Source organism: Anomaloglossus baeobatrachus, unplaced genomic scaffold (genome assembly GCF_048569485.1).
Source record: "Anomaloglossus baeobatrachus isolate aAnoBae1 unplaced genomic scaffold, aAnoBae1.hap1 Scaffold_2647, whole genome shotgun sequence".
NCBI lineage: Eukaryota > Metazoa > Chordata > Amphibia > Anura > Aromobatidae > Anomaloglossus > Anomaloglossus baeobatrachus.
This window is the reverse complement of record NW_027442176.1, coordinates 92,349-164,437: the sequence shown is the minus strand read 5'-3', so window position 1 is coordinate 164,437 and position 72,089 is coordinate 92,349. Positions and strand designations below refer to the sequence as shown.

General features: G+C 49.3%; 1 protein-coding gene across 1 annotated transcript; it reads left to right on the top strand.

Annotated features, from left to right (window-relative positions):
* Nucleotides 1-21,019: 21,019 nt before the first annotated feature.
* LOC142264310 (uncharacterized) lies at nucleotides 21,020-40,144 on the top strand. The gene is made up of 3 exons (XM_075332247.1): nucleotides 21,020-21,176; nucleotides 35,032-35,132; nucleotides 38,855-40,144. Exons 2-3 carry the CDS (start codon nucleotides 35,054-35,056, stop codon nucleotides 40,066-40,068), a joined length of 1,293 nt encoding a protein of 430 aa, XP_075188362.1. The 5' UTR covers nucleotides 21,020-21,176; nucleotides 35,032-35,053; the 3' UTR covers nucleotides 40,069-40,144.
* Nucleotides 40,145-72,089: the final 31,945 nt, after the last annotated feature.

The window sequence follows — 72,089 nt, the reverse complement described above, 5'->3', positions numbered from 1 at the left end:
GTACGTGTGTGCACTTTTCTACACGGACGACATGTCCGTTTTTGGCCGGCAGCACGCAGGCACGAACCCACTAAAGTCTATGGGTCCGTGCCTGCACGGACCGCACACGGAGTATGTCCGTGTTCAGCACGTTTCGTGCGTGTGCGTTTTTACACTAGCGATCTTATTTTTATTTTTTTTTAAATTAAATTCAGTATACTTACCTATTTTTCTGCTGTTCTCAGTCATACTTACATTGGCGCTCGTTTTTTTTCTTCCCCTGGCTCATACCGCTCCCCGATCACCAGCGCGGCGAGGAACAGCTGTGCAGAGAATACGCGGCAACAATTACTTTGAATATGCTGGCCGCTCATTAATCAATCTCGTATTCCCTGCTTTCCCCACCCACAGACGCCTGTGATTGGTTGCAGTCAGGCACGCCCCCCACGCTGAGTGACAGGTGTCTCACTGCACCCAATCACAGCAGCCGGTGGGCGTGTCTATACTGTGTAGTAAAATAAATAAATAAAAAATGGCGTGCGGTCCCCCCAATTTTAATACCAGCCAGATAAAGCCATACGGCAGAAAGCTGGTATTCTGAGGATGGGGAGCCCCACGTTATGGGGAGCCCCCAGCCTAACAATATCCGTCAGCAGCCGCCCAGAATTGCCGCATACATTATAAGCGACAGTTCTGGGACTGTACCCGGCTCTTCCCGATTTGCCCTGGTGCATTGGCATTCGGGGTAATAAGGAGTTTTTGGCAGCCAATAGCTGCCAATAAGTCCTAGATTAATCATGTCAGGCATCTCCCCGAGATACCTTCCATGATTAATCTGTAAATTACAGTAAATAAACACACACACCCGAACAATCCTTTATTAGAAAAAACCCACTAACAAATTGCCTTGTTCACCAATTTTATAAGCCCGAAAAAGCCCTCCATGTCCGGCGTAATCCAGGATGGTCCAGCGTCGCTTCCAGCTGTGCTGCATGAAGGTGACCAGAGCTGCAGAAGACACCGCCGCTCCTGTCAGCTCCACGCAGCTGTCACTGAGGTTACTCGCGGCCAACGCTGAATAGAGCTGATCGCGCTATTCCCTTCATTAGCTGCGTGGAGCTGACAGGAGCGGCGGTGTCTTCTGTTATAATATGGGGGAACCACATCCACTATTCTCTATTGTCAACCTTGCATACAAATCAGAGTGAAGAGGGGGTTAATGCCGCGCATCAGCCAAAATGAAGATGTAGCACGTTGATGTTATAAACGTATTCTTTTATTCCATCGGTCTACGCGTTTCGAGGATATACCTCTTCTTCAGGACCAGTGCATCAACATAGTATCTACTACTGTTACTATGTTGATGCACTGGTCCTGAAGAAGAGGTATATCCTCGAAACGCGTAGACCGATGGAATAAAAGAATACGTTTATAACATCAACGTGCTACATCTTCATTTTGGCTGATGCGCGGCATTAACCCCCTCTTCACTCTGATTTGTATGCACATCCACGTGGGGCTGCAGCAGACGCCATCATCCTATGCTTTATCAGTGGTTGTGACTATCACAACCTTTTCAGGTGAGTGTATTTTTCCTGATCTACCTCACTGATCTGTTGGTATTACACTATCAGCGCTCCTTATTTTTCAGTTTCTTTTGTCAACCTTAACAGGCTAGGTAAGAAACTATTGTAATATGGAAACTAACGTCTATTGTTCTCTGTTCTCAGCCATTCAAGCTGGGAAAAAAAACAACGGGGTAATCTTAGTAGAAGGAAACTGCGTCTCTTACTCTTTGGTTTTGGCTTATGTATGGAAGCACCAAGCCTCAAGGCTGAGTTGAGAGATATTAGCTGTGCTGAAGTCAGGGAAACACATAAACAATCCACTAGGAATGATGGGGGAACTTCAGATAAATCAGGCGGCTCTGAACGGGGTTCCAGAAAATTTTCACCTGCCTCTTCCTCAGCCTTGGATTCCTCATCTTCCTCAGACATGGACGGCAGACTATGCTTCCCATCCTCTGAGGTGACACCCCTAGTGGAAGCTGTCCACTCCACTATGGGGCTGGTGGATGATAAAGATCCTGAATCCACACAAGACCTCATGTTGGAGGCCTGGAATGCAGGTCCGTGGTACCTGGATGGCTGCAGCAGGAGCTCTTCACCCGGCGGTGGCAGGTACATGTGTAACAAGGTCCATAATGGTCTGGGTCCAACAATTAGAAGACTAACTTAAGGGTACCGTGTCTAGTAAGGACATTATTTCCTCATTTCCACGTATACAGGAGGCGGCAGACTTCTAGCGGATGCTTCCATCGACTCACTCAAATTATCTGCAAAGGTAGCAGCTCTTTCCAATTCAGCCAGAAGGGCCCTCTAGTTGAAATGCTGGAAGGGAGACATACAGTCCAGGAACAGACTATGCAGGATACCTTGTGAAGGAGACTTTTTGTTTGGATCACAACTGGATGACCTTCTGTCCAAAGCAGCTAACAAGAAACAAGGATTTCCAGCTGTACAAACTCCATTCCATCGTAGCTGTCCATTTCAGAGGAAGCAATTTTCCATAAAGAGCCTCCCAGAGACCAGAACTCCTGGAAGGATAGACGGAGGGGTCCTCAGGATTATGTTTGATCCATCATCCTCTACCAAGCCACGAGGCCTTCAATGACTCCACCATCCCAGTGGGGGAGGCTCTCCCTCTTCCTTGAGACTGTTTCCTCCAGCCCGTGAATTCTACAGATCATTGCAAAAGGGCTGACATTACAACTGGAGTCGCCCCTTCATAGACTCAGGTATATAGTTTAGTAAGATGTAAACTAACACACATATCTATGCATGTCTTTGTTCTCTTTTATTCTTTTACTAATACGTTTATATAAGTATATTGCATATTCAGTGTATTTTCCTTAGACTCAGTATATACTAGAATTTATATATATATGTATAGCTTGAAGATGGCCACCATTTCCTGTTCTACACCCAAGACATGGACAAAAGAAATTCCTGAAGCCTGGATTGACCAATCCAAGGGGGATATGCAGATCTCTCTACGTCATGAAGCCCTGACCTACGATACTTGATTGGACTAAAACTTTTGTTTACACCCCTTTTACTTCGTGGTCTAATTGTCCGAGAATAAAGATTTTCAGTCTTGCCTCAGCCTTGGTCGTGAGAGGAAGAGTTTTAATTGATTTCCAATTAATTATCATTCTTTTTCGCCGTGCACAAACGACATTTTAATTCAGAACAACGATCAGGTCGAGGGATCACTTGCATCCCCAACAAATTGGAGGCACTGCTGAGAAACCGTAAGAAAGATTGGCCGAACTTCTATCTCGGATCCGAGGGATCGTTTCCTAGTACCCACAGGCCGCCGAAACAGGAGCTGATCACTCAAAATCGCAGGTAAGTGTCATATATAATGTATATGAGAACTGCCTGCGATTTCGGAGACTTGTGGCGAAAGGTATGATCCCTGAACTGAGGAAGGGGTTGACGCTATTGACCCTTAGCGGGCTTGAATCTTTCGCCAGTAGTTTAAGAACAAAGAGATGGACCCAGACCCCATAGCGTCATAGGGTCCGTGGGTCATACGATCTGATCGTTTGTTTTTTTTTTTCTTATTGCTAATTGTGAACGGTGTTTTTAGCTTTAGAGATAGCTTGTAGATTCTACGCTCTGATCTAGTTTTCAAAGAGTTAATTGCCTGTAGTTTTTTCTTCTTCGCTGTGAACAAAGGAGGAAGGGGGGTAGTCACGGACTGAGAGCGGGAGTTGTATTACACGCTGTGTCTGCAGTCTTTTAGACAAAGAAAGCAGGGGGGTTGATAGTTAATCCCCCCTTGCCTGCATTTCTTCACTAAGAGGAAAGTTTGTGTGTGTTAGAAAGCGGGGGGGGGGGTTAATAGAGCCCACATAGACGCAGCCGCTGTCTTTGTTCTGTGGAGGAGAAGGGGGGTGGAAGAGGGAAGAGGCAGACACCGGGTGTTAAAACAGCGCAGCTCTTTGGAGCGAGGAGAGAGGAGGGGTCAGTGGGCTAATATACAGGAGATGGCTGCAGCCTTTGTATAGTAGAGCAAACAGAGTTGTAATGATTTGAAAGAAAGACAAGTGTTATTTTAGTTTGGATTTGAGAGAAATTAACTAGTTTATGCGTTTTTCAGCATTTTGCAATCGTTGGTTTGTTTTTGGAACAGAGAGATAAGGGAATTGGCGTGTCCCCCAGTGTTTTTTATATATAACACATCGATTTCTGTTTATAGCCGGAAATAGGAACACGTGGAGAACGGTATTAGTATCCACGTGTTGGACGCTGAAAAAGTGTGTCCTCTTACACGGAAAAGAGGGGGAGGGATTCCGGTGGTGGAGAAAAGTGTTTTGAACCAGCGTATTCCCCTGAGTATTACCTCATGCACTGCTATGTGAGACGCCGGAAATAGGGACGCGTGAAGGAACGGTTTTTGTATTCACGCGTTGGACGTCTAAGTGTGTCCTTATTGCATAGTAGGGAAGTGGGAAGAGGGTTCGGTTGGAACGGTCGGTCCAATTTAGCACTATGTATACTTTGTTCAGAAGGAAAACGGTTCTTCCGGAGGATGCCGAGAGCGCTAGTATTCTAGTTGGAAAACGAGAAGGGAAAAAATATACGAAAAATTGTAAGAAATTGTGTAAAATTGTTGGATTACCACCAGGTGGCAGGCTGCAGCCCAGTGTATGGAAGTCTATATTGACCGCCAATAAGGGGATACTTGAAGATAATAATCTGTTAGATACAGCAAGGGCTTGGTTTCGGACAGCTGCGGTGTTACAGAAAGAGGGCTGGCAGGAGATTGAAGTGGACCAAGGAGATGTTAAATTGTATGGTTATGTTTTAAGTGAAAAATCAAAGGTTCAAGTGATAGATTCACAAACCTCATTGCCGCCGTCTTACAATAGCTCCGCGGCCGATTCAGGCGTTGGTCCAGGTGGATGGATATGCCCTGTTTGTGATTGCCAAAATCCTGATTATTGTGGTGTTTGTTATAACTGTGGAGGACAAAGACCTCATTCACTGCCTGCTATAGCTTACAGTCCCCCCCTTTACCCCCCTTTGCCTGTTGCTGTTTCTGACGTCACTAAATGTCTTCCTTCAACTGTGACCCATCGTTCTCCTTCTCTAGGAGCTGCTGTATCCGGTATTAACCAAACCCCTCCTTTGCATGCTGTAATGCAAACTAGTTTAGAGCCCTTAAAAGTAACGTCCCTGGCACCGCCCGTAGCTTCTGCCCCTCCCAGTACACCCATAGTGTCCCAACATGGCAATACTCCCGGAAGTCAGATGCCTGGAACTTCCTGTGGTGGCCATCTTGCTACACCTCATAAACCACAATTACTTTGCCCAGTCATCACCCCAGCCGGCACCTATTATAGCCCGGTGCCTGAACCCGGTTTGCTTTGTCCCAATCTTTCAGCATCCTCAGTGGCACCTCCAGTTTTGCAACCTCATAGGCCCCTACCACATACTACCCGTTCTGCACTGTCACATGAGCTTATTGATCTGGATCCACCCGGACAGGAGGGTGTTACTTATGCACAGGATGGTGTGGCTTATGATAATCCCCATACAGATGGAGGATCACAGGATTAATTTTCTACCATATCCGAGGAGTGGGACCCTGTCTTTCAGCATTATCATGCCTGTGCCAATGGCACACTCCTCCTCTCAGTTGGAAAAGGAGACATCACTACCATGTCTGTAGGAGCCGTGGTTAATCCTGCCAACGGCCACCTGCACCACAGTGGTGGCCTAGCTGCTCGTATAGTCAAGGCTGGAGGCGAATCTATTCAACGTGATTCAGAAGCCCTAGTACGTACACAAGGCCCTGTCCAACCAGGACGTATTGCTATTACAGGCCCAGGCAACTTGCCCTGCAATCTAGTCATTCATGCAGTTGGCCCACTTTATGATTCCAATCAACATGACACCAGTTGCCGGATCCTCCGAGAGGCAGTCGAAGCAGCCATTCTACACGCTTCCCAGGCCTCTCAGGCCCAGATGCCTTTACGGTCAATAGCCTTGCCCGCCATTTCGGCTGTAATTTTCGGATTCCCTATCCGAGCTTGTGCAAACGAGATTGTTAAAACCATAATGCCCCTAATCCATGGCCAGATGTTGAATTTGCAAGAAATTCACTAGTCGGAAGTTTGGAAGCGACTGTTAAGGCACTCCAGGATGCCCTCCAAGGATATGTTCGCCCATCCAAACCCACTATCATCTCCAGGAAACTACCTATTATGGTTGAAGATGCAAGTGATGATCAAGTACCAGTCCGGACACGGACACAGAAAGCCGTACTTGATAAGGACGACTCAGAACCCTTGATGTACATAAAGTTTACTCCTGGACAGGCAGCAACCTTAGTCTCCACACTGCCAGACCCAGAGGCCCAACCTATGCCATTTTACCGCCGTATCGTACAGATCCAGAAGATGTACGCAGCTACCTGGCAAGATTTAATGTCATTGGCCCAAATTAAAGCAGGAGACTCTTATTGGCCAGTCATGGAAGGGGCCCTGAATGATTCTCGCCTGTCTTCTGAAGAAACCTGGCAATCCGGTGTCACTTTTTGTGAACAGTTGAAATCCTGGGCACAAGATCGTTTATCTGATCAAGCCACCAGTCTTAAGGATGTGACTCAAGATCAAGCAGAGTCAGTTGAAAAATACGCTTCCAGACTCACCCAGATGTTCGCAGACCTCGGATTCTCACAACAGATTAAACCACAGGCTCAGCTTTTGTCACAAGCCTTTGTCGCTGGTCTGAGGGAGGAGCTTAGGAACAATATAATGAAGACTCGCCCGGAAATTGAAAATGCTACCATGACAGATGCTATTATTATTGCAAAATGCTTCTAGAAGAATATGACACCCTCCAAGAAGGCGATGGTTGTCCTGGCGGAAGAGGACTCTGAGAACCCTCAATACGTTATGTCTAATGTATCACCATTTCCTATGCAAGTATACCCTCCTGCCATCCATCAGACTACAGCTGAACCTTCACCACAATTTCAAAACTACCCTGACCAGAGAGGAGTCAGAGGCCCTTGCTTCAGGTGCGGAAGAGAAGGACATATCAAACGGGATTGTCGAGTGCCACCTAATAGGTATTACTCTCGGAACGGTGATAAAAGACAACTAAGGAGACCATATCTGGAATCTCAACAAGTTGTCCAGAACCAGGCCCAACAACAGCCACAATGATGGTCAGGCACGCCTGAACCTACCATGGCTTCTACCACAAGTGCCTTTTCTCCTTGCTCCGCAGTCACCCTACTGGTAGATGAGAACCCAATCAAATTCATGGTGGACACAGGTGCGGCCAAAACTGTTATTAGACAACAAGACTTACCATTGTCAGTTCCTCTTACTTCAGACACTTTTACTTGTGTTGGTGTAGATGGCACACCAACTAAAAACCAACTTACAGTGCCGGTCCCAATCGGTCCTTTCCCTGAAGTTTTGACCAGACTCCTGGTGTCGCCTACCTGTCCCATTAATCTTCTGGGTGCCGACCTCTTACACCGTTTCCGAGCCAACATCAATTTCGACTCCGATGGCATGACGGTAACTTTCTACAATCCCAATACACCGGAGGGAATTGAAGACGTGTGTATTGTCTCAGCATTGCCTATGATGCTCTTGTATCGAGACGATCCCTTGTATGGAATACCTGACAGTGTCATAGCTCTTATACCACAGTCTCTATGGTCAACGGGTCCCGAAGATGTTGGCCGTCTGCAAGTACCTCCCGTTATGGTGCGTCTTAAACCTGGGGCCCAGCTACCTCGAGTGCCGCAATATCCTCTGAAATCCATCCAGGAAGAATCACTCAAACTGCAAATATCAGCTCTCCTTGAAAACGGGGCCCTCATTCGCTGTGTTTCGCCATGCAATACGCCATTGTTTCCTGTCAAAAAGAAGACATCTAAAGGAGAAGCTCCTAAGTTTCGGTTAGTGCAAGATTTGAGGGCCGTCAATGCTGCTACTCTGTTGGAAACCCCAGTGGTACCTAATCCACATACTCTTCTTGGACAGATCCCACCCTCAGCGACCGTTTTTACTGTCATTGATCTCGCCAACGCTTTCTTCAGTGTACCTCTACATCCGGACTGTCAATATCTGTTCGCTTTCACCTTCCAAAGAGGCCAGTATACATGGACAGTCATTCCACAAGGAGCACAAAACAGTCCCAATCAGTTCACTCAAGCAATGTCTATCATTCTCTCACCATGGCAGCAAGAGCATCCAGAAGTGGCTCTTTTACAGTATGTGGACGATCTACTCCTCTGTGCTGGGAGTGAACAAGACTGCTACGACTTCTCCGTATCTATGCTCCAGTTCCTTGCAGCCCAAAATTGTAAGGTCTCTAAGGCAAAGGTTCAGTGGTGCCAACCCAAAGTCGTATTCCTTGGTCATTGTATTTCACCAGGCTGTAAGCATCTTACGGAGGACAGGAAAGAGGCCATTGATGCTTTATCTTTTCCCAGGAATAGCAAACAACTGCAAGCCTTCTTAGGCCTCATCACTTATTGCAGACAATGGATACCAGACGCTTCCAGGATCATGCAACCGTTGTACGATGCTGTCAAGACCAATCATATCACATATGACGACTCTCCTGAGGATTATGACAAACGAAATTGGGCTTTCGAGAAACTCAAAGACGCCATCTTAACAGCCCCAGCATTGGGCCTTCCGAACTATGCTTTGCCATTTACTCTTTTTCTTCATGAGATCGATGGCCATGCCTCTGGAGTGTTAACACAAGACCATGGCTCCAGAAAACGCCCAGTTGGATACTACTCTTGCAGACTTGACCCTGTGGCAAGGGCCTCGCCCACCTGTCTTCGTGCGGTCCATGCTGCACATCTTCTTCTTGACAAAACGGCCGACATTACCCTTGGCCACCCCACGGTGGTTCAAGCACCCCATGATTTGAAGGCGATTCTTGACCAGACTCAACCAAGACACCTGTCCGCCCAACGTCACCTTCGTCTTCAGTGCTCCCTACTACTTCCTGACAACGTTACTCTACAGCGATGTACCACCTTGAATCCCGCCACTCTTCTTCCGCTTTCTAGGGGGGACTACCCCATATGTCAGCATGAAGCCCATGAACGCTGCAGCTCCTGCGACATGGTTGACGTCCCTGTTTGCAGCCATGATTGCTTAAAGGAGATGGAAAAGGAAACTACTACACCTTGTCAAGTATCTGAAACACCTTTGCCGGATGCAGATCTTACTTTGTGGACAGATGGTTCTCGGTACGGGGATGGCGGCAAGTTCTACACGGGATTTGCTGTGACCACTCTGGATCAGCCAATTACATCGGAAGCCATACCATCCCACATGTCAGCACAAGAAGCAGAATTGGTAGCTCTCATCAAGGCATGTGAAGCGGCAGAAGGGAAAAGAGTCAACATCTATACTGACAGCAGGTATGCCTTTGGGGTTGTACACGATTTTGGACTGCTATGGTTGCACAGAGGACTCATTAACTCAACTGGAACTCCAGTGAAGAATGCGGTACTTGTCCAGAGACTGTTGCAGGCAGTTCAGATGCCCAGAGAAATAGCTGTCATGAAGGTCAGAGCGCATGGACGGCTGGACAGCCCAGAAGCACTTGGCAATCATTATGCTGACGAACTAGCGAAGACGGCAGCACGAGAGAAACCGGAAGAATTGGCGGATATTCTACTTATGGTAATAACCAGGACGGGGAAGGCTACACAGCCAGAAGACTCAGGCAATAAAGTGGGGAGGACTCCATATGATAAACTCATATCGGAACAGATCCATGCTCCATATGATGAAAGACAAGAATGGAAGAAGATGGGAGCCAAAGTGGATTGGAAACTATGGAAGCTCGAGGGTCGAGTCTGTCTACCAAGAAGAATGTTCCCTGCAGTAGTAGCATGGGCCCATGGTTGCACGCACAGAGGGAAGAATCAAATGTTGGCACTCATCCAGAAGTTCTACTACGCACCAGGAATTTCCTCAGCAATATCCGCGTACACCAGAAGCTGCCAGACTTGCATAACATGTAATCCTGCACGAACAGAGAAGACACCACAAAAACATCTGGCGAAGCCTCTTTATCCATTTCAAAGGATACAAGTGGACCACATCCAACTACCCAAAGTGGGGAAGTACGAGTATGTTTTGGTAGTTGTCGACATCTTTTCCAGTTGGCCCGAGGCCTACCCGGTAGTCAACATGACTGCAAGAGTCACAGCTAAACGGCTCATCACGGAAACCGTGTGCAGGTTTGGAATGCCAGAAGTCATCGAAAGCGATCAAGGACCAGCCTTCACAGCTAACATTTACCAAGAACTGTGGAATATGCTTGGAGCAAGTCTCGGACTGCATACTCCTTATCATCCCCAGAGCAGTGGGAAAGTGGAAAGGATGAACTCAACTCTGAAAACCAAACTGCTCAAGGCCTCACAAGACAGTGCACTGCCCTGGACAGAACTTCTCCCTATAGTCCTGTACCATGTCAGAAACACCCCTGTTGCAAAACATGGCCTAACCCCCTTTGAAATACTTTTTGGTTCCGTCCCCAGATTAGGGTCCTATTTCCCTCAAAATTTGTCTGACCACCATGACTCAGTTGTGCAGTTTGTTATTGAACTAAGTCGAGAGTTAACTAAAACACATGCAGCAGTTTTCTCTTCTCTTCCAGATCCTGACACAGATCTAGCCACCCACACATTGAAACCAGGAGAGTGGGTGGTGGTTAAAAAACACGTCAGGAAGAATTGTCTGGAGCCCAGATACGAAGGCCCGTTCCAGATAATCCTGGTGACTCCTACCTCCGTGAAACTTGAAGGCAGGACAACATGGATCCACGCCTCGCATTGCAGAAGGGTCGATCCACCAGAGCTGCACTGAGTGTCCTGCTTATACTTATCCTTTGCACAAAATCTGTGTGGTCTCAGGCCACTGTTACTAAAACAAATGATGTGGTTACGTTTTGGTACAATAGTTCGACACAAGTTGTCACTTTTACATTTGATTACTGTGATATCGTGAAATGTCAATTAGGACGGGCCCCCCAAATGGGATGTCAGGCACACTTGAGACAGGGGCAACAGTACATATGTGTTACAGGAGGAGGATATGGAGACACATGTAGCTCATGGAAGGCTGTTGGGTGGAATACTGGTGAGAATTGGGGATACAAACCAAGTGTAGCCTTAAATAAACGGGATGAGAAGGGCAGATCTTTACTTACCAGGATGACACTCTCCCGTGCACCAGCCACTAGAACATGTACTACGAATAACCAGTGTAACCCTTTAGTTCTCAACATAGAACACCCCCAATCACAGGATGAAGGTATATACCTTCTGGGTACACATATAAAGGGTGGACACAATGGTTGTATGCAGTTGGGAAAATTTAGGTTATCACAGATGACAAAAGTTCTACCAGTATTTCGAATGCTTACACATATTCAGACCTTTCACAGTATGGTAGCCATAGCTAATCCCACCATGGAAGATGTATATGCAGTTGAACAAGGTTATACAGACACCAACCTGTGGTTAGAATGGATGAAATATACAGTACACCAAGCTAACAGGTCAGACTGTTATGTATGTGCAGGAGCCAGACCTCATTTAGGAACTGTCCCACTAAATTTAGATTACGAAGCTGAATTATGTCTTATTAGTCTGTTTACAAATATGACTGAGGGTAATGCATGTGAAGAATGGAAAAAGAGATACCCGATAATAGCTAAGGCCTCCTCCCCTGGGAAAGGCATTACTATATACCCTGGCAACTATACCTGTTATAATGTGAGTGGTCAAGGGAGAGATATGGGTAGATTTCGAGATGGGTTCTGTGGATCCTATAGCAATCTCACCCGTGATCACTTAATTAACCAGGTACAGTCCGTGGCAGATGTGTTTTGGATTTGTGGGGATATGAAAATTCGATCACGAGTAGAAGGAAATTGGACGGGAGAATGCACTTTAGCTAAGGCACTTATGCCTATACACATAGCCCCCGCTGACCACACTGTCAAAGAAAATGACTTTATAGCACACATCAAAATCAACTTACGGACTCGATGGAGTGCAGATGATGACCGTACCAGTAGAAATACACCTAAAGGCTCTTTTGACCCACATGTTTACATTGATGCTATTGATGCCTAGGGGGGTCCCTGACGAATATAAAGCTAGAGACCAAGTCAGGGCGGGGTTCGAATCCATTATCCCCATAATTACTGTAAATAAAAATGTAGACTGGATTAACTACATCTACTATAATCAGCAACGTTTTGTTAATTATACACGTGACGCCTTACAGGGACTGGCAGAACAACTAGATCCGACTTCCATCATGGCTTATCAAAACAGAATGGCTTTGGATATGATCCTCGCAGAGAAAGGTGGAGTCTGTAAAATGGTGGGGGATGTTTGTTGCACATATATACCAGATAACACTGGAGTGGATGGGAAGGTCACCTTAGCTATAAAGAAACTTACTACACTGTCTGAAGAATTAAAGAAAAATTCAGGAGTGACCGACCCTTGGGGAGATTATTTTGGATGGACGAGTTCTTTTAAAGGCTGGTTGATCCAGATAGGGACCGCCTTAAGTATAGTATTAGTTATATTACTAGCCATTCTGGTTTGTGTAATTCCGTGTTTGAAGAAAATATTTTCCAAAACAGCTGAAGTCACATTAGGAGGGACCTTTCCTTTACTCGAAACAGAAGACCTAGATATGACAGACGACATGCCCATAAAGACCAACACGACCCTCTCCCCCAGTTACAAAACGATTCTGCTAGAATAAACTGTTAGAAGAGAGGACTTCTGAAGGGGTGTGTGTGGCCCAATTTTTGGAAAAAAGGGAGACTCTGCTTAGAGTCCCCTTGCTGTGTTTTACATGATTTTAGAAGGGCGTGCCATGCCTATATCTGTGTCTCCTCCTCTTTTTCCTCGTCCAGCTGTTTTGTTTTCGCATGAGTATATGTCCTTGTCACTTTCCCATGTGTTTGTGGTATGTTGTGAGTTGTTTGTCACCTTTTGGACACCTTTGAAGGTGTTTTCTATGTGTTTTTATGTGTTTGCCTCCCATTGTTTTCAATGGGGTTCGAGAGGTTCGTCAAACGGTTCGTCGAACGGCGCCTCGAACGGAGCCTTCTGTGACGGGGTGTACATCAGAGCAAAGAGAGACAACAGGCCGAGGATGATCCAACAGGTTTACTAACAGGAATACAGGAACAGCACACGACAAGTCCAAATAAAACAGATTCGGGGGCACCTCCCGATAATCCAAAGTGCCAGATCACAACGTAATAGTCCTTTTCAGAGTCCCAGAAATCCCACACAATCCACTGGACGGCGAGGTCTGTCCGCAGATTCAGATCTCGCTCCCTTCCTCTTCAAAATCTCAACTCCCAACTGCATTTAGAAACAGGAGTGAATTGTTTGAGCTCGTGGGCCCGCCCCTCAAGGGTAGGGGTCTATGCAATGGTTGGGCCCACTAGAAGATTCTAGAAGGTTGGCTCCGAGATGTCTACAGGTTTGTGTAGTTGGCGTTATCCACTGCTTACGAAACAATGAGAAGTTCCCCTGGCTGTGTGGACAAGAGATAATTGCATTATGGGCCCAGAGACACAGGAGATGGGGGGAAGGTATGGTTACTTACATCCCAAGACATTTCAAAGTGTTCAGTAAGTACAACCAAAGGAAAGTGACATCACATCCTGACATAGTATTACAGCAAATACAGTGAGAAGGTAAAATACATCACATGGCATCTTATACAAGAAATATGGGATGGAGAAAAGCACATACATCATGACACCTTCAGAGGCTCGCTCATCTCTAGTAACCGCAGTCCTCCATGCTGAAACATCAGTGTCTCACAGACACATAGTAGTAGAATGATTAGAAATAGAGTGTTCTGCTCCTCCTCGCATTGTTCCTTTCAATTGTATTGGCATCTGTGATGGTGATGCTGATATAAATGAAAGTACGATCGTCGGCAGGAGGTCCACGGGGCCACAGTGACTCATGGGCCCAATCTACACAGCTCACTAGTGAATCATCTAGAATGGAGTGGCAAAAATGAGGTGCTCAAAATATCCACTCTGATCTAGACGGCTCACTACTGAAGCAGCTAGAACGGAGTGGCTAAAATGAGGTCCTCAAAAAATCCACTCTGATATAGACGGCTCACTACTGAAGCAGCTAGAACGGAGTGGCTAAAATGAGGTCCTCAAAAAATCCACTACGACACAATGTGGATATTATGAGGACTTTCAGCTGTGCTCTGTTACGCTTTTTGCTTTGAGGCTCCTCCCACTCTTCGAAAAAATCCATTCCAGTCACCTCAGTACCAAATATACATAATCATACCTCCCAACCGTCCCGGATTCTGCGGGACTTGCACGATTTATCAGGGCTGTCCTGCACTCCCGCGGCTCACAGCTGATGTCCCGGCTCTTCCCCTCAGTGAAGTGAATAAATTAAATTATCATCGGCTCTGGATTTTCGGGGCAGCCGGGACTCGAACCCGTGGAGCTGTGAGTTCATTGTTTCAAAGGCAGCAGCTTTACCACTGAGCTACTGCCTGTAATGAAACCAGTAGGAAGATTTTGTTATCTTGACCTCTATACTGCAGGTGAGACACCAGAAGCAGATTATTCAGCTGCAAAGATGGATGGAGGGATGGATGAATGGAGGGATAGAGGGAGGGATGGATGGATGGATGATAGAGGGATGAATGGAGGGATAGAGGGAGGGATGGATGGATGATAGAGGGATGAATGGAGGGATAGAGGGATGAAAGTAGGGATAGAGGGAGGGATGGATGGATGATAGAGGGATGAATGGAGGGATAGAGGGAGGGATGAATGGAGTGATGAATGGAGGGATAGAGGGAGGGATGGATGGATGATAGAGGGATGAATGGAGGGATAGAGGGATGAAAGGAGGGATAGAGGGAGGGATGGATGGATGATAGAGGGATGAATGGAGGGATAGAGGGAGGGATGGATGGATGATAGAGGGATGAATGGAGGGATGAATGGAGGGATAGAAAGAGGGATGAATGGAGGGATAGAGGGATGAAAGGAGGGATAGAGGGATGGATGGATGATAGAGGGATGAATGGAGGGATGAATGGAGGGATAGAGGGAGGGATGGATGCATGGATGATAGAGGGATGAATGGAGGGATAGAGGGATGGATGGATGGATGATAGAGGGATGAATGGAGGGATAGAGGGAGGGATGGATGGATGATAGAGGGATGAATGGAGGGATAGAGGGAGGGATGGATGGATGATAGAGGGATGAATGGAGGGATGAATGGAGGGATAGCGGGAGGGATGGGTGGATGAATGGAGGGATGAATGGAGGGATAGAGGGAGGGATAGAGGGATGAATGGAGGGATGAATGGAGGGATGAATGGAGAGATAGAGGGAGGGATGGATGATAGTGGGATGGATGGATGATAGAGGGATGGATGATAGAGGGATATATAGATACACGACAGATAATAGATAGATATAGAATCATAGATAGATAGAATCATAGATAGATAGAATCATAGATAGATAGATAGATAGAATCATAGATAGATAGATAGAGAGATAGAGATAGATAGATAGATAGATAGATAGATAGATAAATACTGTATCTTAATGTTGGTGAAAGAGTCAGATTCATTTGTTCCCATAAAACTACTATAAAGAAATGAGGAAAAAAATACAAATACAATTTTTTTTTTTTTTTATTTTTTTATCTTCACCACCTTGGATTCAAACCAGCAACGTTCAAAACTTGTGTCCAGCAACCTCCTGGCTTTCCTAGCTGCTCTAGCTGTTGAGCCACTAGAATTGATGATGTCAGAGGGAGGATTTCACATATATGAACCTACAATGCAGCCTCTTACACAGCAGATTACACAGGACACAGCTACATTGTACAGAGCAGCATCTCTGTCATGTATTCTAGAGGGAGAGGAAAAGAGGATTTTTTTTCTTCTAATAAAGTTACTAAAAATAATAAAAAAAAATAGAATGTAATTTTATTGCACTTTTTTTAAAATAATAAACATCACAAATCAGCAAATAACATGGACATATTTGGTGTCCCTGTAATCGTAATGACCTGAACAACACGGCGATCAGATTATTCATGGGGATCGGTAAATGGCGGGAAAAAAAAGGCGCAATTTATTATTTTTCTTTATTAAAACCCATAAAATTGTAATAAAAGTAATAAAAATTGATCACTGAGCCCGTGTTCACACATAGCGTAAATGCTGCATTTTTTCTGCAGGTGTCCGCGCCACGAGTGCAATAACAATGTTCTCTGATTATTGCGTGTTTGCGGTATTTTTTATACATTGTCCCCCTTATTTGATACATGTTTGTTGCTGATGTGAATCCTGAAGCTTATAAAGAAAGAAACACCAAATCCGCACAGTTCAGCGGCGTCTTTCCACGCACCAGGAGCGGAGATTTCAGGACGTCTCATCCACTTTGCTTGGACAATTAGTCCATATTCACATGTAGTGTAAATGCTGCATATTTTTCTGCTGTTTTTTTGCACATTTATTCTGCTGTGTTTAATTGTCCAAGTAAAGTGTATGTGGTTCCATGAAAAGACGCTGCTGAATTCTGCGGTTTTTTTTGGGGGGGGGGGTGCTCTGGAGGTTTCTATGTGGAGCTTAAAAAATGCAGGAAAAAGCTTCTCTGTACAATAAAAACAAACGCAGATTCACATCTGACCCAAAAACGCATTAAATAATGGAGAAAAGGCAGAAAAAATGCAGCAAAAATGGAAAAAACAGAGAAGATTGTTATTGTGTAGTTTGGTGCAGACAGAAACAAAAAGAAACAGAATTTATGCAACGTGTGAACACAGATTGATAGGCACAAATAAGCAACATGTCATATAGTGACACAGAAATATAAAAAAATTCTGACTGCTATGAATATGAATGAACAGTCCATGGCATCTGCTGAATGACCCTTACTGCCAAATGGGTGTGGCTAGGGGCGTGGTCAAAATTTGCCGCGGCGCGCTGAGCGCGCCGCATACTTTGTCCCTCTTTACTTTCTTGAAAAGTTGGGAAGTATGCATAATGTAGTGGCTAAAATGAGGTCCTCAAAAAATCCACTCTGATATAGACGGCTCACTACTGAAGCAGCTAGAACAGAGTGGCTAAAATGAGGTCCTCAAAAAATCCACTACGACACAATGTGGATATTATGAGGACTTTCAGCTGTGCTCTGTTTTTGAGGCTCCTCCCACTCTTCGAAAAAATCCATTCCAGTCACCTCAGTACCAAATATACATAATGTAGTGGCTAAAATGAGGTCCTCAAAAAATCCACTCTGATATAGACAGCTCACTACTGAAGCAGCTAGAACGGAGTGGCTAAAATGAGGTCCTCAAAAAATCCACTACGACACAATGTGGATATTATGAGGACTTTCAGCTGCGCTCTGTTACGTTTTTTGCTTTGAGGCTTCTCCCACTTTTCGAAAAAATCCATTCCAGTCACCTCAGTACCAAATATACATAATGTAGTGGCTAAAATGAGGTCCTCAAAAAATCCACTCTGATATAGACAGCTCACTACTGAAGCAGCTAGAACGGAGTGGCTAAAATGAGGTCCTCAAAAAATCCACTACGACACAATGTGGATATTATGAGGACTTTCAGCTGCGCTCTGTTACGTTTTTTGCTTTGAGGCTTCTCCCACTCTTCGAAAAAATCCATTCCAGTCACCTCAGTACCAAATGTACATAATGTAGTGGCTAAAATGAGGTCCTCAAAAAATCCACTCTGATATAGACAGCTCACTACTGAAGCAGCTAGAACAGAGTGGCTAAAATGAGGTCCTCAAAAAATCCACTACGACACAATGTGGATATTATGAGGACTTTCAGCTGCGCTCTGTTACGTTTTTTGCTTTCAGGCTCCTCCCACTCTTCGAAAAAATCCATTCCAGTCACCTCAGTACCAAATATACATAATGTAGTGGCTAAAATGAGGTCCTCAAAAAATCCACTCTGATATAGACGGCTCACTACTGAAGCAGCTAGAACGGAGTGGCTAAAATGAGGTCCTCAAAAAATCCACTACGACACAATGTGGATATGTCGCGGGCGGGGAGGAGGGTGTCAGCACACCGCGCTCACCCCTTCTGCTCGGGTCCGGCAGTTGCTCCTGGTGGCTCGAGCCGTGGGCCGGATCCCGGGGTGTCTCGAGCGACACTCCTCGCACGTGAGTGAAAAGGGGGGTGTGTTGGTTGGGGTTATAGTTCGTGACGCCACCCACGGTTGTGGTGATTGCACCACCGCTGCTTTGGATGGGGATCCCGGGGATGGTGATGGGAGCAGCCAGGTGTTGTGTTGCCCCTCCGTGGGTAGGGGTTGGTGATCCCGGGGCCCAGTGGGGTGCAGGGGCGCAGGGGCAGCGCTGTGCCTTGCGGCACTGAGGTACTCACTCAGCCAGTAAACACGACACAGTTCTCGGTAAACAAACGGCTGGTTGGACGGGTCCCTCGGACGGTTCACGGTGCTGCGGTTCCCTGCAGTTAGCGGTGACGGTCTCTTCCCTGCACCTTTGAAAATGTCTTGTGGTATCGGTGGATTCCCACCGGTTACCCGCTCCCCGACTGCAATCCGTGTCGGAGGAGCTCCACACTTTGCCCGCAGGCGCCGGCCCTGGGAAACTGGTGCCTTGGCGGTGGCGGTGTTTCCCCGTTGTGGTTGGACCTTTGCCGTCAATCAGGACTTGCTTGTTGGGAGATCTACGTCCCCTTCACTAACGGATTTAGCAATTTACAGCGACTCCAAGCCTTGCTGGGATCCGAAAGTCCCTGCTCTGGTACTGACTGCCCTTCGTATACTGCTCCAGGCCCCGGATACACACAGCCTCCGCGGCCCTTCCAGCAACCTCCAGACAGTCCCACTGCAGATCTTCACCGCTGTCTGCTGACCTTGCTGACTCCGTCCGGGCACACAGCCACAGACCAACTTCAGGCTTTCTGTCACTTTACTTAGTTGTTTACTCTAGCTCGTCCCTGAGCTATCTGCACTCAAGCCCTCCCTGGGCCCGACTCCCTCTCGTTACTCCTTCCACTTCCTCCTCCTGGACTCAACTCTCTCCAACTCTGCCTGGTTACTTCCTGCCTCCAGTGTTGTGAGCTCCTCGGTGGGCGGAGCCAACCACCTGGCCCACCCCCTGGTGTGCATCATCAACCTCTGGAGGAAGGCAACAAGGATTTATGGGTTAGCTGGTGTACCTGCAGGGAATGTGGGGTGCGTGTGTGTTGTTATCTGTGTCCCCTGGCTTGCCCAGGGCGACACAGATATTATGAGGACTTTCAGCTGCGCTCTGTTACGTTTTTTGCTTTGAGGCTCCTCCCACTCTTCGAAAAAATCCATTCCAGTCACCTCAGTACCAAATATACATAATGTAGTGGCTAAAATGAGGTCCTCAAAAATCCACTCTGATATAGACAGCTCACTACTGAAGCAGCTAGAACGGAGTGGCTAAAATGAGGTCCTCAAAAAATCCACTACGACACAATGTGGATATTATGAGGACTTTCAGCTGCGCTCTGTTACGTTTTTTGCTTTGAGGCTCCTCCCACTCTTCGAAAAAATCCATTCCAGTCACCTCAGTACCAAATATACATAATGTAGTGGCTAAAATGAGGTCCTCAAAAAATCCACTCTGATATAGACGGCTCACTACTGAAGCAGCTAGGACGGAGTGGCTAACATGAGGTCCTCAAAAAATCCACTACGACACAATGTGGATATTATGAGGACTTTCAGCTGCGCACTGTTACGCTTTTTGCTTTGAGGCTCCTCCCACGCTTCGAAAAAATCCATTGCAGTCACCTCAGTACCAAATGTACATAATGTAGTGGCTAAAATGAGGTCCTCAAAAAATCCGCTACGACACAATGTGTGAAATTATAAGCACTTTCTCGGCTGCGCTCTGTTACGTTTTTCGCCGTGAGGCTCCTCCCACTCTTCAAAAAACTGAATTTCAGTCACCTCAGTACCAAATGTACATAATGAAGGCTACAGAGAGATCCTCAACAAATCCACTCTGATCCAATATGGTAAGTTATGAAGACTGTCAGCTGCGCGGTTCCGTTTTTCCTTGTGAGGCTCCGCCCACTCTTTCAATGTCAGTCCTGCGGCCACGACTTGTGGAAATACGGTAAAATTAAAATTCCAGCAAAACTGAACAATCAGCGCTGTGTGGAATTATTTATATTGTAAAAAATAATAATACAATGTAAGTTATAATAATAATGAAAATAAAAATGTGCCCTTTGGAAAAAAATAATAAATATAACAGTGTGAGCATCTAATAAATAAAAACATGAAATCATTCCAATTATAAATCTGATTCCAGCCCCTGCTCTGAGGCCGGGAGACCCCTGCTCTGAGGCCTGGAGACCCCGCTGTAGAAACTGAACTGTGTTGTATGGAGAAAAGATCACAGAGATCATCAAAAAATCCACTCTGATCTAGTCACCTCACTGGTGAAGCAGCTAGAACGGAGTGGATAAAGTGAGGTGACCAAAAACATGTGACTGCAGCGAGGCCTCAAGAAATCAACTCTGATCTAGTCACTTCAGTAGTGACCGGCTAGATCAGAGTGGAGAAAATGAGGACCACAAAAAACCCACTCTGATCTAGACGCAACCTTGAGCCTAGAGCTACAGGCCGCGCTGAATAAAGGACACGCCCCCTAACAGTACCTGAATACGCCCCGGAAGTGACGTCATAATCTGCAAGCAGCCTGTATTCTCTAGGTAGAGGCTAGATCGGAGTTGATTTTTTGAGGTGGGAGGAGTGATCTCATGAAATCATGATGTCACCGGAAGGGGCGGGGCCTCCTCAGTGCCGTGCAGATCTGTGACCGGAAGCGGCAGTGCTCGGGCTCCTCTGTGCAGAGCGGAGGATCCTGACCCTGAGGTGGGGAAGATTCAGCTTTTTCTCATTAGTTATAGCTCTGGGGTCTCAGCCTGGATGTTGGGGTACAGAGCAGTGTCTCCTGTCTGTGTTGGGAGCTGCAGCTCGTGTATATGTCACAGGGAATGTACGGAGGCTGCAGCACGGGGCTGTGGAGGGTTCAATAAGGTAAGTGGCTTATGGGGGGGGGGGTTACACGGAGCAGGGGGTGATGCTGTGGAGGTTTCATAAGGAATGTGGGGGTTACTCTAGGCAGGAGGCGATGCTGCATGTTTGGGGGGCTTGCAGGAGGCAATGTGGAACGTTTAGGGCGGCTCGCACTTGCCACAGAGCGACTCTGCATGTTTGGGGTGGACTCGCACTGGACAGGGGGTGAAGCTGCACGTTTGGGGGAGGGGGCTGGCACTGGGCGATGCTGCACGATGGAGCGGGCTAACGAAAAGAGGCTGTACATTGAGGGGCCTCGCAGGGGGAAGAGACTGCACGGGGGGGGGGTCTCGCAGCGGGAGAGACTGCACATTGGGGGGGCTCGCAGGGGGGAGAGACTGCACGTTGGGGGGGCTCGCAGGGGGGAGAGACTGCACGTTGAGAAGGGCTCGCAGGGGGGAGAGACTGCACGTTGGGGGGGGCTCGCAGGGGGGAGAGACTGCACGTTGGGGGGGAGAGACTGCACGTTGGGGGTGCTCGCAGGGGGAGAGACTGGACGTCTGCACGTTGGGGGGGGGGGGGTTCGCAGGGGGGAGAGTCTGCACGTTGGGGGGGTTCGCAGGGGGAGAGACTGCACGTTGGGGGGGGGGGAGGTTCGCAGGGGAAGAGACTGCACGTTGGGGGGGGTTGGCAGGGGGGAGAGAATGCACGTTGGGGGGGTGTTGGCAGGGGGGAGAGAATGCACGTTGGGGGGGGTGTTGGCAGGGGGGAGAGAATGCACGTTGGGGGGGGTGTTGGAAGGGGGGAGAGAATGCACGTTGGGGGGGGTGTTGGAAGGGGGGAGAGAATGCACGTTGGGGGGGTGTTGGAAGGGGGGACAGACTGCACGTTGGGGGGGGTGTTGGAAGGGGGGACAGACTGCACGTGGGGGGGGTGTTGGAAGGGGGGACAGACTGCACGTTGGGGGGGTGTTGGAAGGGGGGACAGACTGCACGTTGGGGGGGTTGGCAGGGGGGAGAGACTGCATGTCTGCACGTTGGGGGGGTATGCAGGGGGAGAGACTGCACGTTTGGGGGGGTTGGCAGGGGGGAGAGACTGCATGTCTGCACGTTGGGGGGGTATGCAGGGGGAGAGACTGCACGTTTGGGGGGGTTCGCAGGGGGAGAGACTGCACGCTTGGGGGGGGTTCGCAGGGGGGAGAGACTGCACGCTTGGGGGGGTTCGCAGGGGGAGAGACTGCACGCTTGGGGGGGGTTCGCAGGTGGAGAGACTGCAAGCTGTGGGGGTGCTCGCAGGGGGAAGAGACTGCAAGCTGTGGGGGGTGCTCGCAGGGGGAAGAGACTGCAAGCTGTGGGGGTGCTCGCAGGGGGAAGAGACTGCAAGCTGTGGGGGTGCTCGCAGGAGGAAGAGACTGCAAGCTGTGGGGGTGCTCGCAGGGGGAAGAGACTGCAAGCTGTGGGGGTGCTCGCAGGGGAAGAGACTGCAAGCTGTGGGGGTGCTCGCAGGGGGAAGAGACTGCAAGCTGTGGGGGTGCTCGCAGGGGGAAGAGACTGCAAGCTGTGGGGGTGCTCGCAGGGGGAAGAGACTGCAAGCTGTGGGGGTGCTCGCAGGGGGAAGAGACTGCAAGCTGTGGGGGTGCTCGCAGGGGGAAGAGACTGCAAGCTGTGGGGGTGCTCGCAGGGGGAAGAGACTGCAAGCTGTGGGGGTGCTCGCAGGGGGAAGAGACTGCAAGCTGTGGGGGTGCTCGCAGGGGGAAGAGACTGCAAGCTGTGGGGGTGCTCGCAGGGGGAAGAGACTGCAAGCTGTGGGGGTGCTCGCAGGGGGAAGAGACTGCAAGCTGTGGGGGTGCTCGCAGGGGGAAGAGACTGCAAGCTGTGGGGGTGCTCGCAGGGGGAAGAGACTGCAAGCTGTGGGGGTGCTCGCAGGGGGAAGAGACTGCAAGCTGTGGGGGTGCTCGCAGGGGGAAGAGACTGCAAGCTGTGGGGGTGCTCGCAGGGGGAAGAGACTGCAAGCTGTGGGGGTGCTCGCAGGGGGAAGAGACTGCAAGCTGTGGGGGTGCTCGCAGGGGGAAGAGACTGCAAGCTGTGGGGGTGCTCGCAGGGGGAAGAGACTGCAAGCTGTGGGGGTGCTCGCAGGGGGAAGAGACTGCAAGCTGTGGGGGTGCTCGCAGGGGGAAGAGACTGCAAGCTGTGGGGGTGCTCGCAGGGGGAAGAGACTGCAAGCTGTGGGGGTGCTCGCAGGGGGAAGAGACTGCAAGCTGTGGGGGTGCTCGCAGGGGGAAGAGACTGCAAGCTGTGGGGGTGCTCGCAGGGGGAAGAGACTGCAAGCTGTGGGGGTGCTCGCAGGGGGAAGAGACTGCAAGCTGTGGGGGTGCTCGCAGGGGGAAGAGACTGCAAGCTGTGGGGGTGCTCGCAGGGGGAAGAGACTGCAAGCTGTGGGGGTGCTCGCAGGGGGAAGAGACTGCAAGCTGTGGGGGTGCTCGCAGGGGGAAGAGACTGCAAGCTGTGGGGGTGCTCGCAGGGGGAAGAGACTGCAAGCTGTGGGGGTGCTCGCAGGGGGAAGAGACTGCAAGCTGTGGGGGTGCTCGCAGGGGGAAGAGACTGCAAGCTGTGGGGGTGCTCGCAGGGGGAAGAGACTGCAAGCTGTGGGGGTGCTCGCAGGGGGAAGAGACTGCAAGCTGTGGGGGTGCTCGCAGGGGGAAGAGACTGCAAGCTGTGGGGGTGCTCGCAGGGGGAAGAGACTGCAAGCTGTGGGGGTGCTCGCAGGGGGAAGAGACTGCAAGCTGTGGGGGTGCTCGCAGGGGGAAGAGACTGCAAGCTGTGGGGGTGCTCGCAGGGGGAAGAGACTGCAAGCTGTGGGGGTGCTCGCAGGGGGAAGAGACTGCAAGCTGTGGGGGTGCTCGCAGGGGGAAGAGACTGCAAGCTGTGGGGGTGCTCGCAGGGGGAAGAGACTGCAAGCTGTGGGGGTGCTCGCAGGGGGAAGAGACTGCAAGCTGTGGGGGTGCTCGCAGGGGGAAGAGACTGCAAGCTGTGGGGGTGCTCGCAGGGGGAAGAGACTGCAAGCTGTGGGGGTGCTCGCAGGGGGAAGAGACTGCAAGCTGTGGGGGTGCTCGCAGGGGGAAGAGACTGCAAGCTGTGGGGGTGCTCGCAGGGGGAAGAGACTGCAAGCTGTGGGGGTGCTCGCAGGGGGAAGAGACTGCAAGCTGTGGGGGTGCTCGCAGGGGGAAGAGACTGCAAGCTGTGGGGGTGCTCGCAGGGGGAAGAGACTGCAAGCTGTGGGGGTGCTCGCAGGGGGAAGAGACTGCAAGCTGTGGGGGTGCTCGCAGGGGGAAGAGACTGCAAGCTGTGGGGGTGCTCGCAGGGGGAAGAGACTGCAAGCTGTGGGGGTGCTCGCAGGGGGAAGAGACTGCAAGCTGTGGGGGTGCTCGCAGGGGGAAGAGACTGCAAGCTGTGGGGGTGCTCGCAGGGGGAAGAGACTGCAAGCTGTGGGGGTGCTCGCAGGGGGAAGAGACTGCAAGCTGTGGGGGTGCTCGCAGGGGGAAGAGACTGCAAGCTGTGGGGGTGCTCGCAGGGGGAAGAGACTGCAAGCTGTGGGGGTGCTCGCAGGGGGAAGAGACTGCAAGCTGTGGGGGTGCTCGCAGGGGGAAGAGACTGCAAGCTGTGGGGGTGCTCGCAGGGGGAAGAGACTGCAAGCTGTGGGGGTGCTCGCAGGGGGAAGAGACTGCAAGCTGTGGGGGTGCTCGCAGGGGGAAGAGACTGCAAGCTGTGGGGGTGCTCGCAGGGGGAAGAGACTGCAAGCTGTGGGGGTGCTCGCAGGGGGAAGAGACTGCAAGCTGTGGGGGTGCTCGCAGGGGGAAGAGACTGCAAGCTGTGGGGGTGCTCGCAGGGGGAAGAGACTGCAAGCTGTGGGGGTGCTCGCAGGGGGAAGAGACTGCAAGCTGTGGGGGTGCTCGCAGGGGGAAGAGACTGCAAGCTGTGGGGGTGCTCGCAGGGGGAAGAGACTGCAAGCTGTGGGGGTGCTCGCAGGGGGAAGAGACTGCAAGCTGTGGGGGTGCTCGCAGGGGGAAGAGACTGCAAGCTGTGGGGGTGCTCGCAGGGGGAAGAGACTGCAAGCTGTGGGGGTGCTCGCAGGGGGAAGAGACTGCAAGCTGTGGGGGTGCTCGCAGGGGGAAGAGACTGCAAGCTGTGGGGGTGCTCGCAGGGGGAAGAGACTGCAAGCTGTGGGGGTGCTCGCAGGGGGAAGAGACTGCAAGCTGTGGGGGTGCTCGCAGGGGGAAGAGACTGCAAGCTGTGGGGGTGCTCGCAGGGGGAAGAGACTGCAAGCTGTGGGGGTGCTCGCAGGGGGAAGAGACTGCAAGCTGTGGGGGTGCTCGCAGGGGGAAGAGACTGCAAGCTGTGGGGGTGCTCGCAGGGGGAAGAGACTGCAAGCTGTGGGGGGTGCTCGCAGGGGGAAGAGACTGCAAGCTGTGGGGGTGCTCGCAGGGGGAAGAGACTGCAAGCTGTGGGGGGTGCTCGCAGGGGGAAGAGACTGCAAGCTGTGGGGGTGCTCGCAGGGGGAAGAGACTGCAAGCTGTGGGGGTGCTCGCAGGGGGAAGAGACTGCAAGCTGTGGGGGTGCTCGCAGGGGGAAGAGACTGCAAGCTGTGGGGGTGCTCGCAGGGGGAAGAGACTGCAAGCTGTGGGGGTGCTCGCAGGGGGAAGAGACTGCAAGCTGTGGGGGTGCTCGCAGGGGGAAGAGACTGCAAGCTGTGGGGGTGCTCGCAGGGGGAAGAGACTGCAAGCTGTGGGGGTGCTCGCAGGGGGAAGAGACTGCAAGCTGTGGGGGTGCTCGCAGGGGGAAGAGACTGCAAGCTGTGGGGGTGCTCGCAGGGGGAAGAGACTGCAAGCTGTGGGGGTGCTCGCAGGGGGAAGAGACTGCAAGCTGTGGGGGTGCTCGCAGGGGGAAGAGACTGCAAGCTGTGGGGGTGCTCGCAGGGGGAAGAGACTGCAAGCTGTGGGGGTGCTCGCAGGGGGAAGAGACTGCAAGCTGTGGGGGTGCTCGCAGGGGGAAGAGACTGCAAGCTGTGGGGGTGCTCGCAGGGGGAAGAGACTGCAAGCTGTGGGGGTGCTCGCAGGGGGAAGAGACTGCAAGCTGTGGGGGTGCTCGCAGGGGGAAGAGACTGCAAGCTGTGGGGGTGCTCGCAGGGGGAAGAGACTGCAAGCTGTGGGGGTGCTCGCAGGGGGAAGAGACTGCAAGCTGTGGGGGTGCTCGCAGGGGGAAGAGACTGCAAGCTGTGGGGGTGCTCGCAGGGGGAAGAGACTGCAAGCTGTGGGGGTGCTCGCAGGGGGAAGAGACTGCAAGCTGTGGGGGTGCTCGCAGGGGGAAGAGACTGCAAGCTGTGGGGGTGCTCGCAGGGGGAAGAGACTGCAAGCTGTGGGGGTGCTCGCAGGGGGAAGAGACTGCAAGCTGTGGGGGTGCTCGCAGGGGGAAGAGACTGCAAGCTGTGGGGGTGCTCGCAGGGGGAAGAGACTGCAAGCTGTGGGGGTGCTCGCAGGGGGAAGAGACTGCAAGCTGTGGGGGTGCTCGCAGGGGGAAGAGACTGCAAGCTGTGGGGGTGCTCGCAGGGGGAAGAGACTGCAAGCTGTGGGGGTGCTCGCAGGGGGAAGAGACTGCAAGCTGTGGGGGTGCTCGCAGGGGGAAGAGACTGCAAGCTGTGGGGGTGCTCGCAGGGGGAAGAGACTGCAAGCTGTGGGGGTGCTCGCAGGGGGAAGAGACTGCAAGCTGTGGGGGTGCTCGCAGGGGGAAGAGACTGCAAGCTGTGGGGGTGCTCGCAGGGGGAAGAGATTGCAAGCTGTGGGGGGGAAGAGACTGCACGTTTGGGGGTGCTCACAGGGGGACGAGACTGCAAGCTGTGGGGGGCTTGCAGGGGGGAGAGACTGCACGTTGGGGGGGGGGGCTTGCAGGGGGGGAGAGACTGCAAGTTGGGGGGGTGCTGTAGGAAGGATAGATGGATTGACGGATGGGGGTGCTGTAGGAAGGATAGATGGATTGATGGATGGGGGCACACCTGGGGTGGGCCTGTAGGAAGGATGGATGCACATCTAGGGTTTTTATATCCAGTGACAAAAGACCACAATGTGTGTCAATCAGTGACGTTTCGGTGCTTCCTTGGACCTTTATCAAACTCACACTATAAAGATACATAAGAAAAATACAAAGTGAACATTCTCTCAAAGGTACCGTATTTTTCGGACCATAAGACGAACTCCCCCCCTCCCCCCCAAATGTTGGGGGAAAGTGGGGGGGAGCGTCTTATGGTCTGAATGTAGGGCTACGGGGAATGAGGGTGCTGCGGTGGAGCGGGTCATCGGGGGCACGAGCAGGCTGCAGCAGCGCCTGCCGTGACCACGTGGGCCCACTCATTCCATATGCACGCCCATCCTCCCGCCCATCTCTCAGCGCTGACAGGTGGACGGGATGATGGGCGAGGGATAAACAGCCGGCCGCATGATCACCCCTGGCAACTACAGCCTGGAGTGATCATGTGCGGCTGTATTCACTGCTCCCCGTGCATCATCATCAGCGCGGGGTGCAGGGAATCAGTATACTCACCTGTCCCCGTTCCCCTACAGTACCGCGATCTCCTCCTGGCTGGCCGCCGGCAGCCAGGAGGAGATCGCGGTACTGCAGGGGAACGGGGACGGCTCCACTCAGCGGCGCTGCTGCTGACACAGACGGGAGGAGGGGCTGCAGGGAGTGAGGTAAGGTGAGTATGAACGTTTATTTATTTATTTTATGTACCACAGGATGCGGGCCGTATACCAGCATGGGGGTGTATAGCAAGATGGGGGTATATTATGAGCAAGGATGGGGGTATATTATGAGCAAGGATGGGGGTATATGAGCAAGGATGGGGGTATATGAGCAAGGATGGTGGTATATACTGTATATACAAGGCAGGAGGATCATTACCAGGATGGGGTATCCTAGTAGAGAATTTGGGGACATTAACCCATAACAGTGTCAGCAGCAGATCCTCGCCCTATAATAAGTGTCATGACCACATTTTTTGCTTAAAATTTTATTTTCTATTTTTGTGCTCTAAAACCAGGGTGCGTCTTATGGTCCGAAAAATACGGTGCATGAATATTAGAGCAAAAATCATACATATTACTTGTGGAAAGATAGAAAAGATTTATCTATATAACAGAAAATGGGCACAATTGGAACATGGCCTCGTCCCCAGCGGCTGCAATATCCCATAATATTCACTTTGTATTTTTCTTATGTATCTTTATAGTGTGAGTTTGATAAAGGTCCAAGGAAGGACCGAAACGTCACTGATTGACTCACATTGTGGTCTTTATTCACTGGATTTAAAAAATAAAAAAAAAAAATTGAAAATATTTTGAGTGCTGGATTTATTTCTTCACTTTATTCTGATTTGATGTCAGATAGTGAGAAAAACCCTGCAGATGTGTCTGTATAGAGAGCGGAGGGAAAAACCTGCAGATGTGTCTGTATAGAGAGCGGAGGGAAAAACCTGCAGATGTGTCTGTATAGAGAGCAGATGGAAACTTCTCGTTTTTCTCCTCAGCCCTGGTGTGGAGGAAGTGACTGTGGAGGTATCATACAGTGCTTGTATTATACATTATGGGGCAGTGAAAGGGGAATCTTTGGGCTTCATTAGGAGGAAAGTTACTTTTTAAGGGCTGTAAAGTTGTGAGAGAGGTTCTTATATGACCCAGTTGAATATTAATTACATTTTTATTTTTTGGGGGAGGGGGGTACCAATTACAACTTCCGCTATGGGGTCCCATGATTTTATGTACACCTCTGTTCGTCCCGTTAAAGAAAAACAATTGAATAAAACTAATTTTTTCCAGCACCCATGACTGCACCACGAGAGAGGGGATCCGCCCTTCAAGGACAGTAAACCTCCAGAATAAAAAGGGGCGGCACCTCTCCCCGCATCAGTTGGTTTCCTGTCCTTGAACAGGGAGCCTCCAGGGATCCACTGGATCCAAGAAGGTCCTGATGGGCCGAAGATTCAAGTCTGGCGCCCGGCCGGCCGACTCTGGCAGCGGCACGGGTCCTGCTGCGGTCGGCCGAGGTGCTGTGGAGCTGCCGCAGCGGACCAGTGGGGGTCAGGATTGCGTGCGGCGCGCCCGATAGGAGCGCCATGAGCCTGCGGGGACCAGGTATGTCCGGTCGACCGCAGGGCTCTCCCGACGCAGCATACCCACGGGGGTCCTGTCTGCGCGTGGGCTCCTTCCCTCCCTGCTCCCGGCCCCCCCCTCTCCTTACCACGTCGTACCAGCACCAGGGGATGGGATACGGGTGGCTGCTGCTGCGCTCCCTGCGGGGCGTCCTCATGGCGGCAGATGCTATGGCGCTTCCGGGTGACTGATCGCCATGTTGTGTGTGGCGGCGGGGATGTCCGGGCGGTGCGCATGCGCAGCGCGCCTTTTCCTGTTGGACGCGCGGATGGGTTGTCATCTACCGGAAATAGGGGGCGGAGTTGCCAAGGTTTTTTTTTTTTGAAAATCAGAGCGGCAATCTTCTCTATGGTGCCTGTGCTCGGTTACCATGGCTGACAAGCAGTCAGCTGCGTCTCCTTCGCCTCCCTCCTCCCCAAAGCCTCCCTCTGATCATGGATACTGCCTCCCTGAAGCGGCAGCAGAGAGGTGGCAAGGATGACAGTGTCACTGGCTCGGGGGTCAAGCGTGGGATGTCTGACGACCGGTCCTCCAAGTGGAAGGACCCTGACTCTCCTGACAGAAAAAGGCCCTCTAAAGGAGGGAAGTCAGATGATGTCCCTGCTGACCCGGTATAGCCTCTTGCATCTGTGGGTGAGTGCTACCTCATGAGTTCCGCTTCTAACCGGCGGTCGTCTTGTCTGTGTTTTTTATAGGATCGCAGTAAACCTAAGAAGTGTTTATCTAAATCCAGCCATAAGGAATGTGCCTTGTGCTGTAAAGAACTTTCTGGTTCCTGGACTAAGAGGCTGTGCAAAGGCTGCATTCAGCAGACTTTGTCGGTGGAACAGCCGGGATTTGCCTCCGATCTCCGGTCCATCATAAGGGAAGAGGTCAGGGACTCCCTCCGATCCCTGTCTGGGGCGCAGAGTGCTGGGGGTTCTAGGCCCCCTTCGCCTACCCTCGAGGACTCTGATAGGTCTGATGGGGATTGTGATTCCTCTGGCTCTACTTCCCGCTCCTCTTCAGATAGCGACTCAGGGGGTCGCCAGTGCTTCCCAATCGAAAATATGAAGAAGTTGGTTAAGGCGGTGCGGACCACTATGGGCATCCCGGATGAGAAACCTGAAAAATCTATCCAGGATAGGATGTTCGGGGGCATGGAGCAGAAAAAACGACGCTCCTTCCCGGTGGTGGATAAAGTACAGGCCTTGATTGCCCGGGAATGGAAGAGACCTGATAAGAAGCATTCCCTTCCAGGCGCCTTTAAGAGAAAATATCCGTTTGAGGAAGCCTCCTGCTCCACATGGGATAAGGCGCCAAAATTGGATGTGGCTGTCGCTAAGGCGTCCAAAAAGTTTGCCTTGCCATTTGAGGACATGGGCTCCTTGAAAGACCCGTTGGATAAGAAAGCTTATCACTTCCTGAAGATTACCTGGGAAGCTTCTGCTGGAGGACTGAGACCCGCAATTGCGGCTACATGTACGGCTAGATCCCTGACTATATGGATTGACGAACTGGAAGACCAGTTTAGATCACGGGCACCTAAGGAGGAGATTGCTTCCTCCCTCTCCAAATTGCGGGGGGCGGCGGCCTTCCTTGCGGACGCCTCGGCGGACTCCACTAAGTTGGCTTCAAAGTCAGCGTCCCTCTCCAATGCGGCTAGAAGAGCTCTCTGGCTGAAATGCTGGCCGGGGGATCTGCAAACTAAGTCTAAACTTTGCAATATCCCCTGTCAAGGTGAATATCTGTTCGTCCTGGATGACATCCTGGAAAAAGCTAGCGACAAGAAAGGTGGTTTTCCCTTTCCGTCATTTCCTTCTTCACGGCGGTCCTTTCGCCCCACCCGGCCCCGGGATCGGAATACCTGGTCCGATAGAAAGAATCCGGGAAAGGGGTTCATGTTCAAGGGCCCCTCAAAAGATCAGAATAAGTCGTCCAAGTGACTCGCTTTCCCAGGTCGGAGGGAGGCTCTCTCAGTTCCTTCGGGCTTGGGAAAGGACTTCATCCAGTGCATGGATCCTGGGCCTCATACGCTCAGGCCTCCGGCTCCCCTTCCATCACCCTCCTCCTCCCCGATTCCTGGTTACCCCTCTGCGTCGTTCTCTGGCGGAACAGCTGGCTTTGGAAGCAACCTCCTCTTCAAGGGGGTTCTCATGGAAGTTCCCGCACGGGAACAAGGAGAAGGATTCTACTCCACCCTCTTTCTGGTGGGGAAGCCTGACTGTTCCTATCGCACAATCATCAACCTGAAAGCCCTCAACCGGTTCCTTCAAATAGACAGCTTCAAGATGGAGTCCGTGCGGTCCATCGTGAAATATCTGTATCCCCATTGTCACATTGCTGTCATAGACTTGTGCGATGCATATTATCATGTCCCAATCCACTCTCTCTTCCAATGCTTCCTCAGAATAGCCCTCCACATGGACGGTCGGGTCTGCCACTTTCAATACAAAGCCCTCCCCTTCGGTCTGGCCATCGCCCCGACAATTTTTACGAAGATAATAGCAAAAATGTCGGCATATCTGCGTCAGAGAGAGATCCTTCTGATTCCTTATCTGGACGACTTCTTGATTGTGGGCGCCTCAGCTCGCCATTGTGCGGCCCTTCTACGGCAGGTGCAAGCTTCCCTACTGGAGTTGGGCTGGTTGATCAACGAGGAGAAGTCCAGATTAATCCCCTCCAAGGTTCACCTGTTTCTGGGACTCACTTGGGACTCCAACACTCAACTATGTCGGTTGCCTCCTTCCAAAGTGGAAGCCCTCCAGACCCAGATAGACCGGACTCTGCGGCACCAGCGCATGTCTCTCCGGGGTGCGATGTCCCTCCTGGGCTCCCTGACTGCGGCCATCCCGGCAGTCCGATGGGCTCAGGCACACACCAGGGTCCTGCAGTGGAATATCTTGCAGCATCAGACCGCTCACGGAGACCATCTGGACAGACTCATCATTCTCGACCATAGCACATTGCAGTCCCTCTATTGGTGGCTAGATCCGGTCCACTTGGGCAGAGGGGTGCCTTGGATGGCGCCGGAGCCCGTGGTGGTAACCACCGACGCCAGTCTCTACGGTTGGGGTGCACACTTGGACACTCAGTTCATTCAGGGACGATGGTCTGGAGGAGAAACTCAAAGTTCCTCGAATACAAGGGAATTGCTGGCGGTGGAAAAGGCGTTAGGTCGTTTCCTGCCGTTATTGCGGGGTCGCCATGTGAAAGTTCTGTCTGACAACCAAGCGACAGTAGCGTATCTCAACCACCAGGGGGGTACTCGCTCCAGGCACCTAATGTCCATCACAAGCAGGATCATGTCTCAGGCAGAAGCTCATCTGGGCTCCCTGTCGGCAGTGCACATCCGAGGGAAGGAGAACATTTTGGCGGACTTTCTCAGTCGCACCCAGTTTCACCAAGGCGAATGGTCTCTAAATCAGTCCGTTTTCGACAGGATAACGGAGATGTGGGGGGTTCCTGAGATATACCTCTTTGCAACCCGAACCAACAGGAAGGTTCCCCAATTCTGTTCCCTGGATCCGAGGGATCATCCCCACTCGGTGGACGCCCTATTACTCAGATGGGACTTCCGCCTCGCATATGCCTTCCCTCCGATCATCCTCCTCCCTGCAGTGCTCAGGAAGATACGGGAGGATCAAGCAGCCGTGATTCTCATAGCACCCTTTTGGCCAAAGAGACCTTGGTTTTATTGGCTGACGCATCTGTCCATCACCAATCCGTGGGTTCTCCCGGACCTACCGGATCTCCTATCCCAGGGTCCAGCCTTCCACCCGCAGAACACCAGGTTACACCTGACGGCGTGGCGCTTGAGCGGTCACTGTAAGGCTACAAGGGGTTTTCTCCAGGTCTGATCTCCACCTTGATGCAGTGTCGAAAGCCTGTCGCTACTCGTATTTATGGGCGCGTTTGGGCCAAATTCCTGGCCTCTACGGGTGCGGATCCTACTAAGCCACCCTCTGTCCCGGTTGTCCTAGAATTGCTCCAGAGGGGTTGGGAACTGGGTCTGTCGGTTAGTACCATAAAGGTGCAAATCTCCGCACTGAGCGCCTTGTATAACCATGCCCTGGCCGGAAATCCCTGGGTGTCTAGGTTCGTTAGGTCCTGTGCTAGGTCTAGGCCTCGGGGCAACATGCCACTGCCGTCCTGGGACCTTAACTTGGTCCTTTCAGCTTTAACACGGCACCCGTTTGAGCCCTTAGATTCTATCTCACTCAAGCATCTGTCCCTCAAAACGATTCTCCTGGTCGCACTCACTTCCGCTCGTAGGGTTAGTGACCTTCAGGCCTTATCCATTTCTCCTCCGTATACCCAGTTTTTTGATGACCGAGTGGTTTTAAGAACTGACCGTGCCTATTTGCCGAAGGTGCATTCCCACTTCCATAGATCACAAGAAATAGTGCTCCCCTCTTTTTATGCCAACCCTTCTACTCCGGAGGAGATGGGATGGCACTGCCTGGATGTTAGGCGTTGTCTTCAACGGTATCTGTTGGTCACCTCAGAAGGGAGGAGGGATAAGTCTCTGTTTGTAGTCTTCCAGGGTTGTAGGAAGGGGCTTAAGGCTTCTAAATCCACCTTGGCCAGGTGGATCAGGGATGCCATCTCTGTTGCTTACACGGCCGGGGGTGAAGCTGTACCTCCTGGTATGAAGGCGAACTCCACGCAAGCGATGGCATCTTCCTGGGCGGAGAGGTCAGAGGTCTCTATCGAGCAAATATGTAAGGTAGTAACCTGGTCTTCTCCGTCCACCTTTTTTAATCACTATCGCCTTGATTTGTCATTCACCGACATCACCTTTGGGAGACGGGTTCTGCAAACTGTTGTCCCTCCCTAGGTCTTCCTCTCTGTAATTCTCTCGTGGTGCCATCATGGGTGCTGGAAAAATACGTAATTACTTACCGGTAATGTGTTTTTTCTGAACCCATGACGGCACCCTTACATTCCCTCCCTGCACTTAGGGGTTGCTAGTTTGCTTCCTTTTTCGCTCCTCTTCACTGGGCGGTTCTGGTGGCGGGATATGTTTTAACGATGTTCCTTGTTTCGGAGGTCCTGTCATGCTCGGTAATCAACTGATGCGGGGAGAGGTGCCGCCCCTTTTTATTCTGGAGGTTTCCTGTTTTGTAAGGGCGGATCCCCTCTCTCGTGGTGCCATCATGGGTTCAGAAAAAACACATTACCGGTAAGTAATTACGTATTTCCTCAAAAAGACTTTCAAAAATATAACATTGTTGACTAAACCAATTCTAAAATGATGGAAAAATAAGCATTAGGGCGTCCAAATTGTGAAGACAAAACAATGAAGGAAATCCCAATGTCATAATGTACCACACTAAGTGGATCCTGCCACGTCTGCTTCTATCCCTGCTGAACTGACTCTGGGGCAGCACGGGGGATATAGGAGGCGTAGAGGCCAAGCATCGATTGGTCTCAGGTGCCATAAGACTCTGGTAGCAGAAGCGTCAATCTAGAACAGTGTTTCTCAACTCCAGTCCTCAAGACCCACCAACAGATCATGTTTTCAGGTTTTCCTTAATATTAGAAAGGGAATAATTCCATCACATGTGCAACATTAAGGAAATCCTGAAAACATGATCTATTGGTGGGTCTTGAGGACTGGAGTTGAGAAACGCTGATCTAGAACCTTCCACATGACTTTTCCTTCTGTCCATGACTTTTACATTATTTATTTTACAGCTTTGAAATTCAGGGAAAAGATATGCAGAACGCTGCAGACACAATGGAAAAAGGAGAAATGGATGTGCGGGGTGATGAACGGAGTAGAGACCTTTCCACAGGTAACCCTCCTCAGTGAAGAGTCACCATTAAATAACAAGGAGAACAGTCACATTCCCAGCTGCAAGGAGATAATGAATTTACATTCTCCCTGCTGCCGCTCGTATACAGTCACCGATGCAGTGCGGGAAACAGTAACACTTACCGCTCACAGGCTGTCAGCCAAGGAACAAGAGGGTTGATTACTGTGCACCCACTATGTAGTGAGTGGTGACTGTTTCAGCCTCTCCCACTGTGCTGGTGACTGGAAGTGAGCATCTGCTGGGAGAATGTAACTGCATTTTTTCCTTGTAGTTACTGTGTCACACTCTATCCGCTGTCTTGTACGCAGTGAGTGACAATTTTGGCTCCCTATGGAATCCGGGTCGTGCCAAGCTGTTTGTTGAGCGAAAGCTCAGTTCAATCTGAAACTGGGAGGTGCTTGGTTTCTTCAGGGGTTCCCTGTTCTGAGTAATCAGTCCTAAACCCAGAGTATCATGGAGGTGCCAGGATAGCTGGAGCAGGGACCCTAAAACTGGCCCTCAAACTAGGGAACTTGTGCTGTCCCTGATCCCAGAGGTAGGCTTGATGGTATCCAGGTCTGGACCTCCAGCTTAACCCTAATGACCCGCCCCAGGGCCGTGGGGTACTCGGTTCCAGGTGTTGGTTAATGGGATTATGTCACGGGGGCCTGTGCCCAGTTCCATGGCCCTGGTGTTCGCTGAAACTCATTAAATAATAAAAATAAAATAAAAAAATAATAAAGAAAATTAAAAAAAAATAAAACTTTCGTGACGCCACCTACGGTTCCAGTATGGTTACTGGGGCTGCAGGTCAGACCTCTGGGGTGATGGTTAGGCAGCCAGTTGTTTATGCTTCCCGTAGGTGAAGCGGGGTCCCCAGGGCAGTTTTAGCAGTCTCTACACAGATATGGCGGTTTTTCCTCACAGCATTTTCAACTGTCACTTTAGTGCAGCAGCCTATGGCTCCTCAGATGAAGAAATAAAGTGCGTTACACCAATTCATTAACTCTGACCAGGTTTTACTTGCAGGTGTTATTAAAAATGGGTTCAGTTTCTGATGTGACAGTTTTTGGGTAATCTGGAAACAGTTCAGGATCTCTGCACCATGTTAGTTGTGAGACCTCCCTGCTGCGCTGTCTCTCTCCTTCGTACTAGGCTGCCTGTAGCTATACCTTGTCCCTCTCTCACTGTCTTCACCTGTATGGCAGGCGGCGGGAGCTTCTTTAAGGGGCACTGCTGTACTCACTGCGGTCCCTAAGCTCTGTGTAGCGGCTTTGCCTTCAGGTGCTGCTGCGGCCAGGAGACCTGGAGTCTTCCTGGCCTCCGGTCTTTATTGCTGGGTAGATTAGATCCCTCACAAACTCGGACGCCGGTGTCCGGTAATCAGCGCTGTTCCTTGGGGATGAACCGATCTGGCTCCACCTTCCCGGTCACTCCTCTTTTGCCTCACTCCTGACCCCTCAGGCGGTCACACAGTTGCTCGTACGGGCTAAGCACAGCCCTCTCTATTTTGATGTCTTCCCTCACTCTCTGCTCGCACTGTCTCCTTTTCTCCAACTGTCAACTGTCTTTTTAACTCCGCCTCCAAACCTGGATTTAAAGGGGACCTCACCTGAACTCTGCTTGTAGAGCTCCCCCTCCAGGCTTGGAGTGGAAGTGTTGTATGTGGGACTACCTGATGTGGAGATCCTTCCCTGCCCCGGGTACAGGTATATTTGTGGCAACTGAAGCCTGGGGTGCCACACTAACACCTGTCCAAACCCTGATCTAACCCTCCCCCCCCCCCCCCCCTCCACCGGGAGTGGAGATGCAAACCCCACAAAGAATCGCCACAAAAACCGGAATGACAGGAGCATAAACTGAAGGTATCATCTGCAGTAACAAGAGGAATCTCAAACCTTAAATGGGGAGAAGACAGCTGAAAAGAAATTAGCCCCCTGAGTCTCAAGAAGCCACAAACCACTCCACAGGACTGGAAAACAGTGTAAAACACTCAGCTGAGGCTGAGCAACTAATTTTAGGTTGCCTGTGAACAGAGTCCGTCGCCACTGTGGCTCCCTGCGAATGTGGGCCTTGGTTATCTGTGCTCTGATCTATAGCTGGGAGACCTTGGACCTCCTCTGACCATCCATTTGCCCATATCCGCTATCCTCCTGATATTCTGACCCCAGAGCTGACTACGCCTTTGTCTTTCCCCTTAGTTCATGGCATGTTCTTTGTATTTGACCCCAGAACATTTGATAACCCTGCCTCACGGCTTGTCCATGCAGTGACTAGCGTCACACACTGTTCTAATAAACCAGATAGAGATCATTTAATGCTAGGTACTCAGATTACCACTATATCTGCAGGTAAATAGTGTTTTTGTAGCTGCCAGATTTTCTTTAACCCCTTCTCGATATATAACATATTATTACATCCTATTGCTTCTGGCGGGCTCAGAAGCTGAGTCTCCATTATTGCCAGCAGATGATGTCTGAGTTATTCAGTGGAGGTAGGCTTCACCCACTGCTGTTAACTTTTCAATCTTTGACAGCAGCATTCGCAGCTTGCAGCCTATGGGGTACAACGTTCCACCTATCCAACGCCCCCAGCAACATTTATCATTGGGTGCATATGGGTCGCCATAATAGCTGGGGTCTGCTAAAGACCCCTTGCCCTATATAAGGGTACTTCTATGATCTCCACACCTAGATACATTCCTTCAGTGGTGTAGATTTCAAAATGAGATAATTTGTGGGGTGTTCCACTGTTTAGGCACATCAAGGGCTTTACAAACATGACATGGCATCCTCTAGTTCAGCCAGTTCTGTTCTCCAATAGTCAAATGGTGCTCCTTCCCTTCCGAGTCCTGGGATATCGGCGTACACACGAGAAATTGCACAACAGAATTATATGGTCCATTTTCTCATCTTACCCTTGGGAAAATAAAAATTTGTGGTAACGCAACACTTTTGTGGGAAAAATTAAAATGTTTTTTTTTTTCCTTCCACATTGCTTTAATTTCTGTGATGCATTATTGCTGTAGGAATATTACAAAAAAGGGATAAATACATAGCTAATGTGAAAAATGAGTAAAAAGACATAGGCATTGCATTACTGCTTTAGAGATATTTGCAAAGAGATTCTTAGCTTATGTATTGGCCAATCCATGTGAGGCCGATCACCTTGACAAGGTGATCTTATTCTATTGGGAACCTAACCTTAAATGCCTCTGTGTGGTTAAAAAATCTGCATTTCTGCTTCCTGGCTAAATAAGATGGTGGACACACCCTGGCTATAGGGCAGAGTGCTTGGTCAGGTGCTTGTCACGGTTATCGGGCTCACATGGATTGGTCAATACATAAACTAAGAATCTCACTTTACAAATATCTCTAAAGCAGTAATGCAATGCCTATGTCGTTTTACTCATTTTTCTCATTACCTATGTATTAATCCCTTTTTTCTAATATTCCTACAGCAGTAATGCAATGCGAAAGTATCCTTATATTATTGAGTGCCACTGGATATGCTTTTGTAGATATGTTTTATTGAATGTCATTTTGAGCCCTTCGAAGGGTGCAGTTTTTAAAATGATGTCATTTTGGGTATTTTCTGTCACATAGGCCTTTTAAAGTAGAACACTACACACTTTCTTTGGAATTTGTATGGATTTATGTGTGTCTGTGTATGTTTGAGGTTATATTATTAAAAGCTTATAACTTCAATTTTATTTATGGCAGATGACGGTACCAGGAGTTCCACACAGAATGCTAAGGAAAGTGAAAGTAACAAAGAAGCGAAGCCATATTCATGTGCAGAATGTGGGAAATGTTTTGCTAACAAATCAAATCTCATTAAACATGAGAGAATTCACACAGGAGAGAAGCCATATTCATGTTCAGAATGTGAGAAATGTTTTACTTGGAAATCAGATCTTGTTAAACATGAGAGAATTCACACAGGAGAGAAGCTATATTCATGTTCAGAATGTGAGAAATGTTTTGCTTGCAAATCAAATCTTATTAGACATGAGAGAATTCACACAGGAATGAAGCCATATTCATGTGCAGAATGTGAGAAATGTTTTGCTTGCAAATCAAATCTCATTAAACATGAGAGAATTCACGCAGGAGAAAAGCTATATTCATGTTCAGAATGTGAGAAATGTTTTGCTCGGAAATCACATCTTATTAGACATGAGAGAATTCACACAGGAATGAAGCCATATTCATGTTCAGAATGTGAGAAATGTTTTGCTGACAAATCAAGTCTCATTACACATGAGAGCATTCACACAGGCGTGAAGCCATATTCATGTTCAGAATGTGAGAAATGTTTTGCTGACAAATCAAGTCTCATTACACATGAGAGCATTCACACAGGCGTGAAGCCATATTCATGTTCAGAATGTGAGAAATGTTTTGCTTGCAAATCAGATCTTGTTAAACATGAGAGAATTCACACAGGAGAGAAGCCATATTCATGTTCAGAATGTGAGAAATGTTTTGCTTGCAAATCAGATCTTGTTAAACATGAGAGAATTCACACAGGAGTGAAGCCATATTCATGTTCAGAATGTGGGAAATGTTTTGCTCGGAAAGCACATATTATTAGACATGAGAGAATTCACACAGGAGAGAAGCCATATTCATGTTCAGAATGTGGAAATTATTTTGCTCGGAAATCAGATCTTGTTAAACATCAGAGAATTCACATAGGAGAGAAGCCATATTCATGTTCAGAATGTGGAAATTATTTTGCTCGGAAATCACATCTTATTAGACATGAGAGAATTCACACAGGAATGAAGCCATATTCATGTGCAGAATGTGAGAAATGTTTTGCTGACAAATCAAGTCTCATTATACATGAGAGCATTCACACAGGCGTGAAGCCATATTCATGTTTGTTTTGCTCGGAAATCAAGGCTTATTACACAGGAGTGAAGCCATAGTCATGAATAGAATGTCTGTTTTAGTAAATATTAATAGACTTTTACTATCTGTTAATAAAGAGTTAATTTTATGTCATTACGGTTGTGTACTTTTTATAATGGATCATTTACAAATTATTCATTTTTTTTTACACATTTTTTTTAATTTTTGATGGAGAATTTTTTTTTCTTTATTTTTTTTTTATAGCCAAGTTGTATGCTTTACTCATCCATTTGTGTATTGCTTGAATGAGAGCAGAATTCATTTTGTTAAATCTACACTCCATTTTGTCTTTGTGTAAAGCCCCCGTCACATGTAACGACTTACCAGTGATCCCGAAAACGATGTGACCTGATAAGGATCGCTGGTAAGTCACTGGGAGGTCGCTGGTGAGATGTCACACAGTCAGACCTTACCAACGATGCAGTAACGATAAGCGAACTGTATAGGAGGTCATTGTTAGGTGTCAAACACAGCGATGTGTCCTGCCCAGCAGGACATCACCTTTGAAGAAAATGCTCCGGACCCTTCGGCAACGATTAGCGATCTCACAGCAGGGGCTTAATCGCTGGTAGGTGTCACACATAACGAGATCGCTGGCAAGATCGTTACTGCGTCACAGAAACGGTGACACAGCAACGATCTCGGTAGCGATCTCGTTGTGTGTGACGGGACCTTTAAAGCCTAGGTCACACGTAGCGACGCAGCAGCGATCACGACGACGATCTGACCTTATCTGGATCCCTGCTGCGTCGTTACCTGGTCGCTGGTGAGCTGTCAAACAGGCTGATTTCACCAGCGACCAGTGACCAACCCCCAGCCAGCAGCGACGCGTGGAAGCGATGCTGCGCTTGGTAACTAAGGTAAATATCGGGTAACCAAGCAAAGTGCTTCGCTTGGTTACCCGATATTTACCTTGGTTACAAGTGCACACCGCTTAGCGCTGGCTGAATGCACTCGTAGCCAGAGTACACATCGGATTAACATGCAAACCGCTTTGCTTATAGTTACCCGATGTGTACCTTGGCTACGTATGCAGGCAGCCGGCTTCAAGAAGCTGCGGACGCTGGTAACAAAGGTAAATATCGGGTAACCAAGCAAAGCCTTTGCTTCGTTACCCGATATTTACCTTGGTTACCAGCGTCCGCAGAAGCCGGCTCCCTGCACGTTTAGTTTGTCTCTGTCTCACACACATCGATGTGTGCTTCACAGCGGGAGAGCAACGTCCAAAAAATGGTCCAGGACATTCAGCAACAACCGGCGACCTCACAGCAGGGGCCAGGTCGTTGCAGGATGTTACACACAGTGACATCACTAGCACGGTCGCTGCTACGTCACAGAAAATGGCGACAGCAGTGACGATGTCGCTGTCGTTGTGTGTGACATGACCATAAGAGTCTGTACTGTGTCTCCCCTGGTGTAATGCAGCAGAGACCTCCTGTTTACGTTAGATAAGGACTTCTATAGTTTCAGTTTCTTTGTTAAAAGTGAAGTTCAGGAATGTGAAATTAAAAAGTTTATAGTCTTATATAAATGAGTGATGATGATGTAATCTTTTATTTGTTTGAGACAAAGGGAGAGCTACGTCTGATACTTTATTGTCTCAGAGGGGTGTCTCCTATACATACATACATACATACATACATACATACATGATCTATTTAATTTAATTAGGACCACACACAAAATCTTTTATGTCCCATGCTGAATGGTGACAACAAAATCTGGTGCCTGAACAGGGACCCGCTATTCCTGAGAACCGCTGATCCAACCACCTTGCCTTCCTCAGAAAGGCAACTCGAGCTGTATCAAAAGGTAAGAAGCTTATTCTTACAATATTTGAATTTGATAATGTATAAAGAGAAAACACAGGAGCAATTGCGTATTTAAAAATTAAGAAAATTACTTTTATTACAAAATAATTACAACAACATTAAAAAAGACATACATAAACATAAAATTGAAGTGTGACAGTGTACAAAACACACATAGATGACTCCCTGCTGCATGCTGGGTCTAGTCAACATTACACAACCATCAAAGCCATTCCAGTTGGTCAGTTCATGAGAACGAAGCGGATCTGTTCCACCCCACAAAAATTTGAACATCAGGCAGAGATATTGAGAAAGAGATTCCAGTCACGAGGGTACAGTAACAGAGCCATCAAAGAAGGCTACAACAGGGCAAAGAACTCTACCAGAGAAAGCAGACTCCAGTCTTCAAAACGAACTTCCAAGGATAATGACCATATTAGATTAATTTCGACCTTCTACTCACAAAGTGAGGAAATTAAGAAAATCTTACAGCGTTACTTGTCAGTTCTCCAAACTGAACCAACTTTGAAGAACTACCTATTGGATTACCCCCAGATGTCTTATAAAAGAAACAAAAATCTGAAAGATTTGTTGGTTAGAAGCCACTATGTGGTAACTACCAACAAACCATTTGGGACGGGCCCACCAATCGGGGTTTTATCTGTATGGTGGATTCAAGGCATGTGCCAATATGAGTAGAATGAAAACGTTTAAAGGGGGCTTTACACGCTGCGACATCGCTGATGCGGAGTCGTTGGGGTCACGGAATTTGTGACGCACATCTGGGCGCATTAGCGATCCCGTTGCGTGTGACACCGATAAGCGATTTTGCATCGTTGCAAAATCGCTAATCGGCGACATGGGGGTCCATTCTTAAAAATCGTTACTGCAGCAGTAACGAAGTTGTTCCTCGTTCCTGCGGCAGCACACATCGCTGCATGTGACGCCGCAGGAACGAGGAACCTCTCCTTACCTGACTCCCGGCTGCTATGCAGAAGGAAGAAGGTGGGCGGGATGTTACGTCCCGCTCATCTCCGCCCCTCCGCTGCTATTGGGCGGCGGTTCAGTGACGCTTCAGTGACGTCGCTGTGACGCCGCACGGACCGCCCCCTTAGAAAGGAGGCGGTTCGCCGGTCACAGCGACGTCGCCGGACAGGTAAGTATGTGTGACGGCTCTGGGCAATGTTGTGCAGCACGGGCAGCGATTTGCCCGTGTCGCGCAACAGATGGGGGCGGGTACCCACACTAGCGATATCGGGACCGATATCGCAGTGTGTAAAGTAGCCTTAAGTCTTCTGGGGGTGATAAAGAATTTACAATCCGACAGTATATCACCTGCTCTACTACGCAGGTTATATACTACGCGGTTTGCGGATGCAACCTGATTTATATCGGGTTGACATCTCGCCAACTGCGAGTCCGGACGAGAGAACATGTCCGTGACATTCTTGCGGCAAAAACTGTTACCAGTTTGGAGGATTTAAAAACAATCCCACGACATTTCAAACTTAAAGGTGCGGGGATCACATCCATGTTTAAGGTGAGGGGTATTGAACAAGTGTCAGTAGGAATTCGTGGTGGTAACATAATAAAACTGCTGCAGCAGGAATGTAAATAGATCACCCTGCTGCAAACGGAATCACCTATAGGGCTAAACGAAATTAACTCATTTGCATGTTTTTTGTGAATTAGTCCATGGTCCACCTTAGTCTTAAAATAGATCTTAAAATTGGCCTTCTAGGTCTGGTTTTGGATTTTTGCGCAGCATCTATGATACTTATTAGTACTTTAAACAGTTGTTATATTTCCATTACTCTCCTACACTGTTTGTTTTTAAGCTATTTTAATTTGTGTATTTGTTGACAGGTAATTTCTCCCTTGCCATCCTGAGGAGCACCTTGTATGTGAAACTGATCCCAATGGAACTGCATTTATCTCCTGGTGATATCCCACACCACCTGGGAACCAAGTCATTACGAACATTAATCACCCTGTATATATTTTGTGAGGCAAACATGTCACATACCTTGTATCCACATAGAATGACATGCGGAGTACTGGTGTGTATGGTGCCGCATTCTAGTGGATGTGATCAGTCCCAGGTGTGTTCCTGTGCGCGTGCCCGCTGCTCTCCACCCATCCCCCGGGTGGCACCGCTGTCATGGGCGACGCACGTGATCATTGGCGTTCTGAGCCACTGAGCACTCACGTGCGATGCTGACGAGCGGCGCTCCCGGGAGGGCCGGTGGACGTCAACGCACATGCGCCGGCGTGTGATCGCAGGTGAGACTCATTTGGGTGACCACACTATAAAAGGTGAGGGTATATCGATTAACAGCAGACCCCTGAGGAAGCATTCTATTGTGAAATGTACATTCGGGTGGAGGTTGAACAGTGCTGATCCACCAATTTACAATGGGTAATGTGATGCCATGATTGCCTGAGCCATTTAGGTCATATGGTAACCTGCACTGAATGAGATGTGAATTTTTACGGATGACAGATTACTAACACGCGCAGGTCCTCTTTTCGAGCCAATTCTATGACCTCTATTCCAGGAATATAGTATTCTTACCTATACTGGTTTATACTGTGATGATTGTATTTTACTATAACCATGTTATTTGACCGGATGTAGTGGCTATATATATATTTATTAGTGATGAGCGAGTACTAAAAAGCTCGGGTGCTCGAAGCTCGGGCCGAGCCTCCCAAGATACTCGTGTACTCGGCCCGAGCACCGAGCCCAATGTTATCCTATGGGAGACCCGAGTATTTTTATGAAATGACCCCCGGCAGCATGTAGAAACCCTAAAAATGTCACAAAAGTCTCAGAAGAGTGCTCAAATGACATGGCAACAGCATGGGGAAGACCCCTTGAAGCATTTATCACTCAAAAGTCACAGCTGTGAACAATTTTGTCCGCGTTTTACGCCATTTTTACGGACTCACCAGAAAACCTTCAAAATGACACCAAAATGAATTTTCATGGCGGAAATGTTAAGGGCACATACCCAATAGTGAGATAGAGCCGGTGTATGTTACTTTTTGAGATTAATACATGAAAGATTTTACGTAAAACATTGTGTGGCACTCCGATGTCCCTGAGAAGAGACGTACATGAAGGCCTCTTGAGTCTAATGTGCCCATTTTGAGGAAGTGAGTCTTTGTAGTATTTTCCTTTGCCAGGGCAGTCCAAAATTGTGAGGTTCACCAATGCCCCTGCATACAGACGTGCATGAGGGCCTGTAAACCTGAAGTGCCCATTGTAAGGAAGTGGGTCTATTGTAGTATAGCCCTTTGGCAGGGCAGCCAAAAATTGGGAGGCTCCACATTGTCCCTGGATAGAGACGTGCATGAGGGCCTGTAAACCTGAAGTGCCCATTGTAAGGAAGTGGGTCTATTGTAGTATAGCCCTTTGGCAGGGCAGCCAAAAATTGGGAGGCTCCACATTGTCCCTGGATAGAGACGTGCATGAGGGCCTCAAAACATTGTTCCCATTGCAAAGGAGCGGGTCTCCTGTCGTTGTAATGTCCATTCTGAAAGAATGGGCGAAACAATTTACCACTGGGGGTATACCTGAAACAAAGGCCTAACTATTGTAACGGTCATCATGGTGGCGCATGAGGAGAAGGAGGAGCAGTCCAGCGATTATCCAAAGTCCAGAAGTGTGTACCCATGGGTGAGTGGAGGTACATGGCAAATTCCCGTTACAAACTTTAAATTCCGCTCTCATTTGCTGGTGTTGTGGTGAAGTCTGGCCCAATCCAACCCTTGTTCATCTTGATCAGAGTCAGCCTGTCAGCATTTTCAGTTGACAGGCGGGTGTGTTTATCTGTAATGATTCCACCTGCGGCACTAAAAACACGCTCTGACAAAACGCTAGCGGCAGGGCAGGCCAGGACTTCCAAGGCGTAGAGAGCCAATTCATGCCACGTGTCCACCTTGGATACCCAATAATTGTAAGGCACAGAGGAATGTCGGAGTACAGTTGTTCGATCTGCAAGGTACTCCTTGAGCATCTGGGCAAACTTAGGATTTCTTGTGGCACTACCCCGCACCTCAGGGGCTGTGGTACGTGAGGGGCTGAGAAAACTGTCCCACATCTTAAAGACTGTTCCCCTACCTCTGGCGGATTGGACTTGTGCCTCTCTCGGCTGTACGCCTTGGTTGTCTACTGATTCCTGACCTATGCCGCTAGCGTTTTGTGAGGGGAATGCTTTGCCTACTTCCGTGACTATGGCCTTCCGGAACTGCTGCATTTTGGCTGACCTCTCCGCCTCGGGAATAAGAGACATAAAGTTCTCCTTGTAGCGTGGGTCTAACAGTGTTACCAACCAGTAATGATTGTCGGCCAAGATGTTCTTAACGCGAGGGTCACGAGACAGGCAGCTTACCATAAAGTCAGCCATGTGCGCCAGACTCTTAACAGCCAGTACTTCAGTATCCTGACCAACACGATGACTGAACATGCTGTCCTCCTCCTCCTCATCTACCCTGTCCTCTGGCCAGCCACGCTGAACCGAGGATATGACTGGTGTGCATGTCATATCCTCAATTTGGCCGGAGAGTTGCTCCATGTCTTCATCTCCTCCTCGTCATAGTCCTCCACTGCACATTGTGATGAGACGAGGCTGGGCTGTGTGTTATCACCCACACCCACTACTGTTTCTTGCTCCAACTCATCGCGCTCCGCCTGCAATGCATCATGTTTGTTTTTGAGCAGAGACCGTTTTAGAAGGCAGAGAAGCGGTATGGTGACGCTAATAATGGCGTCATCACCACTCACCATCTTGGTGGAGTCCTCAAAGTTTTGTAGGATGGTACATAGGTCGGACATCCATCTCCACTCCTCAGGTGTTATGTGTGGAGTTTGACCCATTTCCCGACGGCTTAGGTGATGCAGGTACTCAACAACTGCCCTCTTCTGCTCACATATCCTGACCAACATGTGCAGAGTTGAATTCCAACGCGTGGGGACATCACACACCAGTCTGTGAGCCGGAAGATGCAAATGGCGCTGAAAGCCGGCAAGGCCGGCTGAAGCAGTAGGTGACTTTCGAAAATGTGCAGACAGGCGGCGAACTTTTACCAGCAGATCAGACAGCTCTGGGTATGACTTTAGAAACCGCTGAACCACGAGGTTGAGCACATGGGCCACGCATGGAACATGTGTCAGCTGGCCTCGCCTCAAAGCCGCCACCAGGTTCCGGCCATTGTCACACACGACCTTTCCTGGCTTTAGGTTCAGAGGTGTGAGCCAGTGATCTGCCTGCTGTTTCAGAGCTGTCCACACCTCTTCTGCATTGTGGGGTTTGTCACCTATGCAGATTAGCTTCAGCACAGCCTGTTGCCGCTTCGCCGAGGCAGTGCTGCAGTGCTTCCAGCTTGGGACTGGTGTGGAGGGTAAAGTGGATGAGGATGCGCAGGAGGAGGAGGAGGCTGAAGAGCATGACATTCCGGAGCTGTAGAGTGTGGGTGAAACCCTGACTGAGGTAGGGCCTGCAAACCTTGGTGTGGGAAGGACGTGTTCCGTCCCTCGCTCAGACTGGGTCCCAGCTTCCACAATATTAACCCAGTGTGCCGTCAACGAGATGTAGCGGCCTTGCCCACAAGCACTTGTCCACGTGTCTGTGGTTAGGTGGACTTTGGGTGAAACAGCGTTGTTCAGGTCACGTGTGATGTTTTGTGACACGTGGTTATGCAACGCGGGGACGGAACACCGGGAGAAATAGTGGCGGCTGGGGACCGAGTAACGTGGGACAGCTGCCGCCATCAGGTCGCGGAATGCTTCTGTCTCCACCAGCCTAAAAAGCAACATTTCCAGCGCAAGCAGTTGCGAAATGTTAGCATTTAGAACTGTGGCATGTGGGGCGTTGGCAGTGTATTTGCGCCTGCGTTCAAAGGTTTGCTGAATGGATAACTGAACGCTGCGCTGGGACAAGGACGTGCTTGATGATGGTGTTATTTCTGCGTAGGCAACTGCAGGTGCAGGACCGGAGGAGGCTTGTTCGCAGGCAGCATGGACAGGGGATTGGCTCGCATGCACAACAAGCGAAGACGTAGCAGTGACATCAGCAAGCACTGCTCCTCGACTCTGTTGTACATCTCACAAAGTCGGGTGCTTGGCTGACATGTGCCTGATCATGATGGTGGTGGTCAGGCTGCTAGTTTTGGTACCCCTGCTGATGCTGGCATGGCAGGTGTTGCAAATGGCCTTTTTAGAATCATCTGGAGCCAACTTAAAAAACTGCCAGACTCGGGAAGACCTAACATTTGTACAGGCACCTTGTGTCGTGTTGTTGTTCCGGGGAACGGTTGCCTGACTTCTGCCTGGAGCCACCACCCTGCTTCTTACTGCCTGTTGGGATGCTACGCCTCTCTCCCCCTGTGCACTGCTGTCCTCGCTCTGCATATCCTCCTGCCAGGTTGGGTCAGTTACTGGATCATCCACCACGTCGTCTTCCTCTTCCGCACCCTGCTCCTACTCCTGACTTCCTGACAATTGTGTCTCATCATCGTCCACCCCTTGTTGAGACACGTTGCCAACTTCGTGAGAACGTGGCTGCTCAAATATTTGGGCATCTGTACATACGATCTCCTCATGACCCACTTCAACATGAGCTGGCGAGAGGCCAGAATGTGCGAATGGAAACGTGAACAGCTCTTCCGAGTGTCCAAGTGTGGGATCAGTAATGTCCGAGGACGTGTACTCAGCCTTGTGGTAGGAAGGAGGATCAGGTTCTGAAATGTGCGGTGCAGTATCACGGCTACTGACACTTGACCGTGTGGAAGACAGAGTGTTTGTGGTGGTGCCAATCTGACTGGAAGCATTATCCGCTATCCAACTAACAACCTGTTGACACTGGTCTTGGTTCAAGAGCGGTGTACTGCTGCGGTCCCCAAGAATTTGGGACAGGACGTGCGAGCGACTAGATGTGGCCCTTTGTTGTGGCGAAATTAGAGCTTGCCCACGACCTCGGCCTCTGCCTGCACCACCATCACGTCCACTTCCTTGTTCGTTGCCAACGCCCTTACGCATTTTGCAATGCTGTGCTGACGTGTATTCACTAGACTTGTGCGTTATATCCAAGTTTGTGCAAAACGCACACAAGTGCATCTGTACGCTGCCACCGACAGGCACACACGTGCGGTTTTTAAATGCAAGCACGGACGCACTAAGAACCTAACAGGTTTTTAGGAGCGACAATTACTGAGAAGTCTGACACTATGTGGACTTTTAGACTGTGTACACCAGCCCCAGATATGATGAAGGCTGGTATACGGTCACCACTAGGAATGGCTATATACCCTGCCTACCTGCCTGCCTGCCTGTATACTGCTACAATAGTCCTGACAAGGACTCTTCTGGTCACTAGCCTGTATTCCGACCTGGCTATACCCTGCCTGTATACAGCAACAATAGTCCTGAGAAGGACTCTGCTACTGTACTCCGACCTGGCTATACCCTGCCTGCCTGTATACAACTATAATAGTCCTGAGAAGGACTTCTGGTCACACTGTTTGCAGCCCTGCTACGGAAATAGCTATAAAGGGCTGCAAACCTTTCCCTGAAGCAGCAACACTCTCCCTGCACTGACTGTCTGGATGGCTGTGAGCAGAGCACAGCGCGCCGGCCGATATAAAGGCTCGGTCACGCTGTGCGGGCCGACCAATCACTGCAATTCCACAACTAACAGGGCTGTGGCATTGCAGTGGTCTGCCAGCCAATCCCTGCATGAGGGCTGGCTCTCAAAAGAGCGCCAACATGCAGGGATGAAGACCACGAGTACAGCACGAGTATCGCGAGATTACTCGGTCCCCGCCGAGTAGCCCGAGTACAGTGATATTCGTGCGAGTACCGAGTAGTAACAAGCATACTCGCTTATCACTAATATTTATCTATTCTCTGGATCACATAGCATCAGTTTACATGCTGTATGCACTAAGCACTTTAATTGTATATTCTATGGTGTAATGCTGTCTGTGGGCATGGTCGTTTGGATGCAGAGGCGCACCTCATGAACTTAACCCTTTAATGGCCACGATATGAAACCGTATACTGAGTGTTTTTCGTATATACGCATTTGCATCCATGTAGCTCATGCTCCACAGTTCTGCACTCCGTTGCTATGTAATAGCAGAGGGATATAACCAATGTGGGTTCCTTTACTTTTTACTTGCAATAAGCAAATAACATTATAGCATCGGAAACTCAGCCAGTTCCAATCCTCCCCATCTATGTGTGTTTTATACACTGTCACACTTCAATTTTATGTGTTTATGTATGTCTTTTTTTATGTTGTTATTATTTTGTAATAAAAGTAATTTTCTTAATTTTGAAATGCGCAATTGCTCCTGTGTTTTCTCTTTATACATTATCAAGTAGTGGAGTTAGCATATAATATATTTATGGGGGCGTGGCTAGACATGGCCGTGTAGAGACGTGCAGCTCCTGAGCTCCGCTGCAGAATCCCACGATCCACCGGCATCCCCACACCAAAATGGTGCGTACCGCTGCCAAGAAAGCCCGGTCCCGTTCTGCTGCCTGCCCGACGTCCCCACAGCACACTATGGAGGCTTACCTCACCAGTGCGGGGAGTGAAAAATCTGAGGCCTCCATGCGTCCTGCCCGGGGACCAGATTGTCAAGCTGAATCCGCCGCGGCGGCGAGCGGGACCCTGGCACCGGAGGAAGCGGGAAGCACCCCAGCTCAGACCCGGAGGAATGGGTCCGTAATCGGAACGATCGGGACCCCCATACCGGAGGCGGAGAGGCCTGGCGCGGCAGCGGCGCCATTCCAAGATGGCCGCCGCAGCAGATCCCCAGCCGAGACGGACCGGGTAAGCAGGCCCCAGACCCTGCAGCTGAAGCAGCTGACAAGCGGCGATCAGGCCGCACAAGAGGGAGGGGGAGGACTATGCCTGGGACACCAGTCGCCCCTGATCCTGGCAGAAAATCCGGAGCCACAGATGGGAGTAGCTGGAGTCTGTCCAGGCCCCCCCTCCACCCCAGCTTACGATCCCAATGGGTGTGGAAGCACAGAGCCCGGGGTCTCACAGAGAGCTGGGGACACCTGCCCCCCACATATGGGAGAGGAGGATGGGGAGTCCCCCCTCAGAAAGATGAGGCTGTCATGCAAGAAAGGTTACAGAGGGAGGAGGCAGCATCAAGCCCCCCAACCAGATGGTCCACTGGCTCATCATGGGCAGACAGCCCCCCCGCTAAGCACCCGGTCACACCTGAGAGGCATCCCACCTTGCTTCTAGCGGGCCCTGACACTCAAATGGTACCTCACACCCCAATCATGATCGCAACTCCGAGAGAGGGGAGACCACAAATATACAGGCCACAGTCAAGCTTCCATACCTCCCATGTGGCCTTTTCTCCGACTGCAGGGGGTGAGGATAGGCCGGCCTCCCTGGCGGACCTCCGAGCATTCATGCAGGCGATACCTACCAAAAGTGACATCGCGGCTCTAGCGAACCAAGTCGTTGCGGAATGCAAACTGGAATTTGCTCAATTCAGAGCGGAACTCTCATCTCTAACAGATAGAGTGGATACGGTTTCCACGATACAAGAAAATAACTCTACCTCTATTCATGCCTTACAAGCTACAGTGACAGAACACGCCAAACAATTGTTCTCCCTGCAGCAAAATATGGACGATCTAGAGAACCGCAATAGGAGAAACAATCTCCGTGTCAGAGGATTGCCAGAATCTATTGCTTCCGTGGATGTACCATCGGTGCTCACCACAATTTTCAACAGGCTGCTCGGGCGCCCGCCAGGGGTCAGAATAGAGCTGGACAGAGCCCATAGAGCACTCCGCCCTTTCAATCCGGAGGACCCCCACCCAAGGGATGTTATCTGCCGGGTCCATTTCTACGCTCTCAAGGAGGCGATCCTACTGGCGAGTAGGAAAAAAGCTGACCTCTCCTATAATGGGACCCATATTAGAATCTTACCGGACCTTTCTCGCCATACACTAGCTCAAAGAGCGGCCCTCAAACCTCTATTAGATGTTTTAAAGGATAGAGAGATCCAGTTCCGATGGGGATTTCCTTTCTCCCTTTCGGTCCGCCAGGGCTCGAAATACTTCACCCTCCGTACACCCGAGGACTTGCCCTCTTTTACTACGGGCCTTGGCTTGCCGCCGATTCTTCTCCCCCAGTGGCCTAACACGCTGCTCCGTCCATGGGGTATGGGGCTACGCACGGGTCCTCCTGAGAGCCCCTCCACGAATCGGCAGTCTGCGGGACCCCCTCGGAGAGAGGAGAGATTCCGGGGCAAGAGACACCCACATCTGAGCCGCAGTAGTCTGGACCCCGCCTGAAGGAACCTCTCTAAGATATCTATAGTACATGATATTGATTACATGAGATGCCGATGGTTTCGTACCATGCTAATGTTATTTGTCTCTCTGTATTCATGCTCAATTGGAAAGGAGTTGTCTTTTGGTTATGTCTGACCAGTTTCTCCCCCCAATAGGTTGGAAGCCCCTGCCCCGCCGGTGTGCGGCGGGCATGCTCCCGTTGATTGTATTAACTTGCTTAGTGTTAAGTGCGGAGGCTTTCCCTCTGCTTTTGTTTTGTTCCTCTGAATCGTCTCCCTTCCTCTTTTCTCTCTTTTTCCTAATCTTCTTTCTCTGTACTAGACCTCGCCATGGGGACTGTCCACCAAAACTGCAGCCCTGCCCTCCTTCCATCGCAACATCCGGATTCCCCTCTAAATGGCGGACCTGAACATTACATGCTTCAACGTGAAGGGTTTCAATACCCCAGAGAAACGGGCCCAGATCCTTTATCACCTGCACAAACGTAAGGTACACCTGATCTGCCTCCAGGAGACGCACTTTAAAACTAACCACACCCCAAAGATCAAAAACAAATACTACACCACATGGTTTTTTGCCAACAATCCAGAGACACGTTCAAAGGGGGTGGCGATAGGCATACACAAATCACTCCCTCACCAAGTATTGGACGTTAAAATAGATGAGGCGGCACGTTATATTGTTTTATCATTATCTCTCAGTGGACAGGATTTTGCTATAATTAATGCGTACGCACCCAATCAGAACCAAGACTGCTTTGTCGCCGGATTAGTACGTTCGGCCCTCCCTTTGGTTAGGGGTTCAGTGGTTCTCTGTGGGGACCTAAACATTACGCTCGATCCGGCTATGGATAACTCCAAGGGTCGATCAAGCCTCTCCTATGCACTAATTAAACGAGTTAAAAAATCTTTATTACAGCTCCAACTGTATGATGCGTGGCGCATACAGCACCCCTCGGACAGGGATTACAGCTTCTACTCACACTCGCAGGACTCGTACAGCCGCTTGGATTATATTCTGGTTCAGCATAATGTTTTATCTTGGCTGTCCCATACGGGGATTGGAAACATCCTATGGTCGGATCACGCTCCAGTGTTCTGCTCCATGCATGTTCCATCCATGGCAAAGACGGCAGGATCCTGGCGGCTTAACGAGTCCCTGCTTTTGGATGAGAGCTGCACTTCAGATATCTGCACCTCTATCACAAATTTTGTTGGGGACCACGCATCAGACAGCACTGCGCCTGTGTTTAAGTGGGAGGCCCTGAAATGTATCCTCCGTGGGACTCTCATTAAACACGGCTCTCGAATTAAAAAAAGTAGGGCACAAGCCATCAAAGACGCTCTTCAAAAAGTCACAACACTTGAACTCTTCCATAAACGTGCTCTGGCGGCCTCGACACTCCAAGCACTTCTGAGAGCGAGGTTGAGGTTAGGAAATTACTGGACTCCTCATATAGACACATTATCCAATTGGGCAGGAGCAGATTTTACGAGTTCGGCGACAAACCAGGCAAAATGCTAGCCAACGCGTTACGAGCCAAAAGGGCAACAAACCTGATTTCACATATTCAGGACTCATCGGGTGGCCTGGTGCATACTACCCCAAAAATTTCAAGTGCCTTTCATAAATATTATTCTAGGTTGTACAATCTACCCCCTCCTAGGGTGTCCCCCAACGCCTCAACGGGTGCCCCCCCTTCCCCCTTTAAATAACTGAATAGCGCCATAATAGAAAATCTTGAGGCCCCGTTCACGATAGAAGAACTATTGCAGGTTATCCAGAGCGCTCCTGGCAATAAAAGTCCAGGTCCGGACGGGCTAACGGCAAAATTCTATAAATCCTTTTCGACCCTACTTGCGCCTCTGATGTTGGAGTCTTTTAATTCAATTTCAGACACCACCCTCTTTCCAACGGACTCTACAGCGGCGCACATTACAGTTATTCCCAAAGTGGGCAAGGACCCGGGCGTTTGCGGTAGCTACAGACCGATTTCCCTGCTCAATGTAGATGTCAAGTGCTATGCTAAACTTATTGCCAATAGGCTGAATCCTCTCCTTCCGGATCTGATCCACCTAGACCAGGTTGGGTTTGTCCCGGGACGAGAGGCTAGAGACAACACTCTTAAAACTCTAGATATTATTCAATTTGCTCGCAACCGAGGGATCCCATTGATGATCCTGTCCTTAGATGCAGAGAAGGCCTTCAACAGGATTTCATGGGAGTCACTCGCCCAAACATTAAATCATCTGCAGCTGGGCCCAAACCTAACGGCTAAAATCCTTGCTCTGTACCACACCCCATCGGCGCGTATAAAAATCAATGGCACCCTGTCGGACCCTGTCACCATCCATAACGGGACGAGACAGGGATGCCCCTTATCCCCTCTTCTATACATCCTAGTGATGGAGCATCTCATGGCGGCCCTGCGAGCCAACCCAGACATCCACGGGATCAAGATAGCGAACCATGAATATAAATGCTCGGCTTTCGCCGATGACCTATTAGTTTTTCTCACTAATCCGCTTGAGGCACTTCCATCCCTGATGTCAGAGTTGGATAGCTTTGGGAGATGGTCCAATTTCCGGATAAACCTCGACAAATCAGAGGCTTTGAACATCTCCCTCCCTCCAAATCTAGTTTCTTCCCTACAATCCAAACACCCTTTTAAGTGGCCACAAAACAATAGTATCCGATATTTGGGTATCACCATTCCATCTGACCTGTCCAAACTGTTTCCACTTAACTTCCAACAATTTCTTATCAAATTAGAGAGGGACCTAGCCACCTGACATCAGGGGGTGGTGTCCTGGTTTGGTAGGGTTGGCGCCCTCAAAATGACAGTTCTGCCCCGATTATTATACCTCCTGCACACGGTACCCGTCCACATCCCTGCGTCATACTGGTACAAAATTCAACAATTATTTATCCAGTTTGTCTGGGCCAAGGGCCGACCTAGAATACGAGGTAGTGTTCTGACCAGACCAAAGGACGCGGGAGGGTTGGGACTGACGGACTGCCGAAAGTATCACCTAGCAGTGGCCCATGCCCGTGTCCTGGACCTGCTGCACGGTGAGGGGTCTAAACTATGGGTGTGTTTGGCCCATGATCTATGCTCTCTGTCGGCATTAACTCTGCCTTGGACGTGGCCACGGCTGAACCGTCGCAAACTTGTGGTGGGGTACAGTGTCGAGCAGACTCTGCGCACCATACATGCCCCTGGAAGGAAATGCGATTTGATTCGTGCATATGGACCGCTGATGCCGGTGACCGATAGTCCGGATTTCCTTCCGGGTGCCTCTGTTACCCGCTTCCTGGAAGGAACTAAACGGATGCCTCTTCGGCTCATCCATATTGCCCCACAGGGACGGACACTACCACTCTCTGTAATTTTGGGGGAGAAACCCCAAAAACTACGCCCCAATTTCGAATACGCCCAACTCCAGCATTTATTACATCACTTACACAGACGCATGAGCTTTCACTCTCTCCATCCCCTTATGAGGCCATGTGTACAACAAAGACTGCCCCGAATCACATTTCAGTTATATACAAATTGCTGGTCTCCGGGGGCTTGGACAATCCCCCCCCCTTTTGCGGAGCATGGGAGGGGGAACTCAACCAAACATTCTCTAGAGAACAATGGGGGCGATGCTTCCATTTGTCACACAAGTCGGTGACTGCTACTAAGTCCCAGGAGACCAGTTATAAAGTCGTATCATGATGGTATCGGGTCCCTTCCCTCCTACATCGGTGGTGGCCTGAGACCCCAGATAACTGTTGGAGGTGCGGAAGCCAAGGGGGTACCATGACGCATATATGGTGGTCGAGTTTAGCCTTGCAGTCCTTTTGGGAGGGGGTGCTAGAGGCGATCAGAGAGGTTTCAGGAGTGATCGTGCCTAGACGCCCTGAGGCGGTTCTGCTCTACATGTTCCCTATGCCGCAGGCTGCGTACAAAAAATCTGTTCTGCGACACCTCCTACAGGCGGCCAAGATGGCTATACCCCGTCACTGGAAGAAGGCAGACTCTCCAACCTTGGAAGAGTGGATTGACGAGGTGAATGCAATATATCGGATGGAGAGGGTTCTGGTCCAGTCGCGGGGGGATGCAGAGTCTGTGATCACAAAATGGTCTCACTGGGAGTCTTATTTGGCAGGGTCTGGCTCAAACCCATGACATGACTCAAATCCCCTTTTTGATCGGAACTTTTTACCTCCTTACATAAACATGGCGGGCAGGTGAAGGCCCCATGGCACCCTCTTTCGATACTCTTTCTCCCTTTCTGTCTTCCTTCCTTTCTCCTTCCACTCTCTGACCTTTCTTATTAGGAGTTTTCTTTCATGGTAAGTTTCCTTTAGGAGGGTAAGAGAGGGGTGGAAGGGGGAGTCTGTGCGCCAGGAGTTCTTTTATGTGGCGTATTGGATAATTGTCACAATATCGTCTACGTGCAATGCCCTCCAGCCCCCTCTCTCCCCTTCTTTCCTTTGCTTGTTGGACCTCATGGTCCCAATACTCATAGTTGTTATGCAACATGTAACTGTATAACCTGACCCATTATGTTGTCTTTTTTCATGAAAACCAATAAAACACTTAAATTTCAAAAATAATATATTTATAATGAAAATCTGGATATATGTACTAATATTCGAATTTGATACGTGGACAATTTTGCAAATTTTCCCACCTCCAAAGAATGGAGAGGGCTGTAATTTTTATTGTAGGTAACTTCAACTGTGACACAATAAAAAAACAATACAGAAAATTACATTGCATGATTTTTAAATAATGAATTTATATTTTATTGCGTGAAATAAGTATTTGATACAATGGAAATACAGAACTTAGCATTTGGTACAGAAACCTTTGTTTGCAGTTAAAGAGGTCAGACGTTTCCTACAGTTCTTGACCCAGTTTGCACACACTGCAGCAGGGATTTTGGTTCACTCCTCCATACAGATCTTCTCCAGATGTTTCAGGTTTCTTGGCTGTCACTGGGCTGCATTGAGTTTCAGTTCCTTCCAAAGATTTTCTATTAGGCTCAGGTCCTTAGTTGCCCTGTCTGTGTGTTTCGGGTCATCGTCATGCTGTTAAGGCCACTTTACACGCTACGACATCGCTAAAGCGATCTCGTTGGGGTCACGGAATTCGTGACGCACATCCGGCTGCATTAGCGATGTCGTTGCGTGTGACACCTATGAGCGATTTTGAATCGTCGCAAAAACGTTCAAAATCGCTCATCGGTGACATGCCATCTAATCTCGAATATCGTTGCTGCTACTGCAACGATGTAGTTCATCGTTCCTGCGGCAGCACACATCGCTATGTGTGACACTGCAGGAAGGAGGAACCTCACCTTACCTGCCGCCGGCTGCAATGAGGAAGGAAGGAGGTGGGCGGGATGTTTATGTCCCGCTCATCTCCGCCCCTCTGCTTCTATTAGGCGGCTGCTTAGTGACGTCGCTATGACGCCAAACGAACCGCCCCCTTAGAAAGGAGACGGTTCGCTGGTCACAGCGACGTCGCTAGACAGGTAGGTAATTTGATGGGTGCACGCGATTTTGTGCGCCACGGGCAGCGATTGTCCCGTGACGCACGAACGATGGGGGCGGGTGTGCACACTAGCGATATAGGTCACAATATCGCAGCATGTAAAGTGGCCTTTAGACTCAGTCACAACCCATCTTCAATGCTCTAATACTAATTCTATTTTGGTCTCCCTTGACCACATGACCTTCTCCCATGCCTCTCTGGATCATCCAGATGGTCACTGGCAAGATTCAAATGAGCCTGGATGTGCTGGCATGACCAGAGGGACCCTGTGTGCACTGCAGAATTTTAATCCATGACGGCATAGTGTGTTACAGTAATATTTGAGAATTTGGTCCCAGTTCTCTTCAGGTCATTGACCAGGTCCTCCCGTGTAATTCTGGGCTGATTCTTGACCTTTCTCAGAATTATACTTACCCCCACGAGGCGAGATCTTGCATGGAGCCCCAAACCGAGTAAGATTGACAGTCATTGAGGGACGTGCATACAGCAGAGCATTGGGAGGTGTGTATGCTGCAGAACATTGGGGCGTGCGTGCAGCAAAGCATTGGGGGGCGTACATGCGACAGAGCATTGGGGGCGTGCGTGCGGCAGAAATTTGACGGCTGGCATGCATGCAGCAGATCATTGAAGGCGAGCATGCGGCAGAGCATTGCTCGTATGGGTTGTGCAGAGCGCTATGTAAGGAGCACTATGCAGCTGTCCTTGCTGACACTAGATATTAGGATCACTTTGCGCTCACCAACAAAATGGCTCTGCACTGTGATCCTTAACTTCATTCTCTGTTATCCTTTTGGAAACACCCAGAACAGAAGGCGGAGGTGACATCACACACATGAACAGATTCCACCCACGTATACTGCAGTTGTAATGTGAGCTAGTTATACAGTACAGTAGGTCTACAGTAGGATTTCAGCAGCTGCTCCCCCTAGTTCTTAAGTGTGCAAAATATTAAACATTTTATTTTTCTCTAGTCACCTTCCACGACAGCACACAGGAGTTTACCTCTCTACCCTAATAAGGACAGGAAACACAAAGAGGTTAAATAACCCCTTCCTACCTCCCATCTCCAGTGTTGTTTCCTGTCCCTATGGGGCACGAAGAAGTGACCTGCGGTGCTTCTGTGGCTGGTGATGAGAACGTCGTATACATACTTCCTTACTAAAGTTGAGCGCGGTTCGCGGTTCGAGGTTCTCCAGTTCTAGGCTCGAGTGATTTTGGGGCCTGTTCTAGATCGAACTAGAACTCGAGCTTTTTGCAAAAGCTCGATAGTTCTAGAAACGTTCGAGAACGGTTCTAGCAGCAAAAAAAACAGCTAATTCCTAGCTGGCTTTCCGCTGTAATAGTGTAAGTCACTCTGTGACTCACACTATTATGACATGTCTGTGTATAGTGTGCGTGAACAGCGCCTTCAGATCACTCCTGTTTGTATAATGGCGATCGCCATTTTTTTTTTTTTTCCTTGTCTTCCTTCCCTAAGCGTGCGCGTCTTGTGGGGCGGGCCAGCATGTCAGCCAATCCCAGACACACATACAGCTAAGTGGACTTTTAGCCAGAGAAGCAACGGCATGTGTGATAGGATATCCATGTCACATGTCCCTGCATTATAAAACCGGACATTTTCCTCCAGGACGCCATTATCTCTTCTGCGTCCTTGGTGTCAGACATCACTGGCGCAGCTCCGTCCTTTGTCCTATCGCCGATACTGCTGTATGCGCTCCATACACAGCGCTGGACAGCTTAGGGAGAGCACTTTCTATCAGTCCTTTTAAGGGCTCAAACCGGCAGGGTCAGAGCCATAGGTGACAGGTCCTGAAAACAGAGACAGCGTCTGTGTAGCCAAGGTCAGGGATTTCGTCGCTGCATTTCCCCATTAGGAGGGAATAGAAAGGCAGGCTTCCATTCCTCTACCCAGAGCCCCACAACCCTGCCACTGTACCCTCCTGTCCTCTGCACACTCCAACTCATTATAACTAAGCCAATATACTAGCAAACACTCAGTGTACCTAGTGGCATCCTAAACGTGGCTATTGGACTTTTGTCTAGTCACACTAGTGGAAAGATATTTGCAGCACGTCTGCCTGCATTGCACACTCAAACTCTTTTTAACTAAGCCATTATACTAGCAAACAGTCAGTGTACCTAGTGGCATCCTAAACGTGGCTATTGGACTTTTGTCTAGTCACACTATTGCAAAGATATTTGCAGCACGTCTGCCTGCATTGCACACTCCAACTCATTATAACTAAGCCATTATACTAGCAAACACTCAGTGTACCTAGTGGCATCCTAAACGTGGCTATTGTACTTTTGTGTAGTCAAACTAGTGGAAAGATATTTGCAGCACCTCTGCCTGCATTGCACACTCAAACTCATTGTTACTAAGCCATTATACTAGCAAACACTGAGTGAACTTAGTGTCATCCTAAACGTGGCTATTGGACTTCTGTATAGTCCCACTAGTGCAAAGATATTTGCAGCACGTCTGCCTGCATTGCACACTCCAACTCTTTTTAACTAAGCCATTATACTAGCAAACAGTCAGTGTACCTAGTGGCATCCTAAACGTGGCTATTGGACTTTTGTGTAGTCACACTAGTGGAAAGATATTTGCAGCACGTCTGCCTGCATTGCACACTCCAACTCTTTTTAACTAAGCCATTATACTAGCAAACAGTCAGTGTACCTAGTGGCATCCTAAACGTGGCTATTGGACTTTTGTGTAGTCACACTAGTGGAAAGATATTTGCAGCACGTCTGCCTGCATTGCACACTCAAACTCTTTTTAACTAAGCCATTATACTAGCAAACAGTCAGTGTACCTAGTGGCATCCTAAACGTGGCTATTGGACTTTTGTCTAGTTACACTAGTGCAAAGATATTTCTAGCACCTGTGCATGACACCCTCCTGCTCTGTTTTTAATAAGCTATAATGATAGCAAAAAATACTGCCATTTAGTGGCATCATAGAACTGGCTGTTGTATTCCATTAGTGCCCCACTGGTGCCAAGCTATTTCTAGCACCTCTACATGACACCCTCATGCACATTTTGCTACGCTAATGTTTAAGCAAACTCAGGGAATTCATTGCTGCATTTGATAATTCGGAGGGATAGAAAGTGAGGCTTCCTTTAGCTTTTCCTTCTGTTCATACACAGCATCTCCAAGTTCATACCCGAAGAGCAATTTCTCCTAGGCAGCTAGTGCGCATGCGTGTGCCGATTTACCCCAGCTGCAGCCTAACTACAGTGTTTCGCCTAGTGAGTATGCTCAGCCTGACTGTGCCATTCCTGACGCTAAGTCTTCATTTCGGGATACAGCGCATGCTCCCACACTAAGTGTCAAAAGCCTCTTTGCACAGGTACTTGCATTCCGTGCCGGGTCTAAGTCCTGTTTTGTGCCTAGACACCATGCTAAAGCTGATAGTCTTTTTTCAGAGACTGTATTTCATGCTACTGAGCATGCTCAGGCACTTACTGCATCAGAGACTAGGTCCGGTAATGAACTCTTTCGCCCTGCCCCTGATGTGGGGGTCCCATATAGACCACAGGGCATCAGGTGTCCTCCCAAATGGCTTGCAGAGGCCCACCCCTATGACTTTAGTAAAAGAATATGTCTGGCTCACTGTGTATAAACTAGGTGCCCAGAAAGAATGAGAGTCAATCAGAAAAAGAATGTTTCTGGCACACTAAGATGAATAAGAGCATGAAAAAAATGTTTTCTTGAATGCAGAATCAGTTTTATTAGTGCAAAAACGATAAATTCATCCAACGTTTCGACTATCGTAGTCGTTATCAAGGATAGAATTATCTATGTCAAAAATGGGGGAACGTGAATTCAGTAGAAACTGGTCATCACCAGAAGGTGTAAGTGATCAGGAGGTTACGATCATATGTCTCCCACGCTGGCCTGGGGTAGCGAGCAAAACCAAGAAAGAGGTAATCTGTGGTTGTAGTTGTTACTGGGATACTGCGTAATGTCTGGTAGTAGATGAGAGGGAAATAAGGACCCCTCACTGAATGGTTCACTTGTTACTTTCACTATATGCATACGCTCATGTGTTGGTACGCGATAACCGAAAACCAGAGCTGAAGGCAACCTGTGTTATTGGATGTGTCTAAAAGAGGGCCTGTAATACAGTGTGAGAATAGATGGCAGCACAATAAGACTCTCTCACTGACTGGTTCTCAGTTATCTCAAAGACATACATATGCTTTAACAGGCTATCAGGGGGAGACCATAAGGAGCTGTAACCATAGGCAAAGGGCTATCTGTCCCTGTGGGACTTTCCCAGGGGCCTATACCCTATGCCACCACTGCCAGAATCATACATTGTACTGCTAGGCAGTTCATTTACTGTGCCCAATATATCTCAGCAGTGAACCATTCAGTGAGGGGTCCTTATTTCCCTCTCATCTACTACCAGACATTACGCAGTATCCCAGTAACAACTACAACCACAGATTACCTCTTTCTTGGTTTTGCTCGCTACCCTAGGCCAGCGTGGGAGACATATGATCGTAACCTCCTGATCACTTACACCTTCTGGTGATGACCAGTTTCTACTGAATTCACGTTCCCCCATTTTTGACATAGATAATTCTATCCTTGATAACGACTACGATAGTCGAAACGTTGGATGAATTTATCGTTTTTGCACTAATAAAACTGATTCTGCATTCAAGAAAACATTTTTTTCATGCTCTTATTCATCTTAGTGTGCCAGAAACATTCTTTTTCTGATTCACCCCTATGACTTGTCACCGCATTATTGATTGTCAGACGATGACTGGTGAGGTGTTTGGGTCATGGCAGCCATGAGGTCATCATTGAAGTTGCGGTTCCAAATAGGACGCTAGTTATGCCACTCATGACGTGTCACTCTACTTTTGTCTCCAGGAGGTTCATTGTGGTTCACCCTGGTTTGGGGCGGACCCAGGTTATAAAACGGGCTGGAGCCAACAAGGAGGTGCGCATTCTTCTATTATGCTCCGAAAGAGCACACCTCCATGTGTTGAACCCATTGCGGCTTTAGGCCAGAGGTAGGCAGGGATAGGGTGTCGATGCAGGCCACCACCACAGTTGGTAACGCAGAACGGTTAAGAACAGCTCCTGTCCTACCAGTCCTGCTTGTGCAGCCCAGTGGCATTAACAGGCCTGCTGCTGCTGATGCGCCTGCTGTCCACAGGTGTGGCCCCAATGCACACGGTCAGCGTACTGAATGGCCCCTGTGTTGTTAACAGGGAGTTCCTGGGCTGGGTGGGCATGTGGACCCTGTGACGCTAACAGGGCTCCCAATCTCCAGATCCGAATGGCGTCTAACTCGGTTCAGGCTACTATTAGTTTCATAGCCACACAGCTCTGTATCCTCCACCTAACCTTCCAGTTGCCAACCTCTCCTTTTCCATCTGGGAGCAGGGTGGACACTGACTGCTGATGGGGATATATACCTTTCTCTTTCTTTTCTTATTAATTTTCGTTATATAGCGGTAACATAGTATATACCACCTTATCCAAATCTGCCAGTCCCACTGTAACAGATGGTGTTTCTTCATCAAATGTTACTTTTGCTTAACCACCAAATCCACGGACCAAAACTTTTTTCCCCTTTCCAACACACCTGTTCCCCTTTCCACCAGCATCTGTCCTTTTTCAACTCATTTTGGTATATGACCAAAAGTGCAACTCTGCAGGGACACCGTACTCAACGCCATCTCAGCACAGCAGCCAGCCCTCGGTCCCTCAGATGTGGACAAGTAAAAGACCATTTCCTCCTATCCATGAGAAAGCGTTGAGATTCACTCTGTGCAGCACTGGTGTTTAGTGGAAAAGCAGGTCTAAGATTGCGTACCACATTCTGCAGATACTCCTGTATACGTGCGTCCATTTCTATGGCAGGAGTTATTTCGCCAAATTTTGTCTTGTACCGGGGATCTAACAGTGTGGCAACCCAGTATTCAGGATTACTTCGAATTCGTACAATCCGAGGGTCATGTAGGTAGTGCAGCAAGAAGGCGCTCATGTGTCTTGTGCATCCAGGAGGACCAAGTCCTTGGTGTGTTGGTGGCAGAGAGGTGAGAATCGTGCCTCCTTCCTCTGCCCTCTCCCCACAACCTCGCACAACCGAAATGTGAGCAAGCTCTCACTCATCTGCTGAGTCTTCCATGCCCATCGCCAGTTCGTCCTCCATTTCTTCATGGGCTCCTGCACTTTCCTCAACACTTTTTGCTGATACTATGCGCCCTTGTTAATCCCTCTCCCTCACCATGACTGCCGCATAGGTGCCGCTGACCATCTGGACCTCGTAGATCTTGTTATCCCTTCCGCATATGACTCCTCCTGTACTTCCTCCCCTTCCTCTTGTCCCAACACCTGACTCCGAATAATAATTACAGTGTGCTCCATCATGTAGATGACCAGAATTGTCACGCTGAGAATGACATTGCCAGTGCTAAACATCTTCGTCGACATTTGTAAACTGTGTAGCAGGGTGCATAGGTCCTTGATCTGACACCACTCCAGCAGCGGGATCTGCATCACCTCTGGATCAAGTTATCCCAGGCTATATGTCATACCGTATTTCAGCAGGGCTCTGCGGTGCTGCCACACACGCTGCAACATGTGCAGATTCAAATTCCTGCGTGTCGGAACATCGCATTTCCGGCGTTTAACTGCCAGACCCTAAGACTTCCGGAGTGATGAAAGTTGTTGAGCTGCTGTGTGCGCACGATGGAAGTGAGCACATAGCGAGCGTGCCCGCTGCACAAGGCCATGTAGGCCGGGATGGTGTTTTAAAAATTGCTGGAGAATTAGGTTCAACACGTGAGCCATACAAGGCACGTGTGTCACATTGCCCTGACGATGGCCCGCAGCCAGGTTTGCATCATTGCCGCACACGGCTGTTAAGTCACCAACGGAGTACGCTCCGTCAATTTGTACTCCGGTCGCCAGGTGACAACGTGTTCCTTTCATGCATAGTGCTGATGATGGGAGAGGAGTCGATGCCAGCGGCGCAGGTGGACGCAGGTTATGCTCACCCACTGGGCTGCATTACCTTGACAGATGCAGAATCTCTGGCTGAATGTAGCTGGTGGGTATCTCACAGATGAAATACCATCATTCAGCTACAACCAATGGGAAGACACCACACCCTTTTTTATGCCCATCCTGTCTGCAGACCACTGCCAGACATAGCTATGAACCTCTGGTTAATTTTACCCCCAGTTCAGTTTTATGATTTTGTGTGCTTGTTACCTGACTACTTTTCCTGCTTGCTGTTTATGTAACTTGTTGGCCGATCCGCATTTCACCTCTGCTTGTTTTCTGATTAAGTCCTGGCCGTCCCATTCTGTTCCTGTTCCTCAATTAATGTTTTGACCCTGCCTGACTACTATTCTCTGGAACTGCAGCCTTCCACAGGTATTGATCACCTTGGGCCCTGTGTAATTCCTAATCCCTGTATAGGGGTTAAAGGGTTTCAGGGTTCTAGGGGTCCTGCTTGGTGAGTGGTTTCCCTCTAGCCTATCATTTACAGCCCATCTGAGTGTGTGGATCAAGGAAGGCGTTACACCGTGCTCTCTGCAGAAGGCCATGTGGGCCAGGATAGTGCTTTAAAAATTGCTGGACAACCAGGTTCAACACGTGAACCACACAAGGCACGTGTGTCACATTGTCACAGCGAAGGGCCGCACCCATGTTTGCATCATTGTCGCACCCGGCCTTCCCTGGCTGCTGGTTGAGTGGAGACAACCATTGATGAAACTCGGTCTCCAGAGCTAACCGTCCACAACTTCTCAGCGGTGTGACTCACATTTCCCATACATTTCAAAGTAAACCTTTGACCGCCTGATGGCATTGAGCTCTGCTGCCAGCATAGTAAGGAGGTGTGTGGTAGTCCTTGTGCGCAGTTACAAGGAAGGGTGGCCTGACCACACAGGGTTTGCGCCAAGGTGGAGGACCCACACGAGGTTGAAGAGGCAGAAGCAGTGTATTAACTTCTACATACAGAAGAAGGATTGACACAACTCGTGGGGACGGCAAGACTTGTACAGCAGACCCTTCTCCATCTCTCCCCACAGTAACCCATTGCCCCTTCAGCGACATGTAACGCCCCTGTCCATGCTTACTGGGCCCATTATCTGTGGTGAAATGCACCCTGTCACACAGAGTTTCTCAAGGAATCAGTGATGTTTAGTGCGACATGCTGGTGTAGCGCGTGCACGCCTTTGTTGGAGAAGGAGTGGCGCCTGGGCATCGGCTCTTGGGGCACTGCGATGGGCATAAGGTCTCGAAAATCCTCGGTTAAAAAGGTTGGAAAGGCAGCATTTTGGTAGCCAACAGTTTACAGATGCTGAAAGTCAACCTCTAAGCCATGTCATGCCCTTCTAAAAGCATGTAAAACACAGTAAGGGGACTCCAACCACAGTCTCCCTCGTTGCCACTAATTGTGCCACACACACCCCACTTGACTGGCATCAGTTGACCCCCCTTTTGAAAAAGAAAAAGATGCTTGGCATGAAGCACTCTCAAAAATACGCATGCCTTTCCCGTCCCCTGGCTGATCCAGGGGAAGAAAAGTCCTCTGAGAGCCATGACTTGTTCATCTTGGTTCTTTTAGAAACACAGCGAGGGGACTCCAAACACAGTCTCCCTCGTTGCCACTAATTGTGCCACACACACCCCACTTGACTGGCATCAGTTGACCTTCCCTTTTGAAAAAGAAAAAGATGCTTGGCATGAAGCACTCTCAAAAATACGCGTGCCTTTCCCGTCCCCTGGCTGACCCAGGGGAAGAAAAGTCCTCTGAGAGCCATGACTTGTTCATCTTGGTTCTTTTAGAAACACAGCGAGGGGACTCCAACCACAGTCTCCCTCGTTGCCACTAATTGTGCCACACACACCCCACTTGACTGGCATCAGTTGACCCCCCTTTTGAAAAAGAAAAAGATGCTTGGCATGAAGCACTCTCAAAAATACGCGTGCCTTTCCCGTCCCCTGGCTGACCCAGGGGAAGAAAAGTCCTCTGAGAGCCATGACTTGTTCATCTTGGTTCTTTTAGAAACACAGCGAGGGGACTCCAACCACAGTCTCCCTCGTTGCCACTAATTGTGCCACACACACCCCACTTGACTGGCATCAGTTGACCTTCCCTTTTGAAAAAGAAAAAGATGCTTGGCATGAAGCACTCTCAAAAATACGCGTGCCTTTCCCGTCCCCTGGCTGACCCAGGGGAAGAAAAGTCCTCTGAGAGCCATGACTTGTTCATCTTGGTTCTTTTAGAAACACAGCGAGGGGACTCCAACCACAGTCTCCCTCGTTGCCACTAATTGTGCCACACACACCCCACTTGACTGGCATCAGTTGACCTTCCCTTTTGAAAAAGAAAAAGATGCTTGGCATGAAGCACTCTCAAAAATACGCGTGCCTTTCCCGTCCCCTGGATGACCCAGGGGAAGAAAAGTCCTCTGAGAGCCATGACTTGTTCATCTTGGTTCTTTTAGAAACACAGCGAGGGGACTCCAACCACAGTCTCCCTCGTTGCCACTAATTGTGCCACACACACCCCACTTGACTGGCATCAGTTGACCCCCCTTTTGAAAAAGAAAAAGATGCTTGGCATGAAGCACTCTCAAAAATACGCGTGCCTTTCCCGTCCCCTGGCTGACCCAGGGGAAGAAAAGTCCTCTGAGAGCCATGACTTGTTCATCTTGGTTCTTTTAGAAACACAGCGAGGGGACTCCAACCACAGTCTCCCTCGTTGCCACTAATTGTGCCACACACACCCCACTTGACTGGCATCAGTTGACCTTCCCTTTTGAAAAAGAAAAAGATGCTTGGCATGAAGCACTCTCAAAAATACGCGTGCCTTTCCCGTCCCCTGGCTGACCCAGGGGAAGAAAAGTCCTCTGAGAGCCATGACTTGTTCATCTTGGTTCTTTTAGAAACACAGCGAGGGGACTCCAACCACAGTCTCCCTCGTTGCCACTAATTGTGCCACACACACCCCACTTGACTGGCATCAGTTGACCTTCCCTTTTGAAAAAGAAAAAGATGCTTGGCATGAAGCACTCTCAAAAATACGCGTGCCTTTCCCGTCCCCTGGATGACCCAGGGGAAGAAAAGTCCTCTGAGAGCCATGACTTGTTCATCTTGGTTCTTTTAGAAACACAGCGAGGGGACTCCAACCACAGTCTCCCTCGTTGCCACTAATTGTGCCACACACACCCCACTTAACTGGCATCAGTTGACCCCCCTTTTGAAAAAGAAAAAGATGCTTTGCATGAAGCACTCTCAAAAATACGCGTGCCTTTCCCGTCCCCTGGCTGACCCAGGGGAAGAAAAGTCCTCTGAGAGCCATGACTTGTTCATCTTGGTTCTTTTAGAAACACAGCGAGGGGACTCCAAACACAGTCTCCCTCGTTGCCACTAATTGTGCCACACACACCCCACTTGACTGGCATCAGTTGACCTTCCCTTTTGAAAAAGAAAAAGATGCTTGGCATGAAGCACTCTCAAAAATACGCGTGCCTTTCCCGTCCCCTGGCTGACCCAGGGGAAGAAAAGTCCTCTGAGAGCCATGTCCACATTGTCAGTGGACAGACACATGTGCTTATCTGCCAGCAGACCCCCAGCAGCACTGAAGACAGGTTCCGAGAGAACGCTGGCTGCAGGACACGACAAGATCCCCAAGGCGTACTTGGCGAGCTCAGGCAATTTATCAAGATTGGAAGCCTAAAATGAGCAGGGCTCAAGTTGCACAATAATGGAATCGATGTTTCCTTGCATATACTCATATATCTGTGTGTCCTCCTCTTTTTCCTTGTCCAGCTGTTTTGTTTTCGCATGAGTATATGTCCTTGTCACTTTCCCATGTGTTTGTGTTGTGTTGTGAGTTGTTTGTCACCTTTTGGACACCTTTGAGGGTGTTTTCTAGGTGTTTTTATGTGTTTGTGATTGCCTGCCATTTTTTCCTATGCAGTTCGAGTTCGGTTCGTCGAACGTTCGACGAGCCGAACACGAACGGGACCTCCGTTCGGCGAACCGACCTCGAGCCGAACCGGGACCGGTTCGCTCATCTCTATTCCTTACCAATCGGGCAGCTGAGGTCTGAGCCAACCCGCTTCCTCCTCTATTGCTGCTTCTGTCTCATTCGGATTTGGGACCTGCCTGTCCCTCCTGCGCCTCTCAGAGCTAAAGCGAGGCAGGCTGACTCGCCAGGGGCCTCCTTTAGCTCCTCGGCACCTCAAGGACGGTGGCTGTGGGGAGAGCAGAAAGTGACGTCATCAGGGGCTCCTTGTCAGCGTCACTTTCAGATTTCATACGTTCCACTGTGGAACGCATGCGTGATCACAGCACCGTGGCGGGAAACCAGGCACTCACCCCGTTAGATGGCCTGCGTCCCCCTTACCAATGGTAGGGGTGGAGTCACCCCCACAGTGGGAAGCTGGGATATCATCTGTTCCACATAAAGATCCCAGTCAGAGCACTTTCTAGGCTGGACTGAGGATGGAGAGAGATCGCTCTACCCACTCTGCTTCTGTGGAGCCCAACACAGCCCCCAGTTCAGTGAGTATACTGCAACTTGGGGGAATAGAAAAGTAAAGAATCTGGCTCAACCGTGATAATTGGTGGTTAGATGTCAAAATTTAACCAAGAGAGAGGAAAGAACTTCGGCACTCAAAAGTAAACAGTGGAAAATGTGTTTCTTTTGAAAAAGATTGCTTTTATTAATGGCTCTTCATATGAAAAAAGAAAAGAGAAAAAACAGTTGTTGATGTTTCGGCTAATACAGTAGCCTTTTTCAATAAGCTATATATACAGGGTATAATCAAAAAAATATATGCATGGAAAACCTCGTCACCAGTTTGACAATTCCGTGGTCTGTTATGAGAAGGATAGCAAGAGTCTACTCTTGAACTCAGTCGATGATAATCATGCAGTAGTGATATATATGCGGTCAGGAAATTTCCTGTTATGAGAAAGATACCAAGAGTCTGCTCTTGAACCCAGTCAATGGTATACATGCAGTGATGGTATCTAGTGAGCACCTGATCCAAGGACAAAGTGAAGAAGACTGGTGACGAGGTTTTCCATGCATATATTTTTTTATTATACCCTGTATACATAGACAGTTTACTGAGAAAGGCTATTGTATTAGCCGAAACGTCAACAACTGTTTTTTCTCTTTTCTTTTTTCAAATGAAGAGCCATTAATAAAAGAAATCTTTTTCAAAAGAAACACATTTTCCACTGTTTCCTTTTGAGTGCTGAAGTTTTTTTCTCTCTCGCAACTTGGGGGAAGTTGGGGGAAACAAGAATGTGGCACCCAAGAAGGAGAAGACCTCCAGCCATAAATGTGTTGTGTAGCAAGAGGCTTCCTTCGAGCCATAATAAGAGACTATGCCAACCCTGTACTGACCAAGTAGTTAGAGAGGAACAACCCTCCCTCATTGAAGAGTTAAGAAGCCTGGTACAGCAGGAGGTTCAGTCTTCCCTAGCATCCCTCTCCCAGGCTCTTCCCATTGCAGCCCCAGCACCCAAAAAGAGGAAACAGCCTCATGGAGGAGTCAGAGTCAGACTCTTTAGAAGGTCCATCATCACTACCAGATGAGGTCATAGAGGAGAAGGTTTCTCTTCAGTGGATAAAGTCGAGAACAAATATTTCTTCTCCATGGATGATATGGATGAACTACTGGGAGCGGTGCGGGATACTATGGGGGTTGAGGAAAAGAAATCTGCCATGTCAGTACAGGAGGAAATGTTTGGGGGTTTAAGAACCCAAAAGAAAGTAGGATTCCCGGTGCATGAGATCATCAGAGATATGATTATCCAGGAGTGGGAAGCCCCAGAGAAGCGCCTTATCATTCCTCGGGAATTGAGGAACTGGTTCCTGCTAGAAGACAATCCTGCCTGCTGCTGGGAGGTGCCTAAAGTGGATGTACAAGTAGCCTGAGCGGCCAGAAGGACGACTCTTCCCTTTTGGGGATTCATCACAATTTAAGGATCCCATGGACCATAAGATTGACAGCGTTCTTAAGAAGTCCTGGGAGACCTCCGCGGTACTACATAGGACCGAGGTGGCCTCTACATGTGTAGCCAGATCACTGTTCAGGAGCATCTCGCCCAAGACACACCAAAGGAAGATCTCTTGGCTTCCCTTCCACCTCTACAGATGGCGACAGGATGTCTTGCAGATTCATCACCTGAGTCAGTCCAGGTGGCAGCAAGAAGTGGGGTTCTTTCAAATTCTGCAAGACGAGCCATTTGGCTTAACCTTTGGAGCTGCAAAGCGGCTTCTAAAGTTAAGCTATGCTCTATCCCTTTTCGGGGAGAATATGTTTTTGGCCTTGCCCTGGATGACATCCTGGAGATGACAACAGATAAAAAGAAGCTTGCCAGAGGAGAAGCAAAGGAAGAAATGTTTTCGTCCTTCCCCCAGAGTCAGCCTACCCAGTACCAAGGGAAAGATAAAATGGGTCGGTGGAGTTATCAAAAAGGGGGCAAAGGTAGGAACATCTTTATGTTCCAGAAGTCCGAAGATCGGAGCCATCATCAAGAGAAGCAATGACGCCATCAGAAGAGGGGTTCGTCTATCCAGTTTTCTTCATCGGTGGCAAGAGATTTCGTCAAATCAGTGGGTCATAAACACCATCAGGGATGGTCTAAAATTCGAATTTGCCACATACCTACCACAATGTCTAAAGCCCGCTACACACGCTTCAATATATCTCACAATCCGTCGTTGGGGTCAAGTTGTAAGGGACGCACATCCGGCATCGTTTGTGAGGTATCTGCGTGTGACATCTAAGTGCGATCAGGATTGAACGCAAAACCGTTGATCGCAAACACATCGTATCTTTGTCTAGAATTGAGCGTTTTGTTGCACGAACCTAGTCAATTGTAACATGTGACATCCCTCATACGATTTTGGTGTCTGATGCTATGTGCGCAGGTGTGCGCTCTGCACCACAGCTTAAAAAAGGTCCGCTTCAGAGCGCAGCTGAAAAGCTGCGTTCTGAAGCGCCTCACAATGTCTGTCAGTCACTAATCTCTGTCAGTCGGTAACTATCTCTGTCCCTCTCTCTCTGTCCATGTCAGTCTATCCCCCTCTCTCATATTCTCACCGATCCCCGATCCCCGGCGCTGCACGGCGTTCACACTGCTCCGGCGGCTTTTACTGTTTTGAAAAAGCCGGCCGCCCATTAAACAATCTCGTATTCCCTGCTTTCCCCGCCCACCGGCGCCTATGATTGGTTACAGTGAGACACGCCCCCACGCTGAGTGACAGGTGTCACACTGCACCCAATCACAGCAGCCGGTGGGCGTGTCTATACTGTGCAGTGA

Excerpts from the sequence above, each read along its gene's own strand:
- LOC142264310 (XM_075332247.1), top strand. The coding sequence starts at position 35,054 with ATGCAGAACGCTGCAGACACAATGGAAAAAGGAGAAATGGATGTGCGG. Across the intron at positions 35,133-38,854 it reads GAGTAGAGACCTTTCCACAG|ATGACGGTACCAGGAGTTCC; the intron begins GTAACCCTCCTC and ends TATTTATGGCAG.